Consider the following 72,089-nt stretch of genomic DNA (forward strand, 5'->3'; position numbering starts at 1 on the left):
ACAGCAGGCGCGAATGGCACTCGCGAGAGAAATTTGAAATCTCAAAAAGCATACACAGCGGCCTCTGGTGAATTCGAGAAAACTAAAACTGTAAAAAAAAAAAAGCTCCTGGGATGTATTTGGCGCTCTCCAGAAATACATATAGAAGTACATAATCAGAATAAACCTGGGTTGAGATTATCAAGCTACAGTTTCAGAATAGCTTCAAGAACATTTCATATTATTATGAAATACTAATTCATCACTTTAATTAAATCTCTCACAAAACAAATGTTGTTACTCAGCAGATGCCACACAAATGTTATTGTGTGTAAGAATTTTCCAAAGTAGGAGCTCAACTGATATGGGTGTAATACAGTGTGACACATTAGTCACTTAAAATTCATAATCCTGATATATTTTTATACACAAGATTTCACAATAGTTTGTTGTGTTTTGTGGACATATGGTTGTTTTTGTTAAGTGGTCATTTGTCTTCTGCCACCACTAGTTTACCGAATTCACAAAAGCCATATGTGGTGTGAAAAATGGCCACTTTCCTTCGCTGCAGTTTTTCAAACCTCATCAGACATTGACTAACTCACAGGTGTAAACTTTCCAGGCTTATTCTGCAAGTGTGAGACTGTGGAAAAGTCATCAGTGCAATCTTGAAAGATTTTAAGCATTGGAAGCAAAATAATCATGCACAAATTTCACTCATAACATCAATGAGAAAGGACAATAAAACTCTCAGCTTCGTCTGAGGATCATAAATCCAGATCCGATAATGCCAGTTCCGTTCAGCCTTTCGTCGCCAATTAGCCCATGTCACGGAAAACACTATCTTTAGGAAACATGCTGTCATCACCATCCTGTCTATCTCGGCTCCAACATAAAAGCAGGCACTTATTCAAGCATCTGTGACACCAGGGCCCGTTTCACTAGCGCTGCGCTTGTTAACAGGGAAGCTGTCTTGTTCATTTCACACTCTTGCAGTGATCTATGTCTCCCTGTGGGCAGAGTCCAGGGTGTTCATATAATGCAGAGCAAAGCAGATACAGGAGATTGATCAAAATCAACAGATATAGATTAAGTGCAGTCTATGACATAATAGCATGTAAACAGAATAGTAACCACTGAGCCATCGTGTCGCCATTTTTCATATTTTTTTTTAAGTGAAATTATTTAGAATTTCTTTTTACTCTTCATTTAAGTACTTTAAACCATATTACTTACTCTACAATTAACATGTTATGTGTGATAACACTCCATTTTTACTTTTACCATTTTTCAATCTATTTAGTCAATCTCCAGGGGCCTCATGTACAAAGACTTGCGTTGAATTCATAAATCTGTACGCGAATCACACGCAGTGTTGCCAGATGTTGGTAACTGTTTCCAGGCCAAAAGCTGACGAAAAACCGCTGAAAACCAAAAAGCGCCACCCAACAATCAATAGACTATAATAATCTGGCTTGAGGCTGAGGAGCTGGGGGGGTCACAAGCGTTTCTACCCGCCTATGTTATTTTTTTACCTGCAAATTTTACCCGGGAAACCGCCCAATCTAGCAACACTGATCCTACGCATATTCTCTTTGAACATCCGAATTAACGTGAAACTGAACGCATGTTCACGAGCGCAAAACCTCTCCTTGCCTTCTCCCCCTTATAAATATGGTAATGACTCCACTTTGGCAAAACCAAACGAAAAAGCAATGGCAAAAGCAAGCAAGCAAGAAGAGAAACTTCACAGAATGTGAATTGGAGGTGCTCCTATCGGAGGTAGACCGGAGAAAAACTGTGGTATTCGCAAGTTTGTCCTCCGGAATTAATAACAAAAGGAAAAAAAATAGAGTGGGAGAGTTTAGCTGACGCGGTTAACGCAGTGGGGTCTGAACATCGCACTGTAAGTGAATTAAAAAGAAATGGTCTGATGTAAAGGTGCAGGTTAAGAGGAGAACAGCGGCGCACCATCAAAGTGTGGACTGAACAGGCGGGGGAACAGAGGATGCTGAACTAACACCCTTTGAGGAGAGAGTTGCACTTTACTGTCTGGAGTAGTATCCGTGTCTGTGGGAGACACAGATGTATTAGAGGAACACTTTGTTAGGGTGGTATAGCAGCACCACTCCGCTCTTTTCAAGGCAGCGCCACTGGCATTTCAGCTGCCCAATTGCCTGCTGACCGAGTGCGAGAGTGGGCATCATTGTATCTGCGCTCTTGCTCAGTTTGTGGATCACTGAGTGAGGTTAACAGAGACGTCGTTAATGGAAAACCGCGGTCTCCTGTTATGCAGTTAAATAATTACGCTCAATAAAATAAAATTAAAAAAAGTTTGCTGGAATTATCAACAACAACAATATTTATTTATAAAGCACATTTAAAAACAACCAAGGTTGACCAAAGTGCTGTACATAGGAGTGCTAAAGACAGAGAAGCAGAATATAAAAGAAACATTTAACAAATAAAAGCAATTAAACCGTTATCAAGGAGTATTAAAAGCGAGAGAAAATCGATAGGTCTTTAAAACAGACTTAAACACAGAAATGGAGGGGGAAAGTCTAATAATATCTTTAAATACATCACTCACCAAGAAGCCATGCATCGCGCACCCTGCCACCTTGGAGCCTCGAATGTCCTCTAATAAGGCCAACACTGCCATTGCCATATATTAAGGGTTGTATACATTTGCAAATGCTTTTATATGTTCTAAATCAAATAATTTGTTAAAAAAAAAAATAATTAACCCATTTTATCAATTATAAAATAATAGCAATGTTTTTCACTTGTGTTACAGTGCGATACTTTGTAGTGTGCAATTTAACATAATGGCCTCTAGGAGTCACCGATGGAAATAAAACAAACACACACAAGAAATACACATACGCCAGACATGAATCTGGCGTGGACCAACGCACATTCTTACGTTAATTTCATCATTAGTAAATCCAAACGTGAGTTTGAAATCTGGTTGATACATGAGGCCCCAGATCTGGCAGGAGCACTATTAGCTTAGCTTACCATAAATCATTGAATCAGATTAGACCATTAGCACCTTTTTTATGTAATGTCTTTGTTGCCCTACTGAATGAATACCATGACTGCACCAGGCAAAATGATAATACGCAGCGATGTTACCTAGTTCTTTTGCTGGCAACTATTTTCAGGTATGGCAGCAACGTTTCTTGATTATTATGCCAGATTGAGGGAATAGTTCCTTTTTAGGAGCTATGATGGGAACATTTTACTTCCATTGATCTTAGTACGGCAGCACGATGGCGTAGTGAGTAGCACAATCGCCTCACAGCAAGCCAAAAAGAAAATGAATGAATGAATAAACTTAGTAACTTATTGATTTGTTGGCTAATTCGTATGAATTTGTACCATCTCATTCATACAGTTTAGTACTATTTAATTATTGCCAATGACGGTTGGGTTTAGGGGTGGGATTGGGTGCCATGCCTTTTTTTTTTTAAATCAAACATTTTCGTATGAAATTTCATACTAAACTGATAAAATGTAAAATAGGTATGTTTCTTCATGAGATCAGGCTGAGTAGTCTAATTCAGGGGTGTCTAAACTCGGTCCTAGAGGGCCGGTGTTCTGCATAGTTTAGCTCCAGCTTACTTCAACACACCTATCTGGAAGTTTCTAGTATACCTAGAAAGTGCTTGATTGGCTGGTTCAGGGGTTTAGTCAATCTCCAGATCTGGCAGTAGCATTTTTAGCTTAGCTTAGCGTAAATCATTGAATTATATTAGACCATTAGCACCTTTAAAAAAACATATTAATATTAATAATAATATTAATATAATAATATTAATATACTGTTGCCCTACTGAATGAATACCATGGCTGCATCAGGCACAATGATAATACACAGCGATGTTACCAGTTACTTTGCTGGGAACTATTTCAGGTGCTATGTAATTACTTTGCGCCTAATGCTATACCATGGTATGGCAGCAAAGTTTCTTGATTATTATGCCAGAATGAGGGATTAGTTTCTTTTTAGGAGCTATAATAGGAACATTTTACTTTCATTGATCTTAGTACGCAATGTGTCTATAGAAGTGTCAAGCTTTAAATAGGAAAATTATCAAAACTCTTTGAGTTTTTTTACAGCAGTTTGTAAATTTTTGATTTGGTGGCTAATTTGTATGAATTCATACGATCTCATTCATACAGTTTAGTACGATTTGATTATCCCCCAATGACGGTTGGGTTTGGGGGCAGGGTTGGGTGCCATGCCTTCTTTTTTAAAATCGTACATTTTCGTATGAAATTTCATACTAAACTGACAAAACGTAAAATAGTTAGGTTTCTTCATAAGATCAGACTGAATAGTCTAATCCAGAGGTGTCTAAACTCGGTCCTAGAGGGCTGGTGTCCTGCATAGTTTAGCTCCAACTTACTTCAACACACCTATCTGGAAGTTTCTAGTATACCTAGAACAGGGATGTTAAACTCAATTCCTGGAGGGCCGCAGCCCTGCACAGTTTAGTTCCAACCCTAATTAAACTCACCTGATCAAACTAATTGTGTCCTTCAGGCTTGTTTGAAACCTGCAGGTAAATGTGTTAAAGCAGGGTTGGAACTAAACTGTGCAGGGCTGCTGCTCTCCAGGAAGTGAGTTTGACATCCCTGACCTTAAAAGAGCTTGATCGGCTGGTTCGGGTTTGTTTAATTGGGGTTGGAACTAAAATATGTAGGACACCGGCCTTCCAGGACCAAGTTTGGGCACCTCTGGTCTAATCCAATTCAATGTTTTATACTAAGCTAAGGTTAAGTGCTCCTGCCAGACATGGAGATCAGCTAAATGGATTTTAAAAATGGTTAAAACTCAACTGTTTAACACTAGGTGACTTGCAAAATGAGCCTGTTGCCAAAAAAGTGGAGTGTTCCCTTGAAAACATGAAGGAAATGTTGCTCTGCCACATTTCCTGCAACACATCTTTTCCTGTCTAGGCCAAAATAAAAATAATACTTTGAAAGTATAAATCATATACAAGTATATAAACAAATCTCACTGTTAACTAACAGGGAGAAAGACAAAGACCTCAGCATTCTATACCCATTTATAAACATCAATATTGCTCCTAGATATTGTGTGACACAAAGATACTCTTTCATCATAAAATCTCCTCTAAACTGACTCATGGACAAAAACATTGGCTATGCTGGACAGATGAGGTGTGGGTCATTTTGGCCTCATCCACATAAACAGGAATCAAAGCAAGCGGCCAGACATTTCACAGATCTGCATTACACCCTAGTTTAGTTTTGACAAGGAACACAATTAATCATGCTCAATACTGAACATCACCGAACTATTGCGTGCCGAAATTTCAAATCAAAAAATTGAACTAATAGACGACATTTATTTATAGCCAGGCCCCGTCTGGGTGGGCTTTTGTGTCGCAGACCTCCCTCTTTTACAGGAACAGGAAATACTGCAGATTGCCTGGGAGTTGATACTCTGCCAACTTTAAATGCCACCTCTAAAAATATCCGGCTGGAATGTTCTGCTTGGCAAAGGGGTAAGGTCGGTGGTCCATGGTTTGTCGCCACTTTAAAGGCCTATTTTGACATGACAGCCCCCTTTCCGTGTAATCTGACCCTCTTCCTCTGTTACGCTCTCTATCTTTCTTTCTTTCTTCGGGGGCTCTTTCTACTTTGGGACATTTTGTAGTGACACTGGACCTTGGCGGGACAGGGGACTATTCACAGCATCCCTCAGGGTCTTCTCTTTTTGTTGATTCTAGTCTGAGAGATGGAGACGTACCATATAGTCTACTTGTCTGAGGCCTAAAATACCTGGCTAAGGTAGCCATGCTGGCGATGCGAGCTCATTTTGCTGGTGGGTGTTTAATCATGCCACTGGCAGGACAGCTTGTTCTTCTTATGTACTTTAAAAAACAACTTGTGCTTTTGCATTGATATCAGAAGTCCTGATGAGATTATAAAAAGACCTCATAAACATTGTAATGTTCCTAATAAGGTGACTCAAAATTTGGATTAATACTGGTAACTGCTTTTAGATATAATACTATAATATTAGCCCCTTTCACACATACAGATTTAATTAAATTACTGGCAGTTTTCCGGAAAGGGATCATGTGTCAACAGGCTCTTTTTGAAAATATCGGTAAATTTGTTCTGGCAATTTTTTAGAAAGAAAAATTGTAACATTACTGGTAATTTGCCCGAATGTTGCTATGTGTAAACGCAGAAGGAAAATTGCCGGAAAAAGCGAGCTGAGATGTCTGACATGAGACATCTACTCCAACCAATCAGAACATTCAGACGCATTCACATTGACGCTACTGTAAAAAATGGTCGTGATTTCAACGGTAAAAAACTGTAAAAATGCTACAGTAAAAATCCGTAACCTGGTTAACAGTATGTTTCCTTAATATATACGGCGAATAACCGTAAATTGACTTTCCCAGACTTCCCTGCATGGCCTTTTTATGCTTTTTGTTGACGCTATTATTGATCTTTTTAGTTGTTTCCCCATCAGTTATGTACATTTGAGATTTATGTTGCATCTAATGTTGATAAACAATGTTTATTTCATGACTAATTTTATGCCTGTTACCATACTGATGTTAAGTAGCTGTGTGAATGACACTGAGCACCTTCACTGATACACTTTTCTACAAGTGGGAAAAATTGTTTGTGATGAGCATTGGTTCATTATGTAACATTCTCATCACCACCTGCATATGGCTGTGTTAACGTGTCTATCTGTGTTCCAAAAGATGTATAGATGTTGGTAATTCAAAATACAGACACATTACCTCTATAAATTAATGAAATACGGTAGTTTACTGTTAAAATTAGAAATTACTTCAACAGTTTGTATCGTATTTTTAACAGTGAAATACTGGGAACCACAGCTGCCGGGTTTTTACCGTAAATTTTACAGATTTATTTTTTACGGTGTGCTAGATGTTAGTCAGATAACGTTTTTATGTTCCTTCTTAATGCCAACTGTGTAAAAAACTGTGTTTGTTTACCTTCTGCTTCAGTTGCTTGACGTGTGTGCATGTGAAGAAGTACTCCAGTGAGCGCCAGCACACACACACATATTATGTCTTGTGAAAGTGTTCCTCCATATGTTTTCAATAGAGTTGTTCACAATACTTATCCACAGAATTTGTAATGTAGTCAAATGTGTAAACATTTAGCGGCAGTTTGCGCTTTAGCCTTTGTATGTCTCTGGGACTTAAGAAACCATCAACAAAAGCTTGACTCCTGTTCCATGTTTACAAATACAAGTGCAGCCGTTCAGAGGCCCTTTCTGGTTGAGAATTTGACGGTTTTTTGGAATGGATGTGTGAATGGTCTTTTCTGGAAATATTCCGGAATGCGTATTTTTTAATTTACTGGTAAGATTGTTCTGGCATCACTGTTTGAAAGGGGCTATTGGCTAAAGTTCAATTACATGACAACAATGTATGAAAAGAAAAGTTTAGTGTATGAATTTATGAAAAGATTTTTTAATATTTTGCATACAAATGTTGCTACTGTCAAAAACAATTCCTATTTAAAAGGATCTGAAAAAATGACTAAAATATATAAAATATTATCAATGAATTTTGCATGTCGAGCCAAGGATTGATAATGTAATTTTGAAAAGAAACACTAGTGGTTGCTTACATATGCAGTGCATTACAAATGTAACATGTACTTTGCTCCAAAGGGAACTTCAGAATGAAAACAATCAAGGCCAACCATATTGAATTGTTGTTCCAAACCAAATTGCTCAAACCTGGCCACTTCGAAGGGACTTTCAGAATGAAGGAATTCGAAGAGTAAAACTGATGAACACATCAGGCTTCCGTGATTCCGCAAAGTTGTTTGGTTTCAAACAGTGCATTCTATTCAGAAGGGCTCATCCCTATTCCCTTATCCCTTGGAAGCTGTCGCTCTGGACGGTAAATGCTTTGAAAGGTGTAGGGCATAGAAATGAGTCCATCTAAATAGAACATTATTGCTTTTGTTGTCAATTATTCTAAACAGCAGGTAAAATACCTATTTAGCCACTGTATTTCCCAGAAAACATATTTCTAAATATTTCTCTTTCATATTTCTGTTGACTGACATTTTAACCAGGTGTCAGTAACAACAAAAGAAACTTATTTGTCTATATAAACATATGTTGAAAACTTATCAAGTGTCTTTACTTGTACTTTACTGACAACAATAAAGACTTCTTTTTACATCTCTTATGTTGTTATTCATTTATTTATAAATTTTCGGCTTAGTCCCTTTATTAATCTGGGGTCGCCACAGCGGAATGAACCGCCAACCTATCCAGCATATGTTTTATGCAGCCGTTGCCCTTCCAGCCGCAACCCAACACTGGGAAACACCCACACACTCTTGCATTCACACACATACACTACGGCCAATTTAGCTTCTTCAATTCACCCATAGCGCATGTCTTTGGACTGTGGGGGAAACCAGAGCACTCGGAGGAAACCCACACAAACACAGGGAGAACATGCAAACTTTTTTGCTGTGTAGCAATTGTGCTACCTACTGCGCCACCATGCTGCCCCTATGTTGTTACTATTTCAATTAAGTATTTAAATGCATTACCATTAGCTACGTTTCCATCCACCTATTTTTAGGTGCATTTTGGATATGTGTATAAAAAACTGTTGATGAAAACGATAATATGCGCATGAATTTTGAAAATGCGTGTAAATAACATATACGTATAACTGAATAGGATAACGTTTTTATTCGATTAGAAAAGATGTCATAAACTACGATGGAAACACTTTTACCAAACAAATTCCAGTATGCACAAAAAAAAGGCCATGTGATCTTCATATAAAAGAAAAATGTGTGAATGGACAAACCAGCAGACTGAGCACACTGTACACTGGTCATTCTGAAATGCTTTAACTATGTCAGTATGTGTTATTATATTATTAACTACTACCAGAACTGTCGAGCATCTTTGCTCTGCATCTCATGGCTTCAAACGTCACCAGGCATGCATTGTGTGTCGGCATTGCCTTCTGAGGTGAAAGATATTTATTAAATAAAGAAAAGATTCACGCAGCTTCTCCTACTGCAGCAAATTTCGTTTTTACTGTTGATATTTGGCGTCAGTTATTCAGGAAGTGACGATTTTGTTCTCTTAGACTACTTTAATGAAAACGCTGCTTTATTTGCATGTCTTTTACGGATATTCCAGTTTTGAGCATAAATTTAATTCGCATTTTTGATGGAAACATAGCTATTAAAGCAAAAATTTTAGAGCAAGTCAGTTCATTTATAAACGAGCCATTTTGAACAAATCTGAATGAACAATTTAAAATGTATTCATTTTCATTCCTTATTCATATTCATTAACAATTTATTCATCAGGGGTCGCCACAGTGGAATGAACTGCCAACTTATCCAGCATTTGTTTTACGCAGCGGATGCCCTTCCAGCTGCAACCCAGTACTGGGAAACACCCATACACACTCATTCACACACATATACGAACAATTTAGCTTACCCAATTCACCTATAGCACATGTCTTTGGACTGTGAGGGAAACCGGAGCACCCAGAGGAATATCACGCCAACACGGGGAGAGCATGCAAACTCCACACAGAAATGCAAGCTGACCCAGCTGAGGCTCTAACCAGCGACCTTTTTGCTGTGAGGTGATCATGCTACCTACTGCGCCACCGTGACGCCAGACAACAAACAGAAGGACTGAAAATCCAGACAAATCCACGTCGGTCATCATTAATATAAACTTCTCAGTATTATTTCTGTAGACATAAAAAAAGCTTCATTTCATTCCACAGAAAGTTTTTTAGATTATTGAAATGTTCTTCTTAGTATGAAAAGTGTTTTTTAAGAACTGTTCACAAAAAAATCTATGGCAGCGCTGAAAAAGTCCTCCTTTGAAACATCTATTTTTAAGAGTGTAAAACACATAACGTCATGAATTAAAGGGCACCTATGGTAAAAAATCTACTTTTCAAGCTGTTTGGACAGCCATATGTGCATGAATGGTGTATAGACTGTCATATTGGGGTGATATAAGCACACCCAGTGCTTTTTTTTTTTTCAATTTTACAACATAAAAAACGGTGGACCAATTGCAGCGATTTTCAAACCGACCGCAACTTTATGTAGGAGAGCGGTCCCCCCGCCCACCAATATTGATTGACAGGCGCGTCATCATATCCTCAGTTTGTTGATTCACGTCCGCCATTTTCAGCGTGAGTCGAAGCGATATCACTAAAGGAGCACCCTTGCTCTATTTTTAGATGCAAGGGTCATTGGGCTCAACACAAGATCAATATTCTCCACATTATCTAATTGGAATTATTGGTTGTATCTTTAGGTAGGTTTGCAAACATGTGTACTTCTCATTGAGTCTACCTTATACTTTAGCCGTTTGCATTTCTCCCAGAAGCTCCCTGTGATCTTAACTAGCATGCGTTTTAGAATTCTAAACATCGGTTTCTATCAAGGTACACTCAAGTCGACGGCTGGCCGCCGCGGACCGCTGCAGAAACCTATGTTTAGAATTCAAAAATGCGTGGCGCTACAATTCGGGACACTTCATGCTTCTGGTGCGCCACAGAGAGTGTCTGGTGTGCCGTGTCGCGGCTTTGAGCGGCGCATCCGGTGTCTCAGTCAAAGTTAATTCAGTGTGCGTGCTTATTAGTTTCTGTGTACAAGCTCGGCACTTGAAACTAGCACACAGTTGGCTGTAAAACTGTACAAAGACACAAATGATTTTGTACTCTCTGCTTGGTCTGTGTCAGAGTCGTACATGTACAACTGAATGCTGATCATCTCACTCCAGCTTTTTCTCTGTCTGCCTGTCAGACTCTGTTGCAAACGCAGAGCGGGTGAGCTCATGGCCCCGCCGCCTTGTTACGTTGGCGGGAAGCCGAAACTAATTTACATGTGAAGCAACACACCCATAAATCAGTGAACTGTGGACACGCCCCCAACATGACACTTTTTAACACATTATAATAAAAAAATCTGAATTGTGTTTTAAACTGAACCTAAACTGGCACACTCAGAAGAACCATAAGATTAATATTAAATCATAAAAAAGAGGTAAACTATGTGCCCTTTAAACTAAAATTATGAGTTACAGTGTAAGAAACCTCAAATTTTTGAAGTATCATGGTTATGTCTTCTTTACACTACAGTTCATAAAGAAAAAAAAACTGTTTAACCACTTAAACCCCAGTGCTATTTTGGGATTTCCGCCTGGATTTTGCCTACCCAAATTTAAAAGCTTCCCAAATCCACATGCAGAGGTGTAAATGCAAAAATTTTGGTACCATTTTAAAGAAAACCCTTTGAATTTTCATAAAACACTATTGAAAGTGTTTAAAATAACTGTATATGTTGTCTTATAATAAACACCTTAAAAAAGAGGCGGTTTTTGTATTTTTTTTATAAACTCAAATTTGAAAGTGTACCTTTTAGGTTCTGTGTGGTCTAGCTTGCTGTAATTAATTTAGGTGGTTCCTGCACATGTCTGTAATCATAGGGAAAAAAGAAAATTGTCCCTACCATAATCTATGCAAAAGTTATTGTATTACAACTGATGAGAGGTGCTATACAAGCCACAGGGATTGATCATTGTTTTCATATTTCACTATTCTTTTGTTTGATCAAACATAATTCACTGTGTTTGGACTTTGTCAGACATATAAAAGGATTACTTATGCACATCACCTCAAAAACAGAGGAGAAATGGCCCTGAAGCGCACAGCATAAGGAGATGACAGCTGTCTGTGCTATCTGGGGCTGCTTATTGATCATAAATGTATTGTTTTCACTTCTGCGCCATGGAAACACCACGATTCATTCGATAACTGTTTGATATGTGAATATAATTCAGTAAAAAGAATGCTAGAAACGTATGAGCACCGGCAAGAGCTTTCATTTGAGCTATAACTTGTACATGTGTCTTATATGAATCATATGAAAAATATGAAAATGAACCAATGTTCAATACCCAGCTTGGGTATCAAAATACTTTGTATTTAAGTGTAAATAACTTATGTACAGTAGAATAAAAACCAAAGTGATGCATATGTGCATAAAATATAGCTTCTACACTTTCAAACGAAACCACTTAAAGGGATCTGGTGCAATGCTAGCCCTTTAAATCTTAAAGCGAAAGTCGATGATGGAGTTTAACTGGTTAATGGTTGATGCGTTAAGGATAAATCTATTGACAAGTTCCCACAATAAATAACTTGCTCACACTTCTATAGAGAATAACAAGGTATGTATATATCAGTAGCATATTACTTGGAAGAGTGCTAAAATAAGCAAGTGGGGAAACTTAATTCACCATCTAGACACCAAACGACTTTAAGAAAACACAGCTGGAAATATACACACACAAACAGTTACATGCATGTAACACGGTTTAGATTTATGTCACGTTATCCTCCAGTAGTCTGATTTCAACAGTCAACTCTATTTACTGTGTTTACATTACGTATAAAAAGTATTTTCCGTTTACCTTGCTGACACAGCACAATCATATAATCTTAGTCCCCTATAGAAAATGATATTTAAAAAAAAAATGAGCAGACAGAGCTTTATTGGTGTGCATATGTCTTACTAGTATTTGGACAGGGACGCTGGAGCCGAGGGCCCCTGTAAACCCGGTCCAGTCATCAGTTCTTTGTTTAGATTGCTGGAACCAGGTGTTTAGATAATTCAGTCTGGCTCTGCTGACTAAGAGCACGCATGTCGCTTTTCCCAGCAAACTCCTGGGCTCTCTTTGTAAAGGCAGCACACTATCTGTGCAAATGCCCCAAAAGAGCATGCAGGGCTGGGGAAATCATTTTCAAAGTCTCTCTGTGGTAGCGCAAGAAATCTGCCACACAATGGGTATTGCAGACTCAACCATCCTCTATATTATATTTTATTCTAAGAACTTTTTTTTAATCCACATCCTCCAATGGACATGACTAGACTTCATTAAATCAGGACTACTCTTGATTTTTTTGTGCTTCATTATGAAGTTTGCTCAAGTACAGAGGGACAAAAAGCAAGGCACATGAAAGACTACTGGACCACCCAGACGAAACTTACATCAACACGGAGAGAACATGCAAACTCCTAACAGAAATGCCAACTGACCGAGGCTCAAACCAGTGACCTTCTTGCTTCTTGTTAGCGCTAAATTTATATTTTTTTATAGGATGCTTTACAATACTATAGTTGTGTAAATACATCAGATAAGCCAGTACTGAAGCCAAAAGTGGAACTTAAAAAAAACTTTTTTGAATAAGTATGCCCAAATTAATGTTGTGGGAAAATGTAATAAAATTTTAATAAACAGGAAAAATTAAGAGAAATATATATTATTTAGTATTTTTTTATTGCAATAACTTGTTTGAATTTAAATGTATTAACTTTCTATTCCGCTAATCTATTAATAAAGATGTTAGATGACCACACTCTTAATTAAATTGATATAATCGTTTAATACAACTATTTTGTTTAAATGCACCAAAAACTATTGCCTATATTCACTGAGAAATGGGTAAAATTACATTCAACTGAATTAAAGTAAACTATGTATGTATGTATGTATGTATATATATATATATATATATATACATACGATTCGTTTTCTTAAGTTGAATTCACAAATAAACATAAATTAACTATTTAGTTTTTAAACTAAATCGTTACTGATTTGACTGCTAGACTGGTCTATAATTGAAGCTGGGGGACACATTTGCGCAGATGTAATAATTACGTTCAAATTAAAAATTTCAGACCCTCACTGTACAAAATATGATAGAAAACGATGTTATATATAATTTATAGTATAATTTCTAGGCATTTATTTGGGGGCCCTCAGACTTCCTGGGGCCCTAAGCAACCTTGCTTTTTTGGTTAAATATGCCCCTAATATATATATATATATATATATATATATATATATATATATATATATATATATATATATATATATATATATATATATATATATATATATATATATATATATATATGTATACATATATATATATATATATATATATATATATATATATATATATATATATATATATATATACATATATATATATACATACATATATATACATACATATATATATATATATATATATATATATATATATATATATATATATATATATATATATATATATATATATATATGCATACATATATATATATATATGCATACATATATATACATACATATATATATATATATATATATATATATATATATATATATATATATATATATATATATATATATGCATACATATATATACATACATATATATATATATATATATATATATATATATATATATATATATATATATATATATATATATATATATATATATATATATATATATATATATATATATATATATATATATATATATATATATATATATATTAGGGGCATATTTAACCAAAAAAAGCAAGGTACACACATATATATATACATACATACATATATATATATATATATATATATATATATATATATATATATATAGTTGAAGTCAGAAATATTAGCCCCCCTGAATTATTAGCCTGTTTAACGGAGAGAAGATTTTTTACAACACATTTCTAAACATAATAGTTTTAATAACTCATTTCTAATAACTGATTTATTTTATCTTTACCATGATGACAGTAAATAATATTTGACTAGATATTTTTCAAGACACTTCTATACAGTTTAAAGTGACATTTAAAGGCTTAACTAGGTTAATTAGGTTAACTAGGCAGGATAGGGTAATTAGGCAAGTTATTATAACGATGGTTTGTTCTGTAGACTATTAAAAAAAATACATAGCTTAAAGGGGTTAATCATTTTGAACCTAAAATTAAAAACTGCTTTTATTCTAGACAAAATAAAACAAATAAGACTTTCTCCAGAAGAAAAAATATTATCAGATATACTGTGAAATTTTCCTTGCTCTGTTAAGCATCATTTGGAAAATATAAAAGAGAGAGAGAGAGAGAGAGAGAGAGAGAGAGAGAGAGAGAGAGAGAGAGAGAGAGAGAGAGAGAGAGAGAGAGAGAGAGAGAGAGAGAGAGAGAGAGAGAGAGAGACAACATTGCCTATTTTATGTCTGTTGATTAAAGCAAACGAACGGTCCATGCCATGTACAGTTTAAATTGCCTTCAGTTGACTACTAAAACCAATTCAACAGTCATTTACGCAAATATTAAAGTACACAAAAAGCACATCCACAATGTTCGTGCCCTCGCAACATCTGTCCATGTCTGATTGTTGCTGGGGAAATAAACCCAAAATAATACAACACCGCCCCCTATCGGACAATAGGCCGAACACACGTTTCAATTCTGATCTATTACTGCCCTCTGCAGAACCAGTTTAGTCCAGCACAGATTTCGCAGACACGAATTTCTGCAGGCATTTAAAGAGCCCATTATTCGACCTTTTCAGACTTTGTATTAAACAGAGACTTAAATATAATACAGAGCAGATATAGCAATCACAGCTCACACTGAGTAGGCTGACTGAGAAGTGCAGCACTCAGGGGGACGCGCTCGTGCTCGGGTTCATTTTGAAGTGTTTCTCAGATTGAGTTCATTAAGCGACAGCAGGTTTATTCATGTGAAAATGAATGAAGATCAACGCGCGCTCGCGTAGAGATCAGGTGAAAAACAGACAGATCTGTAAAGTAAGTATTCATTTCTCAGACACCTGCAGCTGTCTGAGACCAATTATTTCTGCATGCTGCTCTCAACCGCCTGGTAGACGAGAAATGGGGGTTTATAATGCATCACATCCACATAATATCCCATATTCGCTTATATGTACGCGTTTTGCTGGACCTGCATCGGGCGCGCTCTAATGTACTCGGTCTCTTGAATGTAATGTATTTTAAATGAGAAGCAGCAGCAGTAGCCTAAAGCCTGCCTCCATCGACAGCACAGTGGTACTGGCTGCTGTAGTTTTTCGCGGTCTCTCTCTCTCTATTTTTTTAAGGAACAGCAGACAGGATCAGCGCGCAAGGACAGGGAAGACCAGGAACTCCTCCTTATTTGCGCCTGTCAGAGGACAGATATATTTCGTACATGACGCATTTGTAGAAAACAAACAGGTAAATATTGGCACGAGACATTGACTTGATAAGCGCGCGCGCGATGCATGCGAATACAGCTCGAGCTCCCACTGTACGCGACGCGCGCGACGGAACGACGGCGTTCGCATTATTAAAAGGCAAGCCGAACGCTGCTCGCTTTCAGATGCGTTGATTATAAAAACACAGCGTTCCACATTTGTCGCGCCGCGTCGAAACGCATCACTCGCTTGAGATGTAGATCGGCTGTTTTACTGTATGTTAATGCAACGAGGTAAAAAAAAAACAAAATGGGGGTGAGCTGATGTGGGAGGAGCGGGGTTAAAAAGCGAGAATATGTGTTTGTGCACGACCTAATGTGTCCCCACAACAAACCTGTGCGTGTTTTTTCGCGCGTATCACGGAAAAGCGGCGAAGTTAAGGCGAGGCCTTTGATCAAACGCTTTGAATCGCAGATTCGGCGACGGCCTCTTGATCACGTACCGCATCCTGACTGAATATAATGGTGTTAACGTGCTGCCGCTGGCAGGAGGCGGGTCTTTTATTACATATATTTGTAGCGAAACTTTTTATAGGGGGGAGGAATCGCGCTCTGTGCTTATAAATGTTCGCTGTTTATCTTAAAACATGCGCTGCGCCTTTAATTTGGGATGGCAGTGCGGGGTCGCTGCAGGCTGTGTCGAATGAGCCCTTGTCTGTCGACGCGGTCCTTCACAGCCCGAATGCCATCGACAGACCCGGTGTCATATTTGTGTGGGCTTCAATAGTGTGATTTTTATGCCTTCTGTTCAACAACAAAACAAGTAACAAAAATAAATAATTAAAACATTATGAATACATCAACATAAATGAAAACCGACGAACAAATTATTGAAGAGTTGCTTATTAATCATTTTTATATGAGCGAATCTCAAGATGGCACATGTGAAGAACACATCCAGGTTATATTTCATTCAGAAAAAGAGATAATATCTTGACTTATGCTAATCATCTGGCTTAATTACCAAATAAATATGATATTAAAAGATGATTAGGCTAGCAAAACAATCTGCCTAGCAGAAACACGTCAGTATTATGAATATAATTAGGAATTAAAGTTATATTTTATTTACAAATACGCATACGTTTCTCCAGTTTGTTATACATGTTATTACATATTTAATTTAATGTTATAAGCTAACTGTCATAGAAATGCATATGTTGCAAATAGAGGTAAAGTAGGTTTATATTCTGATATTCAGACATTAACAATTTGGGAAAAGTATTCTTTGCAAATTCTAAATAGGGAAATCATATAAGCAGCCAATGACTATCACAACATTGTTTACATTCAATTACATAGTGTTAATGTTGTTTTGAAGTCATGCATGCTAATTCCGATCGAATATTCAAAGTATCAGGGTAAATAATATAGAGACTTCAAAATGAACGAATATGCGAATATAAAACCGACTTTTTCCTCTGTTTGTTACACTTTAACAAGGGATGTGTGTGCTTTTACGTTTACTACATCATCATTATTATTATAATGATATTAATAACAATATTTATAGAGTAAAACACAAATTGTACTTTAATTTTCACATTTAAGTGAGCATAGAAGTTTGTGTGGTGTAAATCTTATCATTCGAATCATATGTACTTCAGGGTACGCCTACAGCAAAACCACGGTTTTACAACAAATTCAATTGCTAACCTTTGGTTAGTGTGGCAAAGCCATGTTTAATTTGTGTTTACCCTAATATAACTACAAAATATATATTGTTGGTAGTAAATCCATGGTTCATTTTCATAAGGAATACCAGTTTGTGTGTTTTTTATTCAGTCAAGATGTCTATGCTGTTTAGATCTGCTTCATCTTTGCACCACACAAATTAGCTCATCAAAGTTAACTAAACTTGATCCTTCAGTAGATGTTGATGAAAGCTAGCGGTGTGAAAATTCCCCAATTTAGCTTAAAATTGTGTTCATAAATCTGTTCCTTTTAAGAAAGTGTTTACACATTAGCCGTGTTTCTCCAGTCATTAACGCTGATACCAGAATATGTGTGATCGTCATCTGTTGAAGCAGATGGAGACTGTTGAGTTCAGAGACGTTAATGAATGAATCATTTTGTCTCGGTTCATCTGTAGGTACTCCATCCAGTGGCACTGTGAGTCTAGAGGAGGTGGGTTACGCATGTCACTGATGTTTAGATAACATGTAGCCGATCAAACTGTAACCTTCACATAAAGATGATGATGATGATGATGGAAGAAATATTTGATTTTTCACTACAGCAAAGGCAGGATGTCAGCCAGAGGAGGAAAGAAAAAGATCACCAAGCTGTCCCGTTCCGCCCGGGCGGGAGTCATTTTTCCTGTGGGGAGAATGATGCGTTACTTGCGCACAGGAACCCATAAGTATCGCATTGGCATGGGCGCCCCTGTCTACATGGCAGCTGTCATTGAGTACTTAGCAGGTGGGAATCCAGAAAGCACACCCGCAGCGTAACCGTCTGCCCATTATTGTCATTTTGAGAGATTTGTGATGCGTTGCATTGATGTTTTTGTAGCTGAGATTTTGGAGTTGGCTGGAAATGCAGCAAGAGACAACAAAAAAGGGAGAATCACTCCACGACACATCAAGCTGGCAGTGGCCAATGATGAAGAACTTAACCAGGTAACTATTTTATTAATAGTATTACAGATTGGTTTGGCAAAAGTTCATTACACCTTAATATTAGAAAAACAAAAGAGCTACGTCTGGGAAGTCAAACAAGAGCAGTAGATGCTAGATTTTATTTATCAGTCATTATAAATGGACAAATAGTAGAGCAGGTCTCAAGTTTTAAGTATTTAGGCACAATTGTTGACAATAAACTGAATTTTAATAGTAATGTAGAGGCTGTTAATAAGAAGGAAAGTCAGTCTCCTTCACAAGTTGAGGAGTTTTAATGTTAGTACACAGACTTTAAACATGGCATATAGATCATTGATAGAGAGTGTTCTCACATATAATATTGTTTCATGGTTTGGTAACACAACACTTAAACAGGAGGAGAAATTATTGATCAATCAGGCAAATAAGATAACTGGTCACAAACAACATTCACTGCAGATTCTATTAGATTCCTTTATGGAAAAAACAACAGTTGTTAAAGATAATACACATTTCCTCCACTCAGCATTTTGAATTGTTACCATCAGGACGCAGGTTTAGAATTCTTAAAGCCCAAAGAAATGCTTATAAAAAGTCATTTATCCCAAGTGCAGTTGTAGTCTTAAATCGGATCACTGTTTGAAGTGAATGTGGTGGTTGTCAAGAATGATCTGCAGTAATTTGTATGGGGCTAATTTGGTTTTTACCAAAATTTAACTTATGTTGTTGTCTTGATGAGCGTTGTTATTGGGTGATTGTTGTATGTATGCAATTGTTGTCTTAAATCCAGTGTTAAAGACTAATTTCCTTTCTGTGCTAAGCAGAACGAACAATAAAGTTTAAACTAAACTACATAGGTTTTGAACAAGTGAAGGATGAGTAAATGATGACGGAATTTTCAGTTTTGGGAAAACTATCCCTTAAAATAGCAGTAAATGTGCCATGCATGCCCTATTATGTGCCCTATTATGTGCACATTACTATAATATTCAAGACTACAATTCAAACAAAATTTAATTGCTGTTTAAAATATTAAAATCAACACTCAAATAATAAATAAAAAAAAAAAAGAGTATTTTTTGTAGAAGGTCATTTTTACATCGATGTCTATACCTGATGGGCTAGGTGCACAAGATGGCGCCGGTAAGCTCTAGATGCAAGTGTGTGTGTGCGCTTTTACGTCCGGTTGTATTGAAGTATGAAGGAAGAGGTGAAGATTTCGCATTTTCGTTACCAAAAATGAACATTTAAAAAAACAAACAAAAACAAAGTAGTTTATCAGCGACAGGAGAGAACATCCTCACTACATTGCTGCATACCTCAGTGCACTAATTTGCTTTCATTCTTTCCCTGTTCAGGCTAAAGTTCGTGCTGTGTTTACTCAAATTCCGTTAGGATAATTTCTTTTCGTAGAGGTCGTTTCTCTGCTTTGTTTTATACATTTTTTTAATTATTATTAAAAAGAAGTAAGACACAAATATGGTCATGCTGAGGTGATTTTATTTCGCTCATGCATAACACACAATTAGGCAAGTCTCTGTTTTGCAATAGACATAGCAGTCAAGGGCACAAGCTCTCAAAATACACACACTTTACAACATGCATACATATGAGATGCATAATATATCACAGATTGCATATAGAAATAAAAGTAATATAGTAATAATACAATAAATAATCTTCCTTAAATAAAAATAAAATTGACTGCAGCATTAGTGTTTCTTAGATATTATTTAACATGCCTGCATAACACATTAGGCAACCTCTCAATATTAGTTGAGTCTCTCTTTTGCCTGTTAATCATAAGATATGTTTGAATACACAGATACTCAATTATAAAACACAATGCTGCAATGTATATCCTGTTAATAAAATACAATACTTTGTTTCTAAAATATATATTTACACTTATATACATATAGACATGATATATATATAAACATGATCACGTGCCGCTTGTAATTCGCTCATCTTGAAGTCTGGGACAGAGCATCTTGGTCGATGATACCAAACTCTCAGTGTGAGAAGAGTATAGTTCATTCATAAATTTTATTTTCGGCTTAGTGCCTTTATTAATCTGGGGTCGCCACAGTGGAATGAACCGCCAACTTATCCAGCATATGTTTTACGCAGCGGATGCCCTTCCAGCTGCAATTCATCACTAGGAAAGAACAGTATAGATGTTCCATGCAAAAAGACAGGTTTCTCAGTCCACTAGGTGTCAAAACAAAATTATCATTAGGATGTACACTACACACTAGTAGTTTTTGTAGGACTGAAGTGAATTTGATTAACCACTGAGCACAAACTTTAGCATCAACAAGGAAAGAATGAAAGCATATTAGTGCACTGAGCAACTAACTTAGCCCATTGAAATGTATCTACTCCAGCTCATTACTGATATAGAGTAGTTTACGCTAGTGATGGGAGAAATAAAGCTATTAAAGCTTCAAACCACTGGGCTCTATGCATAGCTAGAGTTTTAAAGCCAACGATAAACTTCAGGTAAAAGCTTAATGTGAGTATTTTCAATTTCACAAGGTTGTTTTTACAGCATCGATGTTGTAATGTCATTACAATACATTCAGTTAAACAGACTTAAGCATTCATTTAGTTGTTCAAGCGTGAAACAAGATGAAAGACTGTTGTAACCACTAGTGCCATCAGGAGCAACAGTATTTAAAATACTGGGGTAAAATAAACTGTCATATTTTAAAGACATGGCGGGGGGAAATGGAGTTTAATGCAGTGCTTCTTGTCCAGTCTGAGAACCACTTCATGTTGTATATCTAATATTTTTAAAGAAATCAGAACTTAAACGTGACAATTTTGTAATGGAAGACAGTTCACTGGAAATCCTTGGGCTGCCTGACTGAAATGAAAAGTCTGTGTGCAAATAGCTATGCAAAATGATTCATTGTTTCAAAGCATTCAAAAAAGCGCATGCTAGGGACACCTGCTGGTCAAAACTGTGTAAATGCAACAAAACACATTTTATAGAATAGACTTCTTCAAACATTATGCACACTTTAAATTAAAAGTATAACATATAAATGCACTTAGCACATCATCTAAAATCATTCAGTTTTAAGTGTCTGTATATTATGTCAATTTTCAAGGCTTATATACTGTTTGTTCCATGGTGGGCTCTGCTAAACAGACCAATGAGGGATTGTTACATTAACTCATTCATTTTCCTTCAGCTTAGTCCCTTATATATATCAAGAGTCACCACATCGGAATGAACCGCCAACTTTTCCGGCATATGTTTTATGCAGCGGATGCCATTCCAGGCACAACCGAGTACTGGAAAACACCTATCCACTCTCAAATTCACACACATTCTCATACACTACAGCCAATTTAGTTCATCCAATTCACCTATAGCGCATGTCTTTGGACTAGGGGGAAAATCAGAGCACCTGTAGGAAACCCACGCAAACACGGGGAGAACATGCAAACTCCACACAGAAATGCCGATTGGTCTAGCCATATACTGTAGCTATACCCCAAATTTTCTATTTAATTTTGAGATTTATATATTTTTTTGTGAGATTTTAACCACTATTTTAATAGTAATAAGAATAATAAAATAAAGCTTCACAATTTTTTTTGCCTTTCTTTTAAAAAAGTACATTTGTTAATTCATGCATAACAACAACAGTCAAAATAAGTGAACTTTTATATGTGATTTTGGTGCTTCACACCTTCTTATTGGTCGTTTTTTGTTTCAAGAATAAAGCCCAAGATTAAGAATAAGAGTTCAATTCAATTCAATTCACCTTTATTTGTATAGCGCTTATACAATGTAGATTGTTGCTAGAAGTTGCTAGTAAAATGTTTTAGCGAAAGATGACTTCGCTTACATCAGATTGTATGTTTTCTTGCATAGCTAGACGTTGGACTCATGAAAAATAATTGTAAGCATTGGCCAAAACTCATTAGCTGAAGTCACAGTGAAGCGACAGTCAACAGCGGATTCCGCTTGGCCTTAAAACTTTTTCGATGAGTTATTTTTACTATTTAAAATGGCAGTCAACGATAAATAGGACAAATGTGCTCATGTATGGCACAAATTCTGGACCTTTGTCTGTGAGCCAGCTGGCCATTCACATATTGCGTCTTTTCCGCGCACAAGTTCGTTATTTCCAATATTAGAATATATGACAATATGCACGCGCAAACAGAGCGATGGGCTCGTGAGTAGAAGTAGAAACAGAGTAGAAAACATCTATAAAACATCGATGAGAGTTGAGTGTGGCTTTCAGTGCAATGTAAACAAAAGATATGTCAGACGAACTATTACAAATTATTAAAATGATTATGTATGTATGAACGCAGATGATGATAACCGTTCATTAAAATACTTCCCTTATATAAAGCTTAAATTTACATTAGATGTGATAACCGTGAAACCATGATTATTCTTTAGACTATATAATCGTACAGCCAGAATCTATAATTGTTGCATCCATAATTGTTATGCAGTTCAAAACATAACATATGAATGTGTCTGAATATAGAAGAAGCCTATAAGCAATGCACTGCTTTTCTTGTGCTTTGAAACACAACATTTGAATATTTGTAAAACAGCCATATTGTACAATGCACTGATATCATGTAGTTTCAAAATACAATATGTTAACATTTTAATGTAGAAAAAGCCAACGTGGGTGTCTTAAGGAGCAAAAATACAGCATATGGGCTCTTATATTGTTGTTGTATCATCACTTATATGGCAAGTCATATCTCTCCGGCCCCTCATTTGGGATGCTTTTCAGCAACTGACCCCCATGACAAACTAATTGAATAGCCCTGCCATAGAGCAAAACAGATGGCAAAATAGGATAATGCAAGTTTGCGTACTCCTAATTGGAGAAAGATGAGTTTAAACAGTGGCTGAAGGCTGTCGCTGAAAACAACCACGTAATTTATTCTTTCAAGGTTTGTTTCTTCCGAGCTAACCAGAGTTCGGTTGCATGGTTGTGCTCCATTCATATATTTAACTACAACTGTTTATTAAGTTAAAGGTTTGATACTGATCAGAACTTGAAGTGGCGACGAGGTCTTAAAATATTTTTACCTTTAGGATTCCTGCATATACCATGGTAATACATTCATAAATGCATATAAATGTTCATACGTTTAAAAAAAAATCTAAATATTAAAAGCTTTCAAGGATTTAAGATGCTGATTACTGTTAAACGCGTCCTAACAGGCTTGTGAAAAGGATCCATTGTGGCTCAAACTGACGTCAGGACCGGCACTTCATACACGGAAACAAATGCTCAGACTTTGATTGAGGATTACCCAAACAAACACTTGTTTTTCAGTGGATAAACTTGCACACAATAACTGTTCACCTAAAGAATCACGAAATACTTTAACAATAATAGCAGTGCCATTAATGAGTTTGCTTTCTTGTTTGTGTTATTGAACAGCTTCTCAGAGGAGTGACCATATCGAATGGTGGAGTTCTGCCTCGCATTCACCCTGAGCTGCTCTCCAAGAAGAGAGGAGGTAAGGTGAAGGTGGAGTCTCAGGTCGCCGTTCCGGAGAAGAGCGCCAAACGGAAACCCGTCAAGAAACCCTACAAAAAGAGCAAAGGAAAACCAGGCCGCAAACCCAAAGTGAGTGCTTTGTCAGATAATTAAACAGGTAGACTACGACAATACTGTGTTTGACTGTGAAGATAACAAAACATCTTCATTTGCAGAAAAGCACAGAGAACGATAAAGAAGCAGATGCCAACGCGATGGAAGACGGACCAGGAGAGGGATTTACTATCCTCTCTGCGAAGAGCTTGTTCCTTGGACAGAAGGTATAACTTAATATAAACAAAATGGATGAGTTATAAAAGAATTCACCCTTACACAATGGTCATGAAGGGTAATATTAGCTAAATGAATCAAAATCGTTCTTTGTACCAGGCTGTAAACACCTTATTTTTCTGGCCATTTTAACATTGGGCTCAATAGAAATCTGATCTATTATGAATCCAGGACTAGTGGAATTTCGATGGATTGCAGTTTCAGTTACTTTTATTTGCTTCACAAGGGAGATCGGGAGGTTGCTGCTTGCTTTGGAGAGATCGTAATACTAAAACCTAGTGGTTACACCGGGTCATTACATGATTTTCTTTCTCTTTTTTTTACAACCAGATGGTGCTAATCTGTCTTTTGTTTTAGTTTTTGAATGACAGAGTCTCTATTTTACCTGAAAATACAGCAATAATTAAAATAAACAAAAATACCACCGTTATCAGTGTGGCAAAATGGAGGTTAATTACTGCAGAAATATTCATTATTTCCACAAAACCTTCTCAAACTTCAAAATAATGTAGAAATTATATTATTAAACAAAACTAAATTTGATTAATTTTACAAAAGGAAAAACAGGATACAAGTTGGCGGTTCATTCCGCTGTGGCGACCCCAGATTAATAAAGGGACTAAGCCGAAAAGAAAATGAATGAATGAAAAACAGGGTACTTTTTTTGACCAGAAGTGCGATTCCCAAAAATGGAGCACCAGTGGGTTGAGAAATGCCAAGTGTTGTCTGACCTTTAATTGAGAATGCACTTTAATGGACTTTAGACAGTCAAATGCTAATACTCTAGTGATTTAAGATAAAATCAACTGCATTAACTGTGTGTTTCGTTCTCAGCTGTCGCTCACAGAGAGTGAAATCAGCAAAATCGGGACGATCAAAGTGGAGGGAATCATCAATCCCACAAACGCAGAGATTGATCTGAAAGAGGGAATCGGTCAGTACTTTAAAAGATCATCGCCTCTGCTTTCAGTTCAATTCAAAAGCTTATGTTTATGTATTTACTTATGAAGCCAATAAACTCTTTTGATCCAGGAAACGCTCTGGAGAAAACAGGGGGAAAAGATTTCCTAGAGACTGTCAAGGAGCTGAGGAAAAGCCAGGGCCCTTTGGAGGTCGCATCAGGTTGAAAATACACACACACAGGCACACTCCTTGACACACGCAGACAGAACGCAGAGTCACATTAGTGTGTATGTTCTAGCAATGTTCAAATGAGACAGGAAATGACCTTCTTAAATATTTTATTGGAGAAAAAAGGAACAGCCGTCGTGGAAAAACCATGGAAACATGAGGAATATTACTGTGACCGTGTACAGGCCTGGAAAGAGACATTAAAAAAGCAGTTAGAAAAGGCAGTAGTGAGGGAACATTCTGTAATTTTGTAAGGGATTAGTGTTTGTTAGTGTAAAAAGTGATAGTACTAATTTAACTATATTGAAAACATTTGTGAGTGTGCAAGATTTATTATCTAATATAATGTTTTAATTGTTTTTTAATGTAGAAGTTGGTATGTTACTCGCTTTGCAAAAAAAAAAAAGGTTAATTAAATTGGCTGGAATAAAATCATTAATAAAAAAAAAATTTAAAAACTATTTAAAATATTTATAAAAATAAGTAGTATTTTTATTATTTTAACTATTATATAGTAACAGATAAAGGCACAGATCATCATACAGGTCGCAGAAGCATTTGGTTATTTTTGAGTCACATTTTAGACAAAATAATGTCTTTTTGTCTGTTTTTCCTATAAAAACAGTTACAAAAAGTTGGGCCTGAATGTTTGAACACCATAATTTAAGTGAATCATTCAATTAAATGTCTCATTAATGGGATAATTCACCTTAAGAATAAAATATACTCATCATTTACTCACTTGGTTCCAAACCTTTATGACTTTGTTTCATTTGTTGAACACAACATATAATATAAACTCACCAACCACTTTATTAGGTACACCTTATTCGTGCCGGGTTGGACCCCTTTTTGCCTTCAGAACTGCCTTAATCCTTCATGGCATAGATTCGACAAGGTACTGGAAATATTCCTTAGAGATTTTGGTCAATATTGACATGATAGCATCACGCAGTTACTGTAGATTTGTCGGCAAATCTCCCGTTCCACCACATCCCAAAGGTGCTCTATTGGATTGAGATCTGATGACTGTGGAGGCCATTTGAGTACAGTGAACTCACTGTCATGTTCAGGAAACCAGTCTGAGATGATTCGCGCTTTATGACATCGCGCGTTATCCTGCTGGAAGTAGCCATCAAAAGATGGGTACACTGTAGTCATAAAGGGATGGACATGGTCAGCAACAATACTCTGGTAGGCTGTTGTGTTGACATGATGCTCAGTTGGTACTAATGGGCCCAAAGTGTGGCAAGAAAATATCCCCCACACCATTACACCACCACCAGCCAGAACCATTGTTACAAGGCAGGATGGATCCATGCTTTCATGTTGTTGATGCCCAATTCTGACCCTACCTGTCGCAGAAGAAATTGAGACTCATCAGACCAGGCAACGTTTTTAAAAATATTCTGAATTTCGTGAGCCTGTGCGAATTGTATCCTGTTTCCTGTTCCTAGCTGACAGGAGTGGCACCTGATGTGGTCTTCTGCTGCTGTAGCACATCCGCCTCAAGGTTAAACAAGTTGTGTGTTCAGAGATGCTCTTTTGTATACCTCAGTTGTAATGAGTGGTTATTTGAGTTACTGTTGCCTTTCTATCAGCTGGAACCAGTCTGGCCATTCTCCTCTAGCATCAACAAGGCATTTGCTCCCACAGAACTGCCGCTCACTCTATATTTTGTCTTTTCTAACCATTCTCTGTAAACCCTAGAGATTGTTGTGCGTGAAAATCCCAGTAGATCAGCAGTTTCTGAAATACTCAGACCAGCCCGTCTGGCACCAACAACCATGCCATGTTCAAAATCACTTAAATCCCCTTTCTCATTCTGATGCTCGGTTTGAACTGCAGCAGATCTCGACCATGTCCACATGCCTAAATGCATTGAGTTGCTGCCATGTGATTGGCTCATTAGAAATTTTCGTTCACGGGCAGTTGGACAGGTGTACCTAATAAAGTGACCGCCTAGTGTATTTTGAAGAATGTCAGAAACCTTGAACCATCGACTTCTATAGTAGAAAAAAAAACAATGGAAGTCAATGAGTACCGGTTTCCAACATTTTTCAAAATATCTTTATTTGTGTTTGACAGAAGAAAGAAACCTAGACAGGTTAGAGACAAGTGAAGGGTGAGTAAATGATGGAAGACTTTTCATTTTGGCTGAACCGCCCCTTAAGACATTTATTAAGATTATTTATGACAGGCCAAAGTAGCAGCACAAAAACACTTGTAAAAATCTCTTACTACAACATATATCGCACTTGCTTTGTATTCTAATAAATATTATACAAAGACTATTACTCATCATAACAAAGGGAAATCATCTCCCAAAATAGCCCATTTTCCCTCAGTCTTATTTAAACAATGTGGGAAGATTAAAGTAAAAGAGAGAGAGAGAATGAGCAAACTGAAGGGTTTTTGAGTGCTGTTGTTTTGACTGGAGTGTGTTTTATTCCCTGTGCTCTGCAGTGGCTGTGAGTCAGGCCAATGGGATGGCAGCGCGTTTCATCATCCATTGTCACGTCCCGCAGTGGGGCTCGGATAAGTGCGAAGATCAGCTCGAGAAAACAGTCAAGAACTGTCTGTCTGCGGCCGAGGAGAAGAAGCTCAAATCAGTGGCTTTCCCTTCACTACCCGCTGGACGGTGAGCATCCCCATCATTCTCACTCACTCACTATCCTTCAGCTTAGCGAAGGGGTCGCCACAGCGGAATGAACCAACAATTATTCTAACATATGTTTAATGCAGCGGATGCCCATCCAGCACTGGAAAAGCATCCCGATCGTGATATTTCAAATCAATTCAACTTCATCGACACTAGCTACGGTTCCATCCACCTATTTTTATGCACATTTTGGATATGCACATAAAAAAGCAGTTGATAAAAACGCCAAGATGCGCATAATTGTTAAAAATGTGCGTAAAAAAACATGCGCATTACTGCTGCGGTGCAAAGTGCAAGCTTGGTGAACTCTGACCTGCGAAACCGCATTACTTAACTGCGTGAGACCAATTGAGGATCAAAACACGACCTCTCTGGACAGAAATTTAAAATATGGAGCAATCGCTTGCTTTTTTTTAATGTCTAATCATCTTGTTTAGTCCCGCCCCTTTTCGCAGCGCCGTACGACAGAATTTCGCACACACAAAGCCCAGTGTGACCGTAGCTTTCGTGTTATTATATTATAAATGACCTCCAGAATCAAGAGTGTCTGTGCTTTGTGTTCCACGCCTTAAACACCACCGCGCGTTCACTGCGTCAGGATTGCCTTATGTGGCGCAAGTCATTTATTAAATGAAGAAAAGATTTACGCAGCTTCTCCTAGTGCAGCAAATTACATCTTTACTGTTGCACTTTGGTGCCAGTTAATCAATAAGTGACGATTTTATTCTATTAGACTCGTTGGATTGAAACGCTGCTGTATTTGCACGTCTTTTATGCGATAATAAAGTTTTGCGCGGAAAGTTAATTCGCATTTTAGAATGGAAACACAGCTAATGATGCTGTGCAACCATGGGAAAAAATCTTCATCACCATTTAAATTAGAAATCGTGGTTCTCACAGTTTTTCATTCGTGTGTCTTTTTTTATACAAAATATTTTAATCGAAGGTTTTTAAGGTTTAGATTTCGGATGATGTGTTTGGAACTGCTTGAAAATGTAACTGTGGTGTTTACATAATACTGTTATCTTACTAAATAGGTAATAATTAACTATTTAAATGAAATCAAATCAGCATTTTGGTCTTTTTTTTAATCGACTCTCTCTGGAATTAAAATAAATATGTTTTGGGGAAAGTCACTTTTAAAAGTAATGCATTACAGTATCGAGTTACTCCCCCAAAAAGTAACTTGTTATGTTAGTTACTTTTATGGTAATGCGATATGTAACTTTTGAGTTACTTTTACATTACTTTCAGTACGTGCAGTTTTTTTTGTCTTTTTTTACTATACTGTAGAATACTAAAACAAATAGGGCTCTATTTTAACGATCTAGGCGCAAAGTCTGAAGCGCAGGGTGCAAAAGCATAAAGGGCATGTCCGAATCCACTTTTGCTATTTTAAGGACGGGAAAATCCGCTCTGCGCCATGGCGCATGGTCTAACATGGTTGAGCTTATTCTCTTAATGAGTAATAGATGTGTTTTGAGCATAAACCAATCAGAGGCTCGTCTCTCATTCCCTTTAAGAGTCAGTTGCGCTGCACTATAGCACATTTGCTATTTACATGGCAGACTTTGTCAGTGGAAAAACTGAACGCTACACTAGCAAGAAAACATTTAAACAGAGCATCTACAGCACGAGGATAATGAGTCTCCTCCATTTGGCCTTCACTTTCACTCTTTTATGGATAAGGAAACTGTGTCGTACACTCCACTGAAGACCTCCATTAGCCTACATAATTAATTTTGTTTGTTAAGCGCAAAGATTTGTTTCAAAACCATTTCTAAATTCAGTTCTAATTTCCAGCAAACAAATTAATGAACAAAAATAAAGAAGTGAGCTCAAAAAACTGAGTTATATTTGAACACACGTCCTATTATAATGCCCCATATGGTCTAACACCCGACAGGTGGACAAATCTAAGCGAGTTTTTAATAATACAAATATAAATATGTATATAATAAATAAAATTAATGATAATAATAACATTATTAACCTTAACAATAACATTAACGCACTCTGCGCTGGACTTTAGACCTGCTCTCAGTTGGTCTATTGTGCAGTTTATTTTAGTTCTTCAAAATAGCAACGCACCAGCAATGTGCCTTAACACACCACCTTTTTAGACCAGAACACCTGAGGGTGCACATATGAGCACAAATGCATTTGCTATTTAAACAGCGTGGCGCAAAACGTCACAATGACACTTGCGTCAAGCTGAAACTAGCAAATAACATTTGCGTCGAGCCTTGCGCCAGGTATATGATAGGGCTCAACGCATCAAAGCAGATGACCTGAAATTCAACATCTGAAAGTGTCATAAGTTTAGAGGATTTCACAAATGTTTAAAAATATATTTTATAATTAATTAAAACTTTTAAAAAGCAGCGAATAAGCTGAAGGAAAAGGAAAATGAAAGTGATAAACTCTTTTAAGCAATGTATGAGATTTTTCAGGGTGGAATGTTAAAGTATATTAGACTACTCAATTCAGCTGGACTTTTTTATTTGTATACCTTTTAATATTTTTATTTTTACAGTTGGAATAGTTGACTGACTAGTAGTTTATTTATCAAATGAAATATGGAGTCTACTAAATTACAGGAAAAATTATATTCTGTGGACACAAGAGCACTAAACTAGTGATGCGCGGATGGCGGTTATATCCGCGGGCGCTGCAGATAATCCGCGGGTCGGGTAATAAAAAAATACATTATGATTAATTGCGGGTGGATGTAGCGGGACATGGCAGTGGACCAGCGAAAAAAGCAGAGTGGGCTTTGCAGAATGGGAAGATGAGACGCCCAAAATAAAGGATGAAGAGTAGCCTACTGTTCAGAATTTTCAGTTAGAGTCATCAGAGGAAAATCTGCTATCGTTCTGGGAGAAACAAGAACACATTTCCACAACTGCAGCGCCTTGCAAGGAGAATCTTGTTCATTCCTACAGCAAGCGAATGCTCAATTCTGTGCAGCTGGCCGCGTTTTCGAGGCGAGGCGGAATCGCCCGAATCCAGGCACAATAGATGCTGTTCTGTTTTTACACAGTGCGAAGGAAAAGGCCAAGTAAACACTACAAAGCTGCCATTTTGGCTGAGCTGGCACTCTTTTTGTTATCTTGTTCCTGTATCTGTAAGAGCTAAAATGTCTTATTTTTACTTTCTGTATCTATTTGAAAATGAAGAAAATGTTGTCTAAAAACTTTTGTTTTTATAAATAAATGTTCATTTAAAAACGTTTAAGATTAACGTATTATTTTACTATCAGAGATGCGCAGATTAAAGCTCACCGAATCTGCTGTTAATATCCACACAGAGCCGGCGCGGTCATAGAGGCGACCAAGGCGGCCGCCTAGGGCGCCAGATTAGAGAGGACGGCATCCGCGACAATCCCAACACACCCCGGTCCTTGCTGTCGTAGCGCTATCACACCCCCGTCTCTCGTTTTCGGTATGAGGGCGGCATGATCATCTTTTGCCTAGAGCTCCAGTTCAGTTTGCTCTGGCCCTGACGGTGACATATCATGCCGAAAACAAAGAATTAAATTATCAAAGCTATGATCGAGTGCGGGTCGGGTGCGGATACATATATCAGATAAAACTATTTGTGCGGGGGCTGGTGGATGATTAGTATGAAGTCGCGGATTCGGGTGTCATTTCAGCTGATCCGCGCATCTCTACACTAAACCGAGTTAGTGGCGCCATCTAGCAGCAGTGCGTGGATCTGTCTTGTCATTGAGGTACAAAGTAGGCTATAAACCTATTAAATAAGTCCTTGGGTGTCTATTAAACTGCTAAACACTTAAACTGATACACTTAATTGCAGAAGACTTCAGTAATGTAGTAATGAAAAAATCCACAAACAAAAGTCTTTATTATTGAGTTATTGACTCATTAATTCAAAATAAGATCAAATAAAATTGAATTTAAATGATATTAATGACTTTTGTTTATTTAGAATCATAATCTCCATGTTAAATGATAAAATAAATGTGATTTTCCTGAGTTTATTCAGAGCGGCGCAGCACCACTGGAGCTTTTAGATCAATGGTTAACCATGGTCATTCACTATACTGCCATTCAGATGTTCTCCACAGATTCTAACCTCTTTGATTTGTCTCCCTCAGAAACGGTTTTCCAAAGCAGACGGCAGCCCAGCTCATACTGAAGGCCATCTCCAACCATTTTGTGTCCGCAACCACCTCATCCCTGAAGAACATTTACTTTGTTCTGTTTGACAGCGAGAGCATTGGGATATACCTGCAGGAGATGGCCAAGATGGACGCCAAGTGAAGCTCTGCCGCGGCGTCGATTTCTTTGAAAGTGTAACGGCCTCGATGCAGCTCTGTTTTTAGCTCCGCTTTCGACTCGACGCTGTGGGAAGGGGATGCGAGTTGAACCGGAGCTTTAGCAGAGAGTGTATCCAGGCCAGTAGGAGCGTTCTAAGTGGAGTGTAGTGCAGCTTGGTAAAAGATGTTGTAGGTATATGTTTTTGTTTTCTTTTTCGACAACAGATTATTTGAAGGTGTTTAAACAAGGATATTTGTGAGTGACGTACTGTACACATTTATGTTTCACTGTTCTCCTTTAAAGAAGAGACATTCATTTAGACTAGATCAACTTAATCTCCATCGTTTGACATTTTTATCCTTCGATCGATTCTGTTTTTACATTCCATCTTTCCGAGTTGAACTTTCGACCGTTGTTTTTTTAGCTAGATATCATATGTGGGTTTTGACGGTTTCGGTTTATCAAAAAAAACTACAAAAAAAAGTGTTTCTTGTTCTGCTTTGAAATAAAAAAATTTTACACCACAGCTTCCACAGCTCTTGGTTTTTTTTTACGCAAGCTTCCATTCACTCAACTCAAAGCTTGAATTTGCTGGAAAAACCTGCAATAGTAGACTGGATGACACTTTTATCTTCATTGAGTGCTTTCTGAATTACTTACTGAAGAGCTTGTTCATTAGCTACTAGTGCTTGGCTTTAGTTACAAGTACCTTTTTAAAATATCGAGTCCACTAGTCCAGGGGTCTAATTTCATGTATATATATATATATATTTTAATCAAATGCATTTTTTTAAAGAGCCATTGGGGGGGGGGTGTAAATAACAATTTTTTTTAAATATATTTTGTTTATTTATTTATAAACAAAACCATTTATGTCCATGAACAACTCAAAAATAATAGAATTTTTATGGAAATCTTTTTTTTGCTTTTTGCTTTCGCCACTCATGAATGAATTGGTGTCACAATTGAAGTGAAACCACAGCGCCACATGAGCATTATTTGAAATGTACATTTATTGTAGTTTTTATTTATTTTGATGTAAAAATGTGATATAAAGGGAATTGCAATTGTAGTTTTTAATTTTGATTTTTAGTCAAAGTTACGATTTTTTAAACTTCAAAATATTATTGAAGAAAAATATACACTCATCGGCCACTTTATTAGGTACACGTCCAGTTGCTTAACGCAAATTTCTAATCAGCCAATCACGTGGCAGCAATTCAATGCATTTAGGCATGTAGACCTGGTCAAGACGATCTGCTGCAGTTCAAACCGAGCATCAGAATGGGGAAGAAAGGGGATTTAAGTGACTTTGAATGTGGCATGGTTGTTGGTGCCAGACGGGTTGGTCTGAGTATTTCAGAAACTGCTGATCTACTGAGATTTTCACGCACAACCATCTCTAGGGTTTACAGAGAATGGTCAGAAAAAGAAAATATCCAGTGAGCGGCAGTTCTGTGTGCGCAAATGCCTTGTTGATGCCAGAGGTCAGAGGAGAATGGCCAGAGTGGTTTAAGCTGATAGAAAGGCAACAGTAACTCAAATAACCACTCTTTACAACCGAGGTGTGCAGAAGAGCATCTCTGAACACACAACACGTCCAACCTTGAGGCAGATAGGCTACAGCAGCAGAAGACTACACCGGGTGCCACTCCTGTCCGCTAGGAAGAGGAAACTGAAAATAAAATTCACACAGGCTCACCAAAATTGGACAATAGAAGATTGGAAAAACGTTGCCTGGTCTGATGAGTCTCGAATTCTGCTGTGACATTCAGATGGTAGGGTCAGAATTTGGCCTCAACAACATGAAAGCATGGATTCATCCTGCCTTGTATCAACAGCTCAGGCTGGTGGTGGTGGTGTAATGGTGTGTGCGCCAGCGCACGCCTCCCACCAGTGCCGATATACACCCACATCGCACTGCTATTCGTGTGATATTGCTCATTTGTCCAAAAGTTCTGTCTGGTTCTTGAATCTGATTGGCTGATAGCCGTGCGACATTCTGCCAGTAACAACACTCGTACTGCCTTTTCACACTTCACCCTTGTTTATTACTCTGCCCACATACAGCAACAAGCAGAGGACACTCTACAGTTTGATAAACATTGCAGCTGTTGGACAACATAATGTACTTTTGAGGCTTTTTTAGTCGAGAATGTAGTTGTTTAGATTGCATCTGCGCAGTTAATTTATAAGGACAGTGCCTGTTTTAAATATTTATCATTTCAGAGATACAACGCGTCAGCGGCCATTAGCCTGTCATATTGAGCAAAGACCGTTAACATCCATCCACAAAATGGCGGCAGAGACCGCATAAGAGAAAACGGAAAAATAGAAAAGAAAAGAAAAAATAAAAATTCGCCCTTAGAGGAGGAAAAATACAGCGTAATTTTAAACTTTAGCTGATCATATCACTAAACAGGTGATATCCTATGTCTATCTCTCTCTTTAGCATGTTGTAGTGCTGTATTTATACAATATAACTGTAGTGTATTGAGTGTGAAATGGGAGTCACATATCGGGAATGTGTGTCGTGTTGGCAGAAAGAAAGAAGAAATGCCCACATGTGTTCAGCGCTTTTCCTTATCGCAAACACAACAGCAATCTGGTAGTGATTGCCCTGCTTTTCTATGGGATTAACTATTGTGATATCACGCTTGCAACAGAAAAATACTGTAGACTGTAATAGACTATAATACTGTAGGGAGCTATCTCTGTAGACGAATGTGATTTCATGCCGTTCAACCTTATAATCTTCAAATTTCAGCAAAATCACCAGTTTTGTCATCACTTTAGACATTACGCTAGAGCAGTGTTTCCCAACCCTGTTCCTAGAGGCACACCAACAGTACATATTTTGGATGTCTCCCTTTTCTGACCCATTAACTTCAGGTGTTGGAGTCTTCTGATGTTATGATAAGTTGATTCAGGTGTGTTTGATTAGGGAGATGTTGAAAAGGTGTACTGTTGGTGTGCCTTCAGGAACGGTTGGAAAACACTGCGCTAGAGAATCATTCAAATACTAGCTCTAAAGTGACGTTGGTGAAGTAGCAACGGTTTCTGCTGTTCTGACGTCAGCTTCAGATGTGAATGGCAGAAGAAAGTAGTTCCTAATACTAAAGGGTTTTTAGACTACATGTTTGATTTTCTTAATATGATTTTCTTAATTATGCCGTCGAACTGTTGTATAAACACAATATCACACTCGTAGCAGTGTTAGCGTAGCAGGCTCTATATCGTCACTGGTGGGACACAAAAGCATAAGACCGCAGGCCTCCCATCAGTGCTGATATACAGCCACATCGCATTGCTACTCGTGATATTGCAATATATATATGATTGTAACATTTTTGTACGTTTTGTTTAACGCAAACAATGAATGCAAAAAGAATTAGACAAAGTCAAAGTATTAGGATATTTGATCATATATTTATTACACTGTAAAAAGTACATGAACTTTTATTCATATATATACAGATTATGTTCAATGAATTACCTGTCGACTACAGAATTAGTTCCTGATGCATCTAAGAATGCAGAACAACAAAGAGAAGAAAACATCCACATGTCCACCTGCTTTGTGTTGCTGTCATCACTGATCGACGTTAAACGACTCTCTCGCTCCCTAAAGCACCTACAGCCTCAGGACTGATCCAAACAGAAAACACACACACACACTGATCTCCAGAAGCACTTGAGCTGCTCTCGGGTGGTCTTGGCTGATGGAAGCGGAGGTGTGTGTCTGAGAACTATTCGATTTCTTTTATATTAGTCAATTTTATAGCTCTTGTCTGGCTTCGACGTCTCCTGAAGCGTACATTAATTCAAAAACAACTAAAAGTGGACACTGAACTTTCAGAGGCGAGATCACCACAGTAAAGGGAAACAGTTTAAAGGGATAGTTCAAGCAAAAATGTCAATCCTGTCAATAAATACTTACCCTTATGTCAGACCAAATCCTCCGAGACTTCTGTTCATCTTCAGAAGACAAATGAAGATATTTTAGATGGAATCCTGGAGCTCTTCTTCTTCCATAGACAGCAATGATCCCATCTTGATCGAAGTCCAGACAAATATACACGTCCTATGGTTCAACCGGAATATTATCAAGCTACAAGAATACATTTGTGTGCATGTACAATAAAAATAACTTCATTCAACAGTTTCTTGTCCTCAGTGTCAGTATAGGGTGCACCCCGGATGCCCACATGCGAATTCCTCTGTTTGAAACAAAGCACAAATCTCATTTACGTGACGTGCCCTATACTGACACTAAGATGAAACTGTTCTGTGGTATTGTCAGTATAAGGTTCACTTGGGATGTCCACATGCGACTTCCTCTGAAACAAATCACAAAAAGGCATTTCCATGACGTGCCCTATACTGACACTAAGATAAAAACTGTTGATTAAAGCCATTATTTTAGTTTTATTTGCACACAACAGTATTCCCGTAGCTTGATATGACTCCGATTAAACCTCGGAAGATATGTAGTCTGTTTTGTGGACTTTAAATGTCTCACTGCTGTCTATGGAGGATGAGAGAGCTCCAGGATTTCATCTACAATATTTAAATTTGTGTTCCAAACAAGAAACAAAGCTTTCTGGGGATTGAAACTACACGAGGGCAAGTAATTTATAACAATTTTGGGTGAACTAACCCTTTAACAGAAAGGCCAGCAGAGACGCACAGTGTGTTTAGGGGAACTGATCCGTCTAGGAGAAAACTTGTAGAACGAAACCTTTATAGAGCTGTGAGACAGCACAAACCTGAGCAGCAAAACCATCTCTCTTTAAGACAAGTTAACGATAAAACAAACACCCATCAAAATAAAACAAAACCTGACATTCAGAGTTCAGCTGATTCACTTAGTCAAAAATATTAGTCAACTATCTGGAATGTTGTAGAGGTGCGCGGATTTATGAATTACACGTGTTTGGTTGTTCCAAACATGTTTGGTTGTTTGTTATTGAAAAAAAAATTGTAGTTCATCATGCCCTCACAATCATTTTGTTCCAAATATTTATAACTTCCTTCCTTCTGTGGAGTAAAAAAAGATATTTGGAGAAACGTCGTGGTCCATCCTGGAAAATAAATATTTGTTTGTGTTCTACAGAATAAAGAATGCCATGAAGGTTTGGAGTGAGATGTTGGTCAGTAAATGATCAGAGAACTTCTATTCATGGGTGAACCCTTCCTGTAGGGCAAACTTTACTCTAGTTCATCTAAAAATGACATTTTAGCCATCATTTACTCCCCCTCAAGTGGTTCTAAGCTTTTCAGTTGAACACAAAAGAAGATATAATGAAAACTGTTGGTAACTAGTAGTAAAAATGACTACAGATGTCAATTGGCTACAGAATACCAACATTATTTAAACATATAAAACAAAAAGAAACATTCGTAACACTTTATAATAACTACACACTATGAATCATTATTACGCATTAGCATCTAGTGAATTCATTATTTATTAAGCATTAACTCTACATTAATAAACGTTAGTAAGCAGTTTATAACTGCAGCTATAAATGCTGTATTTTTGGCTTATAACCACATTCATAATGTGCTTAATAATTATATTATATTATTTTTATTATTAAATTAAGTATCGCATTATTTACAAACCATTTGTATTCAAGAGTAGCCGATAGTTTTTAAGATCATTCAGAATAAGTAAATGGTTAATAAACTATTGAAATTCACGTTCACATAGGCGTATAATAATGGTTATTATGCATGTTAGTAAATGCTTTATTAACTCAACTTCATCTAGTTTTGTGACCTCATCTAAAGTGAGGACTATTCATGCTTTGTAAATCCCTTATAAATGACAATTAAAGGCTCGGTATTAAATGAACAATAATCTTTGCAATCCTATCTCAAAATAAAACTACTACTACTGTAAAAATTGTCTAAAACAACAACAATATAATAATTTAACACTATATTATGATACAGCATTTTAATGTTATTTAGCGATGTTTAAACTGTACAGTCATTTTATTTTAGATAAGGTTGCAAAGATTTATTTTGTATTTGATACAGTTTCATTTGTGTATCCTCAAATGGACAGAAATTAATAAAGTCATTTATTTTATTTTTTTTTCAGTTTAGAATTTAACTGAGCCTTTAATTTTCATTTATAAGAGATTTATAAAGCATAATTAGTCCTCACTTTAGATTAGTTCTCAAAACTGGATGAAGCTGTTAATAAAGCATTTACAAACATACAAGTTAACTATTAGTATATGCCTGAATAATAAGAATTATAAATGTTGATTTCAATAGTTTATTAATCATTAACTCATTCTGAATGATCTTAAACACACTATTCTTAAATAACTGGTTCGTAAATAATGCAATTATAATTTAGTAATGAAAAATGAATCATTATCAAACTATTACAACACAATCATCAAGCACATTATACATGTGCTTAAAAGTAAAAAATACAGCATTTATAGCTGCAGTTATAAACTGCTTACTAGCGTTTATTAATGTAGAGTTATTGCTTAACAGATAATGAATTCACTATATGCTAATGTTTAATAAATAATTCATAGTGTGTAGTTATTATAAAGGGTTACCACATTTATAAATATAAATAAGTGGAGGACGAGTAAATGATGACACCATTATCCGCTTTTGGGTGGATTGTTACTTTAATTTTCCTCTAGACCAATTTACACCAATATGATATACTTAAAGTGTAAAAGCAACAAGAATAGTCTAAATAAGTTAGGTTTTCTTCATCATACTGTACAGTCTCGTTAATCTTGAGCGGTGCTAAAAGCTTCAGCGCTAATGTACATTGTACGGTTTAATAAGCCGGACCTCTACTCATCAGCCATTCTCTGTGATCTCTGCCTGACCGGTACTAACACATTAAAATCTGCTCTGACAGCTGCGGTTAACCTACCAGAAATACATCTCGTCCCATCAATAATGAACTGTCCCTCCGGGGGTGGCACCTTCCTGATTTGAATAAATATGCTCATCTCTGGCTGAAGGACATTCCCGTCCGATCGGTCTGGGAGAAGCTTTGATGTTTGAAACGAGGAGAGGCAACCATGCATTTCAATGTCCTCTCGTACGCTCTTCTTCCAGCTCCCGCTCTTACATAATTGAATAGTGTGTGGGCTACAGTGAAATCAGATGCTTCTTCCAGCGCGATTCTCCTTTAAATGCTGCAACACTGTGGGCGGGGCAGTTGGCGGAGGGGCGGGTCAGTCTGCGGAGGGGCGGGGCAGCAGGGGCACGGGCGAGGTGGCCTCTATAAGGGCGGGGTTCAGGATGATTGGCAGGGTCATCGGGGGGACGCCCACTTGCAGAGGGGAGGCGAGGGGCTGCAGGATGAGCGGGGACTGGCTGAGAGGCGGCTGGGACTCTGGAGGACTCTTCTTGGCTGGAGTGGGTAGCGGAGGTGTTGAGGGAGGAACTGGAGATGATCTGTCTGTTCCTGCACACAGGAAGGAAAGCAGAAAAGGTTTGTTTGAAAATATAGTCGGTTCGATATAGAGTTAGAGCTACACGTTTTCTATTTTAAACCAAAAATGGTGATTCTCAGTTAACTTAGAATCCTCCGGCACTGTAAACTGTACAGCACAACACTGCTTAACAGTTTGGCTCAGATTTTAAGGTCAAGGTATAATTAACTGTATCGTCCATGAGGGAAATTTGTTTCAGGCTCAGAGGTACACCGACCGCATGACATAAGACACATACAAGATAAGAAGAAACTCATATAGTTTCCCTGATGTAGTAGTAGATGTAGTAGTAGTATCAGTGGTAGTTGTTTTAATAGGTTCAGTAGTAGTACACATTGTAGGAGTAGTAGTGGTTGTGGCTGTAGTAGCAGTAGTAATATTTGTAGCATTAGAAACTCTCTGTAGTAGTAGTAGTAGTAGGTGTAGTACTTGGGATTTATTTTTATTATTATTATTTTTATTATTATAGTGGTTGTTGTTAATGATTATTACTGTTGTCCTTTCTTGCTTGTTTGCTGTCATTATTACTATCATTATATCACTAGCATTGTTGTCACTCCTTATATATGTTACTTGCTTCATTTAGTGACTGTCATTGTTCCTTTTGTATGTACTCTGACCTGTTTACCAAGTTACCTTTACATGCACACATGCGCGCACACACACACCTGCCGGTATTTGAATGTATTGTTGTTGTTTTTTGTATTTTTGTTATTGTTTCATTTTCTTTGTATTTGCATTATCTCAAATTGTGTACCTTTTGTATATTCTAAAAAAAAATAAAAATAAAAAGAAGAAACTGATATTAATTAATAATTTAACCTCAGAGGGCATAAAAGAGTTTGAATATTATTATTCAGCAAATGGGTTATTGTGCATTAATTTGACCAAAAAGACAGTAAAAAATTAGTAATATTAAGTTTACTTTTTTTTTTTTTAACAAATGCTTTATTTTTGCAAAACGCAATTCTGTAAGCTTTATTTAAAAACTCATGCTGAAAGAGTAATAATAATTAAAGCTGCAAGCAGCGATGAAAGGGACCTCGTGTCCGGGCTCACCACTGTCCGGTGGCCTTAGGATGACAGAGCACAATGGATAATAATAATTTAAGCTGAAAAATAGGGCTGCTACAACGAATCAAGAAAATGGATAAAAATCAATTCCTAAAATAGTTAGCAAAGAATTTCATAATCAATTCGTCATGTCGCATGTTGCGGAGACGTTTGATTATTAAAAAAAGCTTTGGTTGATGGCGGAGCGGAGTGAACGCACTGCCTCTGCCTCTCTCCTGCACTGATGCCAGAGTTCGGCGCCTCATAGACAGGACAGAGCAAAAAAAACAAGCGGAGGTAAACTTTGAGGACAGATACAAGGCGAAGGCAGAGAAATCTGTGCCACCCTTGTCATCCAAGGTGTGGGAGCATTTCACACTGAATAAATAACACCAGCATGACATGGAAAATTCAAACTGAGCTTTGGCATGTTGGCTGGCACTGAGCCAAAGAAAGACATGTCATAGTATCACAATTATGCAGTGTTTTTAACCACCCAATGCTTATTTTATGTTTTAGACATGCAAATACACACAATTACTAGTAAAACAATACATTTAGAGTTTGTAAAACACATGAGAAAGTCTAACAATCCCTTCAAATATAATTTGCCGATGTGTATTATTCATATCAGATACAAGTAGTGAAAGCAAGAATAAAGTTCAGTCTATTCTTCTCCCAGCTGGCCAGCCACTTCCTTGCATGCATTTTGGAAGTAACTGATGAAATTACATGCTGAATCCTGCGTGTTCTGCTTTTATGAATGAGGCAAACGTGCGGCCGCAAGTAAACATGGCGACGCCCATCTCACGTCATAGACCACGATCAAGATCATTTATACGTCTTTCAAACAACAAAAACACTCACGTTTTTGTGAATTGGAATTTCAGGTAGTTTATGACATGATGAGCGAGTGTGTGAATATTTTGTATTAAAACGGAAAGGCATCGCCAAGGAAACATTAAGGGTGAACGTTCTAAAATAATGAGCGTCTAACAAAACTCACTCCTGGGACCAGAGAGAATTGTTTTAACTCCCCAGTGAAAGGGTTAATAACAGAAGTAAAGCAGCGGTGGTATAGTTACTTTGCATTGCAAGACTAAAGACACGTTTTGATTCACTCGCCTTTTTCTAGATCATTCATTTTTCAGTCTGCTGTCATGTATAGCTACACTGCAAAAAAACTTTTCTTATTTAGTAATATCGCCTCGTTTCCAGTCCAAAAATCTTAAATCAAAACTAGACAAGAAAAATGGCATGTGGAAAATAAGGGATGCTTAAAACTTCTGTTTGAGATTACATCTCATTAAGAATATTTTTCTTACCCCATTGACAAATAATTTTGCCTATCTTAAGCAAACAATCACTTAATTTTAAGGTGGGTTTTTTTTTTTCAGAAAACAAGACAATTTCTTATGCTATTATATGGGTCTAGTATGTATATTGGATATATGTATAATATTATTATTATTATTATTATTATTATAACAGCTCAGGGATGTTTAAAGACAACAAATTTGTGCACTTTCTAAAGATTTTAGTTCTGTTTTTGAATAAAGGGTTGGAAATGAATAATTTTCCTTTTTTTTTCTCCGGATTCATCAATTAATCGGAAAAAAAATCAATTATTAAAATAATCGTTAGTTGCAGCCCCACTCATAAATATAAAAAAACCTGACAAAGTTAGCTATTTGTGTCATTTATGCTTCTGTCAGCAAGTGGCACTTTGACCATGAATGAATATTCACATGTAGATGTCTTCAGTATAGTACTATAATCAAAAATGTGAAATTTAGGGCAGACCGGACATAGTAGGCCTGAGTTATAACAGCTTGCTTTACCATGATGAAACACTGAGACTTATCAGGCCGCCACGGATGCACCATTTGATGAAAACTCTAGATTTTTGCAATTTATTGTCACTAGAGCTTTCAGATAACACCACCCAAATTTGTTGCTGATATGATAAAAGTTGTAGAAGGAGTTTGTTACACTGTAAAACATATAATTTCCTGTTGCCAATAGGTGGCACTATGACTATAACTGGATATTGGCAAGAAAATGTCAGGACTCTTATTAAAAGCGTGGATTTTGAGGCAGATCAGACAATACATGCCTGAATTATAACAACTTCCTTTTTAGTGGCAAAACATCAAAGTTTTGAGGATGTGTGTGCCATTATTCATGTGTGGTCACTTGGTGGTCACTCCGTAAAAAGTGCATAAGAGGCACTGTCGAGTCATTTTGCCACACCCACTTCCAAAACCTATAATAAACGTAAATTTTCACCACTTCTGGTGCGTGTGCAAAGTTTTGTGAGTTTGAGCATGTTTAGACCCTCAAAAATGTGATTCATTCTACAGAAGAAGAAGAAACTGAGCAATTCCAATAGGGCCAACTAGTTTTGCAGCACTTAGCTAAGTTGGTGCGGTCAAGTCCAAATATCGTTCCACCATGACTGATGAACATTTGGTAGTGTGCTTGAGGCTGGCTATCAGCAGCTACTGTCTGGACTATGCTTCCCTGGCTGATTCCATTCAATGCAAGTCATTAGAGTAAGGTAATGACAAAAATATATAGTACAACTACAGAATTCTCAATGTGTGTATAAAGAAATATGTTTTGTACAATGTTACAATGGCATCTCCCATAGCACCCACTCCAATTCAAAGCATGTGTTTAAAAAAAAGCTTACGATCACCGTTGACACTCTGTGTCGGCATGTCTTGAGGCGATGAGGGTCTGCTGGGGATATTTGGCTCTGCAGGGGCTGCTGGCACTGGTGATGGAGCTGGCACAGTGGGAGCGGCTGGAGGAACAGCAACAGGAGACGGGACGGGCTCCACAGGAACATTACACACAGGTTCTACACCAAAAAACACAAGATCTCAGTTCACCAAATCTAAGCCTTGTGGCTTTATGCGCTTGTTAATGCTAAGGGTGTTTGAATGGGCAGTACCTGGCATGACAGCCTGTTTGAAGAGCTCCTCTTTTAGACGGGGCAGGAAACAGTCTATTCTCTCCCAGGTGATTTCCCACAAGTCTGAGTATCCTGTGCGGGAGTCTGCGCTGTGAAAGATCCCTGCTGTGTCCATCACCAGCAGCATGTTCTTCAGGGATTCAGGGATGGCCTCCAGCTGTGCCACAAAATCACACACACACAAGCTCAATCAGTACCCAAAATGAATCATGTTTTGCTGTAAATCCTTGGACTTCGGCTTACAGACATAGTAAAAATAGTATGCAAATTAGTAAGTACTATAGTCAGCCATCGGAGTAGCACATGATAGGTATAAAATTAGCCGATCTGAATGTTGCTTTTATTAAATGTTGACACATTTTGTCCCTATGTGATGTCTTTTTATTTTTAACAGGTCAGGGTTCGCATTTACTACAGGTGAGATAATGTATTTGTCAGAGTCAGCTAGTAGTTAATGAGCACTCTGACCTTGCGTGGAAGAGAAGAATTAAAAATATATGTGATTTGCCATGTTCTAGGAGCTTAGTTTGATTAAAGTTAAACCACTGAAGATGTTTTTGGTTCCTTTTCTGGACTATAAACATCTAAGGACTAATGCGGTTTATGGAGGGTCAGAGAGCTCTCAGATTTCATCAAAAATATCTTAATTTGTGTTCATGAGGGGTAATTAATAACAGAATAATTTTTTTTGGGTTAACTAATCCTTTAATGTGCACGATCACACCGGTGTGATAAGCCTTGGCTGGTCCCTGAAGCGTACGATCTCTCCAGTGTGACTGGAAAATTCAAAATTCAACAAATTCCAATTCAAAATCAACTGCTAAAATTCAAATCTGACAGCGAGCGCTGAGGCACAGAAAGAGCTTGTAAATCACAATAATATGTGATGTGTCATAACAAGGCCCACACGGAATCTGCACGCGCAGAATTCCACAGATTTGTAGCCCATCATTGAGTCTATTTATTTACTTGTGTAAATGTGTGTACATTTATATTTATTCAGTTTTTTAATTAATTACAGTAATATTATTGACTAATATGAAAATATTTATGATTTATTTACAGTACAGTTTGTAAAGTAATATTTTCTGTCTTTTAGTAGATATATTACATGAGAGACTTGCTTTGTTTACCAAACAAAGTGGATCTAACTGGATTTGCATTGTAAACATTGAATACAAGTTCAAATCGTATTACTTTTATTTCATAAATTAAGATTTTAGTTATGATACTCCCAAAATCATTCTGCATAAATCTGCAAATTCTGCGCAGAAATAGCAAAAAATGCCCGCAGATTCTGTCTGGCCCTAGTCATAACTAACAGCAAAACATACCATTTAAGGTTTGTAAAATACAAGTGGATGTCTATGGAGACGGCAGTAATAATTATTTCTCAATATAACTGACCGATGTGCTTTGTTCACGTAAGATTCACACTGTTGATAATATTTTATTATATTTTCTCAATTCCTCTCCCAGCTTACCTTCATGTATTTCAGCAGAAAATTATGCTTAAACATAACGTTAATCCAGCACCTCGGATCTCTTCAGCGGTTGTTGCTAGAAGGAATACAGCTACAATCGGAAGTTAACGTTAAATATTAATATTATTTATTAAATTACACATTAATTATATTTTATTAAGCTCTACCCCTACATAAACCCTTAACCCAACCCTTTCTCTTATGTAAAAATATTATTTGTTGTACAGTGTAAAAGAAATTATGCTATATTGACGCAAGTATCCTCAGCTGTATCCCATCTAGAAATCACTGTGCTGCAGGAAAGAGTGAAGTCTTGATGGGATACAGCTGAGGATACTCATGTCAATATAGGATAATCTAATAAAAATGAAATTTTATTAGATTATGATCAACTGATGTATCCTCAGCTGTATCCCATCTAGCTAATAAAACACAATTAATGCATAATTTAATAAATAATATAAATACTTGTTAACTTCCGATCGCAGCTGTATCCCTTCTAGCAACAATGGTGGTGTCCATTACCCGTCATATAACAAACATTAAGCTGTATCATTAAACTGTTTAAAAGACAACATATTTATTCTATCACATATTTGAGAATAGGAGTATCAGAAATTTCACAATATAATAAGAACATTTGTCAATATTTACAGAAAAAGAGCAAAAAAATAAATAAAAATATGATGTATACATCACTGGGGCTGGAGGGTCACATGATAAACTTGACACATGGAACTTTATAGATTCTAAGTAACGATGACAAAAAAAACTCATGCAGGAGGCTCAGCTGGGGTATTTAAAACTCGTGCGTGAAAGGGTTAACACTTTTTTTATCAGAGTAATGCTATAATTTATACAATCTGTGCTTTGAAGACTCTCACCAGAAGGTCGCTGGATCCAGCGTGCATGTACTTGTCCATGAAGTCCAGAATGGTGAGCCAGAGGGCAGCAAACGTGGGCAGAGAGAGCAGAGGAGAAAGATGCTGCAGGAACACCTGAGGTGGCCAACAACATTCATCAACAAACCAAGTAATCAACAAAACCAAAGAAACTCCAGTTAAATATATTAATATTAGTCAGCCTAAAAAAAAAAAAAGTAATCCCAGACCTTGGAAAGCAGTGTGCAGGCCCTCATCCTGGTCTCCTCCATGCCGCCCACATCAGCTGGACTGATATTTTCCAGGAGTTTGGTCAGCAGAGGAAACATGACCTAAAGAGAGACAGATAACACAATCAAAACTTTAGCATTGAACTCAAAGAGAAATGTACTACCTTTTTATTATGTTGGGGATGAAAACATTCACTAGACTAAACTGCTGTGAAAATGTGACAGATAGATATTTGATGTTTTGCATAAATCAATTAAGCAACCTCAGTGCTGATCAAATCTACTAAACGTTTTGTTTAATCTGGGGTTTTGACTCTTTAATTGCCAAGTGTTTATGTCACTGATTTGGGGAAAACGAACACAAACTGACTTATTTTCAATATAAAAGGTAGGGGTGTCAAAATTAACTGTTTCTTCAGTGCAGTGCGGTACAGACGTGGGCAGTTCGCTATGAGTTCAGTAATAGATCCTAACTGTTTATTATGTAATGACATCATTTATCTCATATGTCATAGTAGAATACTATGGCGAGTAGGGCTGTGCAATTTGGGGAAAATATCAAACTTTTTTTTTTTTTGACATTGAGATTTCGATTTGATATTTAATCTTGTAGTCAAGCTTCAGCTCAATCTATATTGTAGCTTCTTACTGCTAAAATGCAGTGAGTGTTAGTTAAAAAAGGTACTTAAAGATATTATATTAGCCAACATCTCTGAAATTGTACTTTGCTGTTGCTTGCTACTAGATTGAGTGTCACTGGCAGTACTTGTTAGAAATGTGAACCTAGGAGGTGGTCTCACGGTTTGATTTGGTTACGATAATCATGCCATCAGTTTGGTTCAATTTGATATCTCAGTGCATTGAAGATGCTTTCCATACAAAGTTTTATATTTTCTGTACAGCACAGCAATTCTTGTATTAAAATGTATAATTATATTTATATATTATTTGTAATACAATTTTGTCCTTTAATAAAGCAGTCAGATGTATAAACTGTACCTTTAAAATCTCAAGTACATGCACAGAAAAACATGAGCATTTATAGCAAATAAACTAGAGGTGGTGAAAGAGGGGATTTTATTATTCCTCTCAAAAAAAGTAAATTTAGTCAGTTGGTATTTTCAGTGAAAGCTGCTAGAGAATGAAACTCCATCCCACCAACAATTAGAAGATCACTTATTTTTTGTTCTTTTCAGTCTCTTGTTAAAATTGGTTAGTGACAAATCAGCATTGTCAGCATTAGTACTGTATTCTTGACACTTTTTGTCCTCTTATGCTGCCATCAGTTTGTTGTTCTTTACTTTTTAATTGAATTTTATGTTATTATTCTGTGCTTCTATTTAAGGTGTGACTTAACATTCTATAAGGGGTCTACAGATAAAAAAAATAGCCATTCTTGGCTAATTCTGGCACATTTTACAGTAATGTTTATTAATGTGCATTGACCCTGTAAACAAATAAACTAAAAAAAAACAAAAAAAAATAAATATAAATATCCCGCTCGCTTTCTGAGCCTTGTCTAGCGAGTTCTTTCTTACACCGCGCATTAGAGCCAATCGCAGCCCTTTCTGTTGAGGTCATGACCAATCATAGGCATTTAACAACTTGCTCGACAATGCTCAAAAAGCAAGCGGGATAATATTTACATTTGTTTATTTGCTATAAATGCTCATGTTGTTCTGTGCATGTACTTGAGTTTTTTTTTTTTTTGATGTATTCATTGTGTTTTCTTTGAGCAAATAAAATTAAAGGTACAGCTCTTATATCCTACTGCTTGTATACATATAAAACGTATTTAAAAATTCTACATTTTCATACAAGAATTGTTGTGCTGTGAAGTAAAAATTGTGTGTGAAAAGCATCGTCAATGCACCGAGATATCGAATTGAACCGAATCAATGGCATGATAATCGTAACCGAACTGAACTGAACCATGAGACCAGTGGTAGGTTCACATCCCCAATAAAAGGTAATTGTGGACTGTTTTTTTTTACCTTTTATTAGATTAGTAACAACACTGGCTTTGATGCATTGTTAGTTTTTGTGCAGCATTATAAAATGTTCTCCCTCATTTACTGGCTGTGTTTCCCCCATTGACTTTTATTATAATGACATTTTTTCAATGCGAAGACATAACACCATATAATCATAGATTCTTGATTGTTGGTGGTTTTCCTGTTGGGAAGCGGTCAAATTTGTAATTTTGACTGTCAATCATCAGTTGGCACTATTAACTCTTAAGATACGCAAAAAAAAACCTTAGTTTCTGCCTTTTACATGAGTTATATGAAGCATGCACTACACTTGTCTCACGGTTCTGTTCGGTTATGATTATCATGCCATCAATTGGGTTCAATTCGATATCTCGGTGCATCACGATGCATTGACGATGCTTTCAATACATAAGATTTTTTTCTTTACAACACAAGATTTTTTTAAATTAAAATCTATAAATATATTATTATTTATATATTATTTGTAATACAAATTTGTCTTTTAATACACGCAGTCAGATGTATAAACTGTACCTTTAATTTTACCTGCTAAAAGAAAACACTCTTTTTGAATGTTTTAAACAAAACTAAAATACATGCAAAGAAGACAACATGAGCATTTATAGCAAATAAACTAATGTATATATTATCCCGTTTGCTTTTTGAGCGATGTTGAGCGAGTTCTTACACTCTTATGATTGGTCATTGTCTTCACCCGCTCAACAGAAATCGCTGTAATTGGCTTTTTAAACCATTAGCGCTGTTCACTGATGAATAGGCCCACACAGAATCTGCGCGTACAGAATTCCACAGATTTTCTGCAGAATTTCAAATTTTCTGCAGATTTTTAGCCCATCATTAATTTTGTTTATTTACTTGAGTAAATGTGTGTAAATCTATATTTATTCAGTTTTTAAATTAATTACAGTAATATTATTGACTAACATGAAAATGTTCATCTGATTTATGTGCAATGCAGTTTGTACAGTAATATTTTCTGTCTTTTAGTTGATATTATATGAGAGACTTGCTTTGTTTACCAAATGAAGTGAATCTAATTGGACTTGCAATTTAAACATTAAATAAAAGTTTAAAAGGTATTACTATTTATTTCACATATTAAGGTTTTAGTTATGATACTCCCAAAATAATTCCACAGAAATCCGCAGATTTTTACCAAAATTCTCTGCAGAAATAGCAAAAAACGTCTGCAGATTCCATCTGGCCCTGCCGATGAGTAATGCAGGAAGAACAGCTGTGGTTACAGTCTATATATGCATAATACTCGGTTACTGTATTACAGGTAATCCTTAATAGACGTGGTGGAGAAAACTCGCACTACAGACACACTCATGTCTGGATCCACAAGTATCACTTTAACAGCCGAGTGGAGAGGAAGTTACCTCACGAACACGCCAGCAGGTCAAATGTCCAAAGTGAGAGAAAGGGAGAGAGAGAGATAGAGAGAGGCAGAGATTTGAGAGAGTTTTACAGCTTTCATTTATCCCTAGTAGTGAAATAGCAGCTCGTGTCTGTACCTTCTTCAGCGTCAGTGAAAAACTGTCCAGCAAACACACAAGCAGTGAATTGCGCACAATTTTCTGCTTTTTAATTAGTTGGAGCGTTTTATTTACTCGCCCTCGTCTCCTTTGCCATAGTATTATACCGTGACATAGCGCATAGGTGGTAAATGACATCAGTTCGCAATACCGGTTATGATCGATTACTGAACTGATACTGAATTGTCCGCATCTGCATCCCAGTGCATCGAAGAAACTGTGCATGCAGAAATACATTTACTATGTTTTTGTTTACTCCAAGTAGTTCAAATACACACACACACACTACACTCCATATATAAAGCCAGAAGTACTTTTTTTGGCAATGGAACTGATGATCAACAGTAAAAATGGCACACTGTGCCTCTTTCCAACAGGGAAAACCCTCAACATTAAGAATGCATGATTATGTGGTGTCATGGCTTTGCATTCAAATAATCTCATCATAATGAAAGTCAGTGGGGCAAAAACAGCCACCAACCTAAAAACCTAGTCAGTTTGTCCACAGTGTATTGTTGAGTTTTTGAAACCTAATACTAGGCTCCCAATATATGTCAAAATATGATGCAACCAAAAATCAATCCATTTACTGAAACACAGAAAAAGTTGTGGCCAAATAAATACTAAACACCACCCCATAGTGGATGAATACATCTCCAACATAACATAAGGGTTACGGAACAGTTTTAGAAGAACCATTTTAAAATAGTGAGCTAGTTGACCTTATTGAAGCAAGACTCCCACTCCACCGCATCCAGTGTTTGTAGATCATGGACCAGAAGTGCCCTCTGTAGGTAAGTGAGTGCTTGCATGCGGACTTGTCTACGTGCGTCACAGCACAACCAAGCCATACCTAGTAGACAAAAAGCACATCATTGAACATCTCTGAACATCTAGTACATCTAATATTACAATTTAGAGGGTTAGCTCACCCAAAAATTCCAATTCTGTCATCATTTACTCATCCTTGTGTAACGGAGGCCAGCTAGTGAAGTGCTGAGCAGGTAAAGACCTCACTCCTCTGACCTCTAAAGGTGCTCTAGCGACAGATATTAGAGGCCATGGACTTTAGCCTCCTTGTTAGAGCAACCGACTCCCATGCGGAAGGTCGCCGGTTTGATCCCAGCTCGGAGTTTTGGTCACATTTTATATTAAAGGTCCTATTAAAAAATCATTAACTATGACTCAAACTCCTAATGCTCTACTTTTTAATAGTTTTATTGAAGACTGTAGTTAGATTTAGGCATTGGGTAGAATGAGGGATGTAGAATAAGATCATTAAGAATATTTACATTATAAGTATAAATAAACAGCCAATATCTTAATAGCCAATATTTCAATAGTAATAAGCCAATAGTTGATTGTGAGAATTGATACTTAAACTAAACTGAATGTTCCATACTACTTGTTTTTCCTACTATGGATGTCAATGATTACCAGTTTCAGTATGTAACATTCTTCAAAACATCTCATTTTTGTGTTCATAAAAGAAAAACAGTCAACAAGTCAAAGGTGAGTGAATGATATCAGAGCTTTCTTTTTTGGTGAACTATCCCTTTAAACCAGATATTAGTTAATGATGAATTGATATGGTCATGAATAAGTAATTGATGTGCAATTTTCCTGTGAAATAATGTTTTTGAAGGTGAAGGTAAATACTTCTAGTGTGATTAACTATGGTATATTGAAATGAAAATGAGTCTATCTTCAATCATCGAGTGGCCGTCTAGCTAATGAAACAATGTGATTGATTGATTATGAGACAAATGTATTTTTTAATGTTTCGGACTGTCAGATTTACATTGTATTGATGTAAACATAAATAAGTAAATGATGATAATCCATATGCAATTTTCCTGTGAAATAATGTTTTTGAAGGTGAAATATTAGGTAAACTTTGAAGGTAAATATTTCTTGTGTGGTTAATTATTGGATAATGAAATGAAAATGAGATGTTTTTAATCATCGAGTAACCGTCTAACCAATGACGCAAAGTGATTAATTGTGGGATAAAAGGGTGGAGTGAGAGGATTGTGTTACACACAGGCATTGTGCCGAAACGTTTGTCTTTTTTGTATCACCCGAAGAATGCAAAATAAAAACTGTACGAATCTATTATTTGGTGAGTGTGAATCATGACCTTTTTGATAAATGATGAAATATGCCTGTATTTTAAGCAACACTGAGGCTTGTTTTTATATTTTTTGGCTACAGTCTCTGACCTTGCAGGAGCGGACACCAGCAGCTGGTCCACAGCGTTTGAGAGTCTGCCTCGATCTTCTTTCCTGCATCCTCTAGATGGCGCTGTTCCTCCGCCCAGGAGCTGTAGATGCCGGCTGCTCGCGTGTGCAGTGTGTGCATCAGGTCTAACAACTATATGGGCAAACAGGCTCTTTTAATAGTCGCTAAACACTCAGGGTATAGCTGCTGTATTAAATGCATATTTGTTTTACAGACAGATGCACTTTGATGTTATTAATGGGGACAATAGAAATTATTGTTATATAACCACTACTGAGAAATGACGGGTAAATGGGTGGAATAAAACAAGAGAAAACTCATGCTATACATTTGATATGACGTTCAGACAACATTATAATGTTTTTGATGTGCAACGTTTAGATTATAAAGATGGGGAAGCATGCAAGCTTATTTTAGGATCTTTGTTTTTTACAATATGACTGATAATTAAAAAGTATTTAATTGTTAAATTAAATTGTACAGATTACAAAGGTAATATTGCAACGCAAATCATGCTGCTTGGACTTTAACACAGTCAGGATTTCTGCAGGGTTCACAAAGTCAAATTTAAGACTTTTTAAGACCATTATAAATTAAATTTCAGACTTATACAGAGCTAAACACTAAGGATTTTTTCCGGTTGGTCATGTGGAAAAGAGGTGTACTTGCCTCATCCAAAAAAAAACTAATTAGGTATTTAAATATTAAATAACATATTTAAATAATGTGTCAACACAAGCAAACCCTAGTTGCATACATGCACAACTTTTCTATAAAAAAAAAAACAAACAAACATAAGAAACATATTAGTATATAGCGTTTGGTTAAAGGTTTTTTGAGATGGACTGTTGGTGATTGGAGACATTGACAGATGAAAATTAAGACTTTAAGGCATAAAATTTAGTTTTTGAAATTTAAGACTTTAAGACCCCGCGGAAACCCTGACAGTATAATAAATACTACAATAAAGTGTTATGGTGAATACTGTTTTAAGATTTAAAAACCTTTTTTATTTTAATACTTCATTTGCATTAAAGTCATAATGAGATTTTTTAAGCAAACGAAAATATAATATCTAATTAAATATTGCAGGAATATAATGTATAAAACAATAAAATGAACAAAAACTTGTTTTAATAATACTTCTAATAATTGTGCTGGCAATACTTAATTTACTACTTATATATTTGATTTATTTTAGGTCTTCGGTTTTATTTAAAATTTCTACATTTTACTTGAACACTGCAGTTAAAAGCTTAAAAACAAACCAACAAAATACTAAATCATGCTGTCAAAATTTAATTTAAACCGTTGATTTCTTTTGGGCCTACCTTTTTACACCCTAAATCTTCTTTTCAATTTCAAAATTTGACTTGAACACTTGATTCTGCTGTTAGAGATCGTAATTATCAATTTCTTAATAATGACTTTTTTTCCATTTAAATCATAAATGAGTTCACAAACTAAACTAGCCTTAGACATTTACATTTACATTTAGTCATTTAGCAGACGCTTTTATCCAAAGCGACTTACAAATGAGGACAAGGAAGCAATTTACACAACTATAAGAGCAGCAGTGAACAAGTGCTATAGACAAGTTTCAGATGTGTAAAGTCTAAGAAGCAAAGCATTAGTAATGTTTTTTTTTAGACTAGTTTGAGTCTTTAAAAAAAAAAACCTAAAAAGAAAAATACTTTAAAAAGTTAATTAAAAAAAAAAAAAAAAAAAACTTCTGTATTACTTGATTTTTCCTCCCATTTAAATCATTAATTAACAAACTAAATTAGCCTAAAAAAAATTTATATTTATTATCCTACTAAAATATAAACCATGAAATGATCACTCGCTCCAGAAATGAAATGATCACTCACAAATGAATGCATGAAATGCATAATATAATATAATATAATATAATATAATATAATATAATATAATATAATATAATATAATATAATATAATATAATATAATATAATATAATATAATATAATTTAATATAATTTAATGTAATTTAATGTAATATAATGTAATATAATAGAATATAATATAACTTAATATAATATAATATAATTTAATTTAATATAATATAATATAATTTAATATAATATAATATAATATAATATAACTTAATATAATATAATATAACTTAATATAACATAATATAATATAATATAATATAATATAATATAATATAATATAATATAATATAATATAATATAATATAACATAATATAACATAATTTAATATAATATAATATAATATAATATAATATAATATAATATAATATAATATAATATAATATAATATAACATAATATAACATAATTTAATATAATATAATATAATATAATATAATATAATATAATATAATATAATATAATATATAATATAACATAATATAACATAATTTAATATAATATAATATAATATAATATAATATAATATAATATAATATAATATAATATAATATAATATAATATAATTTAATATAATTTAATGTAATTTAATGTAATATAATGTAATATAATAGAATATAATATAACTTAATATAATATAATATAATTTAATTTAATATAATATAATATAATTTAATATAATATAATATAATATAATATAACTTAATATATAATATAACTTAATATAACATAATATAATATAATATAATATAATATAATATAATATAATATAATATAATATAATATAATATAATATAATATAATATAATATAATATAACATAATATAACATAATTTAATATAATATAATATAATATAATATAATATAATATAATATAATATAATATAATATAATATAATATAATATAATATAATATAACATAATATAACATAATTTAATATAATATAATATAATATAATATAATATAATATAATAATATAATATAACATAATATAACATAATTTAATATAATATAATATAATATAATATAATATAATATAATATAATATAATATAATATAATATAATATACCATAATATAACATAATTTAATATAATATAATATAATATAATATACCATAATATAACATAATATAATATAATATAATATAATATAATATAATATAATATACCATAATATAACATAATATAACATAATATAATATAATATAATATAATATAATATAATATAATATAATATAATATAATATAATATAATATAATATAATATAATATAATATAATATAATATAACTGAATATAACTTAATATAACATAATATAATTTAATATAACTTAATATAACATAATATAATATAATATAACATAATATAATTTAATATAACTTAATATAACATAATATAATATAATATAACATAATATAACGTAATTTAATATAATATAATATAATATAATATACCATAATATAACATAATATAATATAATATAATATAATATAATATAATATAATATAATATAATATAATATAATATAATATAATATAATATAATATAATATAATATAATTTAATATAATATAATATAATTTATTATAATATAATATAATATAACTTAATATAACATAATATAACATAATATAATATAATTTAATATAATATAATATAATTTAATATAATATAATTTAATATAACTTAATATAACTTAATATAATATAATATAATATAATATAATATAATATAATATAATATAATATAATATAATATAACATAATATAATATAATATAATATAATATAATATAATATAATATAATATAATATAATATAATATAATATAATATTTTTTTAAATTCTTATAAACATGCGGTCATAACTTAATTTAAATAGTTGATTTTTTTAACCTACTTTTTCCACCCTAAATCTTTTCAATTTAAACATTTTACTTGAACACTTCATTCTGCTGTTACAGATCGTAATTATGAATTTCTTAATCAATACATTTAGCCATTTAAATCAGAAATGAGCTTAAAAAAAGCACAAAAAAACTTTAAAAAGTTTAAAAAAAACGTTTTATTTATGTAATATTTGATTTTTTACATTGAAATAATAAATTTGTAAAAAAAAAATGAATAATTTTTTTTTAAATGAAATCAGTTCAAACTAAATAACCCTCAGACAAAAAAACCCTAAAAAACAAACATACTTAAAGTAATAAATGAGCTCACAAACTAAACTAGCCTCACATAAAACATGAATATTCATCTTTCTACTCCAGTTTGAACCCTGAAATAAACACATGCTTCTCCGCCCGTTGAGCACATCAGCAAACATGATGATGGACAGATTGAGGAATTAGGGAAAGGGCTGTTGTACTTACGTCCAGACTAACCTGAAAAGACACCGTGTGGTAACTGGCCGGCACGCCCTCCTCCTCCTCATCGTCGCTATGGGAACGGGCGGGCCGCTGACTGGACGCTTTGGTTCTCCGTGAAGCGCCTTCCTTCTCGCGTGGCTTCTTTCGGAGCCGGCTGGATTTGGAGTCGTATTTGTGGCTCTTCTTCTTCTCGTGGGTGCGGTAGCCTGCGGAGGGCGTGGAAACAAAATCAACACTGACTAACAAGGCGAATCAAATTAAGCTTTCAAGCGCACACCTCCTCATTCTCACATCCGTCAACTACAGCGATTCCATAATGACTGCAAACAAAGCTATAAGAATGAATCACAGGTGCTGATATTCTAGTAGGGTTTCTCCATCTTCACACCCTTTCATTTGCTGCGCAGAAAAAACACTGTCAGACATTTTGTAATTGAATCGAAAATATTGAGTTCTCATATCACACATCTTGTTCTTAATGCACCGCATGTTGATTTTAATGCACCACATCTGTGTTTTAAAGCACCACCTAAGCTTAGACATACATACAGTTGAAGTCAAAGACTATTAGACGTCTTGTAAAATTTGAATACTTTAAAAAACATTTAAGTGTTGCTTACTGCGGAGAGGATGTTTTTTTTTAAACACATTTTTAAACCTAATTGTTTTAGTAACAAATTTCTAATAACCAATTTCTTTTGATTTGCCATTGTGACAATGCATAATATTTTGTACGTATTTTGCAAGATACTGGTATTCAGTTTAGGGTGCTTTCACATCTGTGGTTCGGTTCATTTGGTCCGGACCAAGGGCAACAAATGATCCACTGTAGCATTTTCTGCCGTCTTTGGGTGTTTTTCACACCACACTGACTGCTTTGGTCCAAACCAGTTGAAAAGAATCAAAGTCATGTAGTCATGTGACAAAATCCACATCACTAATTGGCCAGATGTTATTATACAAAAACTGCTTTTTGATTGGTCAGAATTAATGTGTGGAAAAATGCCAATGGAACTCCCGCAAGTAAACAAACCGGCAGACACGAAATGACGCTTTTTACTATGGAGGGATGACTGCGCTGGATGATTGTATCTCTGGTCATAGTATACTATATAGTTTGTATACATCACATTAGACAAACTTTACATTTCGAGAATGAAGCGCGGCTGCGGCTGGAAAACAATGTTTTAATGTATTGCAAATGGTGAAGGAGCATCGCAAGTCACTTCAGGAGGAGGCGTGGATTAATTTAGCTAAACTGCGACATGGTCATCTTCCGGAAATATTATCAACGATCCATCAGCTAATGTTTAAAACTGATGGTAAAGTGCTGTCAACAAATATTTTTCCTCCACACCCCATAAGATGGGACAGTGCATCGGACTACAGCAGCTGGATTAGTCCAAAAAGGCGCAGTACTTTTTGCGGTTGGGTCTGTTTTAGTTCGGATCATGTTCTCACCACAAACGAACCGCTCCAGCGTTCATACACATTCCACTAAAATTCCATAACTTTTCTATGATTTTTCCAAGACTACAATGTCTACATATGCGTGGTAAAAACAAAACATGTTAAAATTTATTACAGCATATTGTAAAACACACAACAATCTATTTAGTTTCAATTTATATTTATTAATTAATTTATTCATTCATTTTCTTTGCGGCTTAGTCCCTTTATTAATCTGTGGTTGCCACAGCAGAATGAACCACCAACTTATGCAGCACATGATGCCCTTCCAGCTGCAACCCATCACTGGAAACAACCATACACACTTATTCACAACGGAAAATTTTAGCTAACCCAATTCACCTAGCACATGTCTTTGGACTTGTGGGGGAAACCAGAGCACACAGAGGTAACACGTGGAGAACATGCAAACTCCACACAGAAACGCGACCTTGCTATGAGGCGATTGTGCTACCCAAATTTATTTAGATAATGCTTACACCGCACTAATAACGTGAGAGTATGTGATTAGCCAATGACAGAAAAGAAGTAAAGACAACTAACCTATATTCAAGTATACAGATATCTGTTTTCCAAGACTTTTCCAAAACTTTGTGGGTTTTTCTAATTTTCCAAAACTTTTTCAGGGCTGGAAAATGCCATGTCAAAATTCCATGACTTTTCCAGGTTTTCCATGACCAGAGTTTGTTTGAAAGGGTACTGAGACCACCATTTCAAGGAGGTCTAGGTAAGCTTTTTAGTGCGATTGCTACATTCACACCTGCCCAAATGAACCACACCAAGAGGGAAAACGAATTCTAGTGCGATTCAACCAAACTAAATAAGGCAGGTGTGAAAACACCCTTAAAGTGAGATTTATGGCTCGTTTCTACTGACTGGTACGGTACGGTATGGTTCGGTTTGGTACGGGTCACCTTTATCAAGCTTGCGTTTCCACTAACAAGGATACCCTTTTGGTGGGCGTGGTGTACGACAGAAAGTTTCAGTCGACGTCATTCTCGCTGGAGGAAATGTCTACAATTAAGCTGTACGGGTCACTTACATATCATATGAAAAGCACTTCTCATAAAACAGATGCTTTACACACATAAATACTTGTGTAGAAATGTTTATTACTAACTTTTCTATGAACATGAGTTGATTATAACTGCAGATCAATGACAGTGCGAAACAGCCTACTGTAACATTTGTAATTATATTAAATGACTAAATAAATGAACATATATAAACACAAACAGCCCCTTACAGTATTCGATATGTTACCAAATACAGAAGAACTACACACAACAGACATTTCGTCCGTATTTAGGTTCAAAAATAGCACAATATATAGCCTACAGTCTGTGAAAACCTCTCATCTGTGTCTATAATCTTCAGCAGCACATGTAGCCTCTGTTAGAGAACAATTCCATCATTCTGAGTTCATATTAGTCCAAAAGGTGAAGATAACAATAATAATTAAATAAGGCAGTGTGTTCACGTCTACTCAAAAATAATGTGCTCCTTTTTTTCCGGCTCCTCTCTTGTTTTTTCCGCGCTTCACTCTCGCGTTTGTCAGTGTCTGACAGGATCGGGTTTCAAAAGCACGTCAATAATCAAGCGCAGGTTATTATCATCAGCTCAAGAGGTTTGTTATTTCAGATATAATGTTAGATGCGCGCTCGAGCTAGCAAGAAAGCGAAACTGCTCGCGCCTCAGACTGCCTCGTAAAAAAAACTTTGCGGCACAGGGTAAATCTGCTCTACTCCATGGCTTTGTGGCTGTTTATCAAGACGACAAGGTTTGTTTGAGCCCGGGTCGACCATGGCTCGTTATTATATGTATAAATAATTCCACTGTAATCTCTCGCTGTGCGTGTATTTTAAACATGGCAGGTTTTTTGTTTTTATTCTGGCTTGTTGCGTAAGCGAATGACGTATCTCTGTAAACCAATAGCGTTCAGCTGCGCATCTAGCTCCGCCTTTTGGTACCCTTTCTACTGTTTGGTACCCTTTCGAAAGGGTGCCGAAAAAGTGGTACGGTACGGTTCGGTACGGTACGCTTTTTGACAGTGGAAACAGCTATAAAAGCGTACCAAACCAAACCGAACCGTACCGTACCACTCAGTGGAAACGGGTCATTAGAGTGCCTTCACATTTGGTTCAGTTGCCTGGACTGAACCAAAGTTTGATTGTCCCCCCCTGCCACCTTCTCAACTGGTTTGTGCTCACACAGTCTTTTTTCCTTCTGAACCCTGGTTTACTTGCGTCAGAGACACAGCTTGTGTACAGCTGTTGCTACTGTAGGTGATGGCCATGAAAGCAAAGTGGCAAAATGGAGACGTCCGCATATCATGGTCATTCTGCTTTTACTGAATCTTTTGCTTTTGTTACCAAACCAAAATACAGAGAGTGACTTGCATCTGCAGCAAAAAATAAATAAATAAATAAAATTACAAATGTTAAGAACATCACGCAATGTCTGCAGAAGTCATTTTTGGTGGAGACAAGCAGACAATATCACTGTTTAAACTGAGTCAGTCCCACTTGTCGCCAAGGTAGGTAATACACAGACATACACACGTGAATGAACGTTATGAAAACTGAAGTTTGCTGTACAGTTAGCGGTTGACTTCCGTTATTTGGTACGATTGCATTCGTATCAGAAGCGAACCGTACCAGAGTTCGCACAAACCATACCCCGGACAAGCTCTTTCAGGCAGACTTGTGTACAGCTCACGAGTGCGCACCGAGTTCAGAAGACAGCTTTCACACTAGCTAAACGAACCCGGGTGCGGAACAAAAGTGCTAGTGTGAAACTATGATAACTAGGCAAATCAGGTTAATTAGACAAATCATTAGATTTGTGGAACAGTGGTTTTTCTGAGGACAACTGAAAGAAAAAAAATCTTAATGGGCAAATAATACTGACCTTAAAATTGTTTAAAAACTGATTTTACTCCAGCCAAACAAAAAATAATGACTTTCTTCAGAAGCAAAATAAATTATAGGAAATACTGTGAAAATGTCCTTCATCTGTTAAACTTTAGTTGGGAAATATTTGAAAAAGAATTAATAAAAATTTACAGAAGGGCAAATAATTGTGACTTTAACTATCATGTACATACAGTAAAAGACACCATGAATGAGACGAGTATGGAAGAAATCAATGAATGAATGAATGGATCAATCAATCAATCACCACAGAAGATATAATATATCAAGGATTAGTTTTAGGCCCTTTGCAGTTTAAAATATACATGCTCCCCCTGGGAGACATTAGAAGACACGAGATCAGCTTTCACTGCTATGCAGATGATACTCAATTATATATTTTAACTAAACCTGATGAGCCGTCTGAACTGTCTAAACTAACTGAGTGTATTAAAGATGTCAAAGACTGAATGACCAACAATATTCTTCTCTTAAAATCCTGTACACAGCAGATCTCACAACTCGACCTGCAGTTAGAGGGATACAGTTAGCATTAGCTCTACTGTAAAATATCTTAACTTTTGAAAATCATATTTCCCTTGTCACAAAAACTGCCTTCTTTAAACGGAGAAACATCGCTAAGTTACAAAGCATGCATATCCATCTCAGATGCAGAAAAGCTAGTTCATGCTTTTATGACTTCTAGGCTGGATTACTGTAATGCTCTGTTCGCTGGTTGCCCAGCATCCTCTATTAACAAACTTCAGTTAGTGCAAAATGCAGCAGCCAGAGTTCTTAACAGGTCTAGAAAATATGATCATATAACCCCATCTTTGTTTACCATATGTTGTATGTTGTGCACTCTTAATCAAAAAAGTATCAAAAAATAGTAAAAGAAGAGAGAGTAAAGCCAATATCCACCATATCATTATGTCATTGCTTTTGTCCATTAGACGTTCAAACCTCAAAACTTTCATCTGCCGCAGTCAAAGTGAGTTCATAAGCCCTTGATGACAGCATGTATCTTCCCAAGTAAACATAGGCCTCCAGCTCATGAAAAGGCCATGCTGATTGGCAGAGGAGCTACAAAGTGCTGAATGAGTCTCGACTAAGCCTACTGTAGATCGCAGACCACCCCGGATAGAAAAAAAAAACGGAGAGACAGGGTGACGGATAAATGGAGAGGGCACAACAAGACAGTTGAATTGCCCCCGAGTGAAATGAATCACCAGTGGAGCACAGCTCAAGATACAGCACTAAAGAGCTTACAGGTACTGACACATTCAATTACAAAAGCCACGGAAGTCAAGCAGACACTCTAATCCCACAAGGAGTCAAACTCTGAATAATATACCCCCCGAAAGGTATCATCAAATAAAATGTAACTTGGCATTATAGTCTAATAATTGGTTAGTGTGATGGCATGTAAACTGGAGCGATGGCTGTGTGTCAAGTTATTACATTATTATTTATAATTATTGATGTTATTATCTTCACTATAATTCACTATCACTGTTGACATCGAATAGTACTTTTATCATAACCTACTTTAGTATTATGGATAATTATTATTAATATGATGATATTATTATTACAACTACTAGTATGGCGACTAGGACGACTACTACTACCACCACCATCACCACTACTACTACCAACATCCCTACTACCACTTCCACTAATAATACCACTACTACTACTAATACCACCACTACCACCACTACTAATACTACCACTACCACCACCACTACTGTTACCACTACTACTACTACCACCACTACTAATACTATCACTACCATCACTATTACCACCTCCACTAATAAAACCACCACCACTACTAATACCACAACTACCACCACCACTTCCACCACTATTACTACTACCACCACCACCACACCAACACCACTACCACTAATATTACCACCACTACTACTACCAATACAACCACCACTACTAATTCTATCACTACCAACACTAATACCACCACCACTTCCACCACTACTGTTACCACTACTACTACCACCACCACCTCCACTAATATTACCACTACTACTACAAACAACACTACTAATACTACCACCACTACTAATATTACCACTACTACTATCAGCACTTCTACAACCACCACCACTACTACCACCACCACTAATACTACAACTATCACCACTACTACTACAGGCTGATTTATACTTTCACCTGGCGCCACGTCATAGACCTCCTCTGACTGCGTGCACACCTCGCGAAAGGGACGAGGCTTTTATACCTGACGCTTTCGCCATGGTGATATTCTTTAAAATGACAGGGTGCGGTCAAAAGAAACCCACCGTAAAGTCAGACGAATAAACTGAGAAGTAGGAAGTTATTATCGTTCCAGATATTTAAACAAATTATTTTTAATATATTTATGACTTATTTTAATAATAATAATACATTTAATTTATAATGCGCTTTTCTAATACCCAAAGCCCTACAACAGCAGAGAAATCAAACAAGTATACATAAAAAAGTTCTAAAATATAAACACAGAATAATCAAGAATCTAAAAATGCAGTCTTAAAACGATGAGTTTTTAGCATCTTCTTAAAACTAGCTAGTGTGGAAGCATTTCTTACAGAATATGGGAGAGCATTTCATAACCTAGGTGCAGCAACAGAGAAGGCTCTCTCCCCCATTGATTTTAGTCTACAGGGTGGCTGTTGAAGGGTGAGAGTATCAGCAGGCCGCAGGGAAGGAGAAGGTGAGTACTGAGAGACAATGTTACAGATATAGGAAGGAGCTGTACCATGTAGAGCTTTTTAAGCAAGTGTTAGTGTTTTAAAAATGATACGGGACTGAACTGGGAGCCAATACAAGGTATAAAGCACACCAGTAATGTACTGCCATGGTGGAGTGCGTGTGAGAATGCCTGCTGCTGTGTTTTGAATATACTAAATATATTGAATATGTTAAATATATAATGATTATAAAGATTTTTTATAACAATTCAAGATGTATTAAAGCACAATTTTGATGCATCACTTGCTTTTGTTCATATCTCGGAGAGTTCTACCTATTAAAGTTAAATATCAATGACAACAGAACATGGGTTGCTCTACAAATATATTTTTACCATAGCAAGAATAAAAGCCAAAAAACGTACACTTACTAAAAAATACTGACTTTTTAAATAGATTTAGCCCACTCCACAATTCACACATTACTGTCTGGCTAGTTTGTGTCTCACTCATATGCTAAAAAGGCAATAATGGTCCCACATTCCTGACCATTATAACCAATAAAGAAAATAGGGCATCAGTATATTGTAAATCTAAAGGTTCAAATAATTTAATTATTACTTATAGATTTGTTTTAAATTCAAAATTGTAATATATAAATCAGTGTAAAACCTGTGAACGATGGAAAAAACATATTCTTTAATTGTGTATTAAAGCCACTCAGGTCTCCACTTTTGTCATGGCCTCTTTTGGCTTCAACAAACTTATCCCTCATGTTTTTCCAAAGTATTACAAAAACTGTCCTCCTTTCCCAATTTCTAGCCAAGAATTATTGGTCATCTGGTTCTCCCTATGATCACGCATGGACGAATCATGAAGATGTCTGTTGAGTCGTTCCTGCTTCAGACAAAATCTCTTTAAATTTATTAATTTTTAACTCAAAAGAAATGCAGCATCGCATGAACTGTTCGCTCAAGTCTCAAAAATTTTTGTATGCTCCGCCAGCCGAAATCATGTCGACCGAAGCGAACCTCCGCAAACACAGGGGTGACGTCACATTATGCGCGTGCACTCAAGCGAACTCGTCGAGTATAAACCAGGCTTACCACTACTACTACCACCACCACAACTACTATCTAGTTGTGTAAAAAAGGAGCTAAATTAAATAAGTTGCGTCACACGACATGCACGGTTCAGTGTCAAAACAATAATTCATATTTAATTAATGTCATATTTAGCAATACAACATGAATATAAGATGTTGCATGCATAAGCAGGAGGCTTTTTGATCTTAATTATGGCAATCTTGGGCGACGCGGTGGTGCAGTAGGTAGTGCTGTCGCCTCACAGCAAGAAGGTTGCTGGTTCGAGCCTCGGCTGGGTCAGTTGGCATTTCTGTGTGGAGTTTGTATGTTCTCCCTGCATTCGCGTGGGTTTCCCCCGGGTGCTCCGGTTTCCCCCACAGTCCAAAGACATGCGGTACAGGTGAATTGGGTAGGCTAAATTGTCCGTAGTGTATGAGTGTGAATGAGTGTGTGGATGTTTCCCAGAGATGGGTTGTGGCTGGAAGGGCATCTGCTGCATAATATGTGCTGGAAAAGTTGGTGGTTCATGCCGCGGTGGCGACCCCGGATTAATAAAGGGACTAAGCTGAAAAGAAGATGAATGAATGATGGCAATCTAATCAATCATTATTAATGCCATGCTTCACCAGTTGTTCCATTAAATCAATAAGCTCATATACTTTAGGTCAGTTCCTAATCAAATGAATAGGCATCAACAAAATGACTGTCAACTGAAGTATTTCGATACTGTTTAAATAACAAGTGCCTTGACACACGGTGACCATAGTTCATCCAGGTAAAATATATATTACACACATACTTATGCATAGAATTAGGCCTGTCACACTACATTTTTTGTTGTTGTGTGATACTAGGATAAGAGACATTATTGTCATTTCGGAACATTTTATGCCAGTGTTTAAACAGGGTTTCTGTAGGCTTCATTAACTGAAATCTAAGACCATTTTAAAGAGCATTATGAATGAAATTTCAGATTTAAACAAAGGGCTCAACATATACAGGGCTACACACAAAGGATTTTTTTTCGAAGGTCTTGGTTGGTCCAGAACAGGGGTGGGCAAACTCGGTCCTGGAGGGCCAGTGTCCTGCACAGTTTAGCTTCAACTCTAATCAAACACACCTGCTTATAGATTTCTAGTGATCTTGAAGACACTGATTGGCATGTTCAGGTGTTTTTGATTAGAGTTAGAGCTACACTATGCAGGACACTGGCCCTCCAGGACCGAGTTTGCCCACTCCTGGTCCAGAAGAAAATACTTGGATCATCAGAAAAAAAATCAAATTAGTTTTTTCTTCGCCACATATTTTATATAACGAGTTAAAACAAGCAAAATAATTTGATAATGGGGTAAGCAAAGTAATCTTGTTTTTCCTTTTGACATAAGTTTATTTTGCTTACCCCATAGGGCAGATTATTTTGTGTTTAAATGAAAAAACTTAATTCTGACATTATTTCTTAAAACAAAACAATATATTTAGCTTGTCTAGAAAATGCTTCTTGATTTGAGAATATTTAGATGTTTGGACAAGAAACAAGAGAAAACAACTCTAAGAAAAGCATTTTTGCAGTGTATTGATTATTGTGACAGGCCAAATTAGAATATGTCGCTGTCTTGAACCAGTCTGTCACAGCGTCATTAAGTACAGTTGAATTATTAGCCCCTCATTGAATTTTATTTACTTTTTTTAAATATTCTCCAAATTATGTTGAACAGAGGAAAGAAATTTTCACAGTATGTCTGATAATATTTTTTCTTCTGAAGAAAGTCTTGTTTGTTTTATTTTGGCTAGAATAAAAGCAGCTTTTAATTGTTTGAAAAACAATTTAAGGGACAAAATTATTAGCCCCTATAAGCGCATTTTTTTTTCAATAGTCTACAGAACAAAACATTCAAAACAAAACAAAAAGTTATACAATAACTTGCCTAATTACCCTAACCTGCCTAGTTAACCTAATTAACCAAGTTAAGCCTTTAAATGTCACTTTAAGCTGTATAGAAGTGTCTTGAAAAATATCAAGTAAAATTTACTGTCATCAGAGCAAAGATAAAATAAATCAGTTATTATAAATGAGTTATTAAAACTATTTTGTTTAGAAATGTGTTGAAAAAATCTGCTCTATGTTAAACAGAAATTGGGGAAAAAAATAAACAGAGGGGCTAATAATTCTGACTTCAACTGTAAGTCTATGAAGTCATAAAATCAAACAACTAGTCCAAAACTAAAAGCAAGTGACTGTCCCTATGAATAGGTCAGACAATAATTTACTCAGTAGAAAACAGCACACTTGCTCAAATGACACTGCTAAACTACTACTTATGTTTTAACAAACAAAAAGTTACATTTGTTTTACTTAAACAAACACTACATTTTTTTGGAAGTCTCCTAGAGTTAAACAGAATTGAACCGTTTTTTAATCCTGGCGGGGTCACTTTTAGCTTAGCATAGCATAATGAATTGAATTGGATTTGACCATTAGCATTTAGTTTAAAAAAATTCCAATATTGCTAGCAATTGAACTCTCATTCTGGCGTAACAGTCAGGAAACTCTGCTGCACCAGGCGGAGTGATATTATGCAGCATGTGAGAATCGGCTGTTTTCAGAGGACACTTGGAATATACTTTAGTTTCTAGCAATATTGGCTTAGAAAATAGTAATTATTCACTTTCCATTAGTTTTATTACACAATGTAACTACAGACGACTCAAGCTTTATGGAAAGCTTTTGGAATTTCTTCGAAGGATAAGGTCTATGGTCAAATCTAACGCACTTCATTATGCTAAGCTAAGCTAAAAGTGACCCATCCAGAACAAGAAATCGGCTGAATGAATTGAAATGAATGGTTCAAGTCAACTTAATCAAAATAAGCCTGTTAAAAAAATGTGGAGTGTTCCTTTAAATATCCTTAATTTTGGCAGATTTCAAAAACTATTTTTGGTGGCATTCATATGAAAGACACGTACCTCCATTAAGGCTGGCCTCCACGAACACACGAATGGCTTTAACACAAAGCTCAAAGTTTTCTGGAGTGACGTGAGCAGCATCGCGTACGATGAAGGAAAGCGAATCCACACACTTGATGAGAGACTTAGTATCATGCAGACCCATGTCCTGCCCGAGAGTTAAACTGTACTGGTTAACGAGAGGATGGGTCATGGGCTTTGAAGGTGTGGTCACCGCTGCCTTCGATCCGTCCAGGTCATCTTTACCCACCTGCACAACACAGAAGACATTATATTGGGAAATGTGTCTAATATATTACCCTTAAAGGGGACCTATTATACCCCTTTTACAAGATTTTAAATAAATCTCTGATGTCCCAAGAGTTTGTATGGGAAGTTTCAGCTCAAAATACGCCTGTATTTTTTTGTTTTAACTCTTTGACACTGCCCCCTTTAGGCTTTAATCGTATTTGTGCTGCTCCCAAGCTATAAATGTTTATGCATAAAGCTATAAATGCCTATGCGTCAGCATAGTGAGAGATTCAAAACAGCACTAACGTTATCTCTGTGGAAAAACTGAAAATGTTGTTCAGAAGTGTCTCAGCAGCAGGTAGTCTATGAAAACGTTCATTCAGTGTTCGGTGTTCAGTTGTTCATCCTAAAACTCGAAACCCTAAAATTTATACAGCCTCTTCAGACATTATTTTCGGTAGGTATGGCGTGAAAACTCTAATGGCAGACGGCTGCTTCTCACTCAGGGCTATCTACGTTAATGAGAAAGAGACTGTCACTGATGGGCAGAGCTTTCCCCCTCCGGTGACATGTACAAAGGGAGAATGTCAAAGTGTTTCTACCATTAGACGCCTGCTATATTCACACACTATTGCCACACAACTGTGCTGAAAGCACTTATAATAAGTACTCTTTAACAATTGGGATTTGTCTCAAAAACATTGACTCCAATTATTGACCCAGAGTGTGACAGGTGTCACTTGACTTTAGAGACAGTAAGCCGGAATGTTTAGGACCTGTCCAGCTTTTTCCTCATTTTGGGGTTAAGTAGTCCTCTCTCTTTTGACCATTACATCTGTAGATGTGACACCATCACCTATTATTGGCCTTATTGGTGTGACATCTGATTATGACTTATCCACTTATTTTCTTATCCCACTCATCTAAACTTTGAGGCCTTGCTTGCTAGATCATGAGTTTACTAAACTGGAAGAGACCTCAGCCACACAGTAGATGAAGGATGAACTGCTTTTTTATTATTATTTCCTTATATTAATTTAATAAAATTTCATTGACATAACAGAGCCTTTACCAAAATTTGGAAGCCCTTTCTTTCTTAAGTTAAAACTCTCCAACTGGATCTAGAGTGATCACCTCTGCCAACCTCTCCACATAATGCATAATAATAGCTTTTAACAATTTTTACCTTGAATTTTAATATTAGGATTGTTGTACACATATTTGTACGCACATGTTGTACGTACATTGTTGAGGCATTTGTCCCTCGTTTATTTACCTACTTATAAATTAACAGAGCAAGGAATTTTTCACAGTATTTCCTACAATATTTTTTTCTTCTGAAGAAAGTCTTATTGGTCTTACTCAAAAAACATTTTGAGGGCAAAATCATTAGCCCCTTTAAGCAATTTTTTAATGTCTACAGAACAAACCTTTGTTATACAATAACTTGCCTAATTACCCCAACCTGCCTAGTTAACCTAATTAACCTAGTTAAGCCTTTAAATTAAGATGAATACTTGTATAAAAGGAATCAGTTATTAGAAATTAGCAGGGCTTAACAATAAGGACTGCCCGATGGCCTGGGGCCAGCGTGAGAGACGTTCGGGACAGTAGACAAGATCGTTACTGGCCTGATAGGGCCATCGCTGCCTTGTCACCAAAGTTTTTTTTTGTCTGTAGCAAAGAGATGGTAACATGACAGCAACATCAAATTATGAGGCTAAAAGAAAACACCTATTTCTAACATCTTGGTTGCAAACATTGTGTACAACATGACAAAAAATGATGTGATGTTTTGCAGTTTGCAGTCAGTTTGGCAAGTCAGCCATCTTTTGTTTTGCAATAAAATACCTGCACACTTTCCATATTGTCATTTTTTGTTCACATAACACTTTTGCTCATTTTACATTTATTAACATTTTTTAAATACTTAAATTTTAGACTCACAGACGTTACTTTGACACATTATTTAAAACCTGGCTAAGAAATAGCTTTTAACTTTATTTTTTGGTGGGGTTAGTGAAAATTTTGGCAGGGCAAGTAAAAATCTGAACCACTGGCGCAATCAGGCCAGTAGAAAAAATCCTTAGCGTTGAAGCCTGATAAGTTATTAAAAATATTATGTATAGAATTGTGTTGAAAAAGTCTTCTTTCAAACAGAAATTGCGCAAAAAATATTCAGGGGCTAATAATTCTGACTTTAACTACATATAAAACCGTTTTTTGTTTGTTTATAGTGTTTTTGATGTACCTGAATGTGTACCTATACAGTTTTTTCTTTTCATCTCTGTTGTTGATGGTTGTTTTTGTTACTGCTTATGTTTGTAAAATGTAAATAATTAAAAATAAATAATAAAAAAAAGCTTTCTGGTGCATTGTGTGGACACTCACCACTAGCCAGCCTACATCCACATCAGTGGCAGAACGGGGTATTCTGGATTTGCCATGCTCGTTGTAAATCTCAGAGTCAGACGTGTATCCCCGGTCAAGACTAACTTCACTCTGATGATATGAGCTGAGTTCACTATCTGACTGCGCGCCTGGAACAAAAGGATTACACAAGATAAGCCAATCTGGAAAACAAACTTCACGCCACATTCCACTGCATCTTGCGGTACAAAAACATATAAAATGGTTGGAAATACGTGGGAATTCCTTGAATCACCTGTATCATTGTCTGGGTTAGTGTTGGCGAACTGCAGAGCAGCCGGAGGTTTGACCCCAGCGCCAATGCACTCCAGAAGGGAAAAGAGCGTGTACCAATCGTCAGTGCTGTGGATGTTGGCAGCGTTAGTTTTAAGCAGTTCATGCAAGCCGTAGGCCACCTCCCGACTGACTCTAGACAGGACGTGAGGCTTCATCATCAGCAGCAGGCGAAGGGAGAGTAGAACCTGTGGAGAGTAAAAGGAAGATTCTTAGAATGCCTTTAAATTAAGTCTGACTGCCTGGTTCACACTCAAGTTTGCCCACCTCCCCCTGAACTGTTCACACAATGTTTTGGGTTCTGAACCCCAGTACGTTTGCAGCACCATAGTGACAGTTGTTGATAAGTAATGACAGATTGAATAAGACAGCTGCTTGGGTGACTCAGGTTTGAACTTTGGACTTGAAATGTAGTTTCTATTTGTCATGAATATAATCTAAAAGTTCAAATGACCAAGAAAACAAGAAAAAAAAGTTAATAAATAAATAAATAAATAAATAAATAAATATATATAAAACATATATATATATATATATATATATATATATATATATATATATATATATATATATATATATATATATATATATATATATATATATATATACATATATATATATATATATATACATATATATATATATATATATATATATACATATATATATATATATATACATATATATATATATATATATATATATATATATATATATATATACATATATATATATGTATATATATATATATATATATATATATATATATATATATATATATATACACATATATATACATATATATATACATATATATATACATATATATATACATATATATATACATATATACATATATATATATACATATATATATATATACATATATATATATATATACATATATATATATATATATACATATATATATATATATATATATACATATATATATACATATATATATATATATATATACACATATATATATATATATATATATATATATATATATATATATATATATATACACACATACACATATATATACATACATACACGCACGCACGCGCACACACGCGCACACACGCGCACACACACAGTTGAGGTTAGAATTATTAGCCCCCCTGAACTATTAGTTCCCTGTTTATTTTTACCCT

The 72,089-nt window shown here is 35.8% G+C and overlaps 2 protein-coding genes across 7 annotated transcripts in view; one reads left to right on the forward strand and one right to left on the reverse strand.

The window, feature by feature from the left end:
* Positions 1–15,646: 15,646 nt before the first annotated feature.
* LOC130239719 (core histone macro-H2A.2) lies at positions 15,647–33,182 on the forward strand. 2 transcript variants are annotated; one of them, XM_056471021.1, is made up of 10 exons: positions 15,647–15,707; positions 18,242–18,276; positions 18,389–18,570; positions 18,664–18,770; positions 24,191–24,379; positions 24,466–24,570; positions 25,415–25,514; positions 25,613–25,702; positions 28,178–28,352; positions 32,494–33,182. In XM_056471021.1, the coding sequence occupies exons 3-10, from the start codon at positions 18,399–18,401 to the stop codon at positions 32,657–32,659; spliced, it is 1,104 nt and encodes a 367-aa protein (XP_056326996.1). In that variant the 5' UTR covers positions 15,647–15,707; positions 18,242–18,276; positions 18,389–18,398; the 3' UTR covers positions 32,660–33,182. The 2 variants fall into 2 exon arrangements, with proteins under 2 accessions (XP_056326996.1, XP_056326995.1); XM_056471020.1 differs by lacking the exon at positions 15,647–15,707 and adding an exon at positions 15,963–16,130.
* A 5,029-nt stretch (positions 33,183–38,211) lies between these two features.
* Positions 38,212–72,089, reverse strand: part of gbf1 (golgi brefeldin A resistant guanine nucleotide exchange factor 1) — a 197,086-nt gene continuing 163,208 nt past the window's right edge. Inside the window, exons 31-41 of one of the 5 annotated variants that reach the window (XM_056470372.1) lie at positions 70,892–71,117; positions 70,618–70,766; positions 67,996–68,245; positions 56,866–57,056; positions 52,550–52,700; positions 51,050–51,180; positions 46,775–46,876; positions 46,548–46,661; positions 44,159–44,336; positions 43,895–44,065; positions 38,212–40,118 (exon numbers count right to left, since the gene is read on the reverse strand). In XM_056470372.1, the coding sequence (XP_056326347.1) occupies positions 39,886–40,118; positions 43,895–44,065; positions 44,159–44,336; positions 46,548–46,661; positions 46,775–46,876; positions 51,050–51,180; positions 52,550–52,700; positions 56,866–57,056; positions 67,996–68,245; positions 70,618–70,766; positions 70,892–71,117 (1,896 nt within the window). In that variant the 3' untranslated portion in view covers positions 38,212–39,885. Of the gene's footprint in view, positions 40,119–43,894; positions 44,066–44,158; positions 44,337–46,547; positions 46,662–46,774; positions 46,877–51,049; positions 51,181–52,549; positions 52,701–56,853; positions 57,057–67,995; positions 68,246–70,617; positions 70,767–70,891; positions 71,118–72,089 lie in introns of all 5 variants that reach the window. The other 4 variants (XM_056470370.1, XM_056470369.1, XM_056470374.1 and 1 more) reach the window with 4 other exon arrangements.

Source organism: Danio aesculapii, chromosome 13 (genome assembly GCF_903798145.1).
Source record: "Danio aesculapii chromosome 13, fDanAes4.1, whole genome shotgun sequence".
Classification (NCBI taxonomy): domain Eukaryota; kingdom Metazoa; phylum Chordata; class Actinopteri; order Cypriniformes; family Danionidae; genus Danio; species Danio aesculapii.

Excerpts from the sequence above, each read along its gene's own strand:
- LOC130239719 (XM_056471021.1), top strand. The coding sequence starts at position 18,399 with ATGTCAGCCAGAGGAGGAAAGAAAAAGATCACCAAGCTGTCCCGTTCC. Across the intron at positions 25,515-25,612 it reads TGATCTGAAAGAGGGAATCG|GAAACGCTCTGGAGAAAACA; the intron begins GTCAGTACTTTA and ends CTTTTGATCCAG. Across the intron at positions 25,703-28,177 it reads CCCTTTGGAGGTCGCATCAG|TGGCTGTGAGTCAGGCCAAT; the intron begins GTTGAAAATACA and ends TGTGCTCTGCAG.